The sequence below is a fragment of the Ambystoma mexicanum genome, chromosome 1p (assembly GCF_040938575.1).
Source record: "Ambystoma mexicanum isolate Mex_15411 chromosome 1p, UKY_AmexF1_1, whole genome shotgun sequence".
In the NCBI taxonomy this organism is placed as follows: Eukaryota; Metazoa; Chordata; class Amphibia; order Caudata; family Ambystomatidae; genus Ambystoma; species Ambystoma mexicanum.
Window position 1 is genome coordinate 1,079,576,125 of NC_090921.1, and position 72,089 is coordinate 1,079,648,213.

Below are 72,089 nucleotides of genomic sequence, written 5' to 3' on the forward strand. Positions count from 1 at the left end.
GTTGTACAATCTCGGTTTCCGATATAATCGAAGTATCCTAAGGCTGGCAGAAGTCTTACACATTCTGAATACAAGCACTGCTCCAATTTGACATGACTGATAACAAGAGCCTTGGGCCTTGATGGGCTAGGTGGATGCGTGACATTGAAGTACATGGTGATGCCATTGGATGTTAAGATGATCAACGTGTAAGTGGTCGCCTTCCCTTTATGGCAAGCCCAGAAGTGGGTGATATTATACACAAAAGGCCAGAAAATTAGATAACTACATACCAAGTTTTATAACATTTCTTAAATTAACACTTTGCGATCCACAAAAACGTGCACTACGAATGACATGTATTCCATAACACCACTCGGCTACAAGGTGAAGCAATGGATAGCTATGTGACATGATTACGGACATGATTGCGTACACGTGTCAAACATTATGACTTCCATTTATACTCCAATGAAGAAACCATCAAGTCGCAACTTATATCGTGAAGTTAGTTGCTCGCTTTAAAAAAAAAAACAAAACTACTGCAGAAGCCTCACACTCTACGCTAAATCCTCACAATGGCCCGGACCACTATGGCCATTGATATGCAAGTCACAATGATGGAGAAACTTAAGATGCCGCCAAATCCAATTGCTATGATACATAAAATGGTGTCACAGTAGAGACCTGACAAATGTACAAAATGACTCTGCTATAGATGTGGTGATGATTTCCCACTTGAAGGGCTCTACCACGCATTAGGACAGGGGTGCTCTGCATGTGAAGGAGAGAATAATTTCCGGTCAGTATGTTGCATGCTGAGAATGAATAGCGCCTGCCCCAGAGACAATACACCGTTCAGTAATAACTTGCCTGTACACAAACCACAAGAAGACAACAAAAGAACTCCAGACAGTGATGGTTCCATATGTACAGACAAAAGTGCATGATACAGGCGGTCATAGTCCCCTGAAAGACGCCATAAACCAAGAAGATTACATAACTTGTGAACGACAACTCTATCTACAAGTGAATCTGACTCAGCATCAGGCCATCGGAGAAGAACAGAGTATGTATATGCCATTGGCAATCCTACAGCCGTAGGTCATAGTCCTATCCTATCTCTAAAAATAAATGGACAGACATACCAATTCCTTATTGACTCTGGGGCAACAGTGAATGTCTTGCCAGAAGAAGAGTATAACAAACAGCGACAGGAACCAAAGCTGAGGAGAGCACACATGGACATTTACGCATATGGCTACACGCAACCTTTACAGTGGAAAAGTGCATTCACTGCCAAGTGTACATACAAAGATCAATACGACTATGTGCTGATATATGTCATAAAATCTGACATAAACTACGGTTGCATTGTGAGCTTCAAATCAGCAATCGAGATGGGCCTTTTCCATATCAGCTGATGGCGAAACAGTACATAACCACATCTTCCCAAATGGAAGCCACTTTCAATTTTCAAAGGTATTGGAAATCTGGAAGGATGCCAAGTCAAGTTCCATATTGAGCCAACAGTAAAACCAGTGGTGCAACAGTACGGGGGCATCCCTTTTAATATCCATTGATAGGTTGTTATACCAGATAAGCAACCCTATAGTCGATTGATATGTATAATATGTTGGCCAGAAGCCAATCGCATCATGTGACAAACATCGCAATCCTAGAATTGTCAATGTATCCAAAGGGCGTCCATTTTGTGAAATGTCGGTCATTTGCTTTTTTCTTTTCTGTCAAAACGCTTTGCAAAATGTATTCTATGTTTTAGACTCGCACACCGTGCGAGGCCACGGCTTGAATGCTGAAATACTAACACAGACAGGAATGTCAAACTGTACAGAAATACATTGTTTTTCTCTCTCACTAAGTCCTTGAAGTCGAGCAGAAGCCGCATCTAATCAGTAGTCCAGGTGTCGGTTTGACTTGCAAGCGCTGTTGTAAAAGGCAGTTAAACATGAATTATATTCTCCTAACGGTGCTCCTTCGCGGAGAGTGGTATTTTCTGCTTCAGAACTATCTGACCCTTAGTTCATGAGCTGAAACACACAGATAACGTAGTAAGGAATGTCTCCCTGCTAAGAACACGATATCCTTGCCGAGCCCGAGCTCCATGTTCCTCATAACAGAATGTTGTCTCTGCTGCCTTCGCCAAAATAACTATGTTTAGGCTGAATGAAGACTTGTCATAACGTGTCACAATTGTCATAATTGTCAATCACTGAACCCTAGCCTGTATGAGATGTATGAGGGCGGGTTGAATCCTTTAGCAAAGGATTTGTCTGATGTATATATATTGCTGCTTGAGCGCTGTTCTCTCTCTCTCACATCTCACAGGGTTTGGGAACACACGTCGTGAGGCGTTGAGACCCAGTTGACCGACTGAGAATACTTTGAAATAAACCAGACTTGTTTGGAAAACAAACCTCGCGTCTAATGTGTCATTTTAGTATATGGTTTTTGTGCCTTAGTTTTCATATGCGGTCTTTATGGCCTAGCAAATATGGTGCCCGAACAGGGACCCTCCCACTAATGCTCCATCATATACGTTGAAGTTAAAGGAAGGTAAAAACGAGTTGAGGACGAAGCCGGCGAACCGGGATCGGAAGGTGTTCGGGGCACCCCTGTAGAAGTGATGAGCGACTTCTCCGAAGATCTGTACACAGCCTGATCTGATCTGCGAGCAGCGCCCAGAGAGCATCAAGGTGAGTGTCTTGATATTGGGCAAATCTTCCTCGGGACCAGCCCTTGGGAGCAAAAATTACCCAATTCAGCCCAAAATACAGGTTCTATTGTGCCGAGCAGTGAACTCATGCTAGTGACAAATGACACCTTCAATAAGTTTTAGTATTTATTCTAAACAGTGAATTTCAGCAACATCTTGGGATTCAAGTTAGAGAAGATTACAAAGCACAAAACTTAGAGAAATGCAAAATATAGAGAAACATAGAACCTAGGGAAACATAGAGAAACACAGTCTTACGCCCCTTCAATCAGCACTGGGAGTCCCTGGCCCTCATAAGCTAGCTGTAACAAGCCCCGCTCAGAGGACAGCGCTGCAGGGTGCTGACAGAGCCATAAATTCCGGACACTTGATCTTGCTCGAACCAAGTCCACAGATCGATCTCCCACCTGAGTCATGTGGGCATGCATTTTTATAATCTCGTGCTGTCAGTACATGAGGCACAGTTCCAGAACTTTCCCTGTGCAAAATATAGGCTTGCTCATGGAAAAACCCAACTCTGTGAATTTCCACTGTGCTCCTTTTCTGTGCCCCTTCCTGCTTGGAGCCCATCTGCGCGAAAGCTCAGGAATGTCTTATCAGTGCCTTCTCAGAGAAAGAGGATTTGTTTACGAAGCCATGCAGGGCCACCGTTAGAAAGGCAGAATATTCTAAGAGAAGCCGAGATGAATTAACCCCATGTGAGCAAGCTCTAAAAGGCATGCACTCATAGCTTAGTGTTCATAGCGCTTAAGACTGGCTATCTAAGCGCTATATAGGTGCCATAATGTTCCAAACACTCCAATAATGTCTATTAGCTACAGAGCTGGGGCCTTCGCCCTGCCTGTTTATTTACAATGCATAATGTGACCTACCACCCCTACTAGGCCTGCATATTCCTTGTAGCTCATTACTGCATAATGGAAGTGCTACAACAGACTACTGTCAGCATTTTTGGCACACACTTTGAATAAACTATTGGCTTTCAGCGGCTAATGCTGTCATCTAAAGCCCTGATTGGCAAATTTGCAATTTTGTGTATCACTACACTCCACCCCTATTCAAAGTGTGTGCGACAATGCTGACTAATACCCATCAACATAGTATGTAGTGCAGTGATAAAGACCTTGGGGCTTTGCAAGAGGTTTAAGCAAACTATCTTCTAGCGGTATTCAGCGTGGCATGCAAGGTTAGTAAAAACACTACCTAAACAAAAATCTACACAAAGTGAACAGTGACATTTACTCTAGCCAAAACCTGGCCTACACAAAAATACCTAAATAATTATTGTATAACTGATTGTCAGTTAAAAAGCAGCATGCAGTTAGAATGTCAAGGCAATCCGGTGTAGTCGAATCTACAATGCACTATTGCATTTATGTATGGTTACCAATTCTAAAACCTGGCAGCCTTTCACTCTAAGGGCCTACCCTCCCCCTGATCCCAGGGCATTCAAACGTGACTATGGGCTGTGTGATTAGACACTTCCCCCATGTATGTGGAACCCAACCAAAAACTAATTTCATGAGCAAGGTGAACCCATGGGCACCAGGTTATCTAAATGAAAACAATTCTACTAATTTACATTAAAGCATGGCATGTGTTATTCATGCAATCAAAAGCAAGGGATTTGATCCATATGTTTGCTGGTAACTGTAGCTCTGTGTGCCAGTGTGTTGAGGATGGTCGCCCCCACTCAGTGAAAAGCCAACACCTGCTGATTTAACAATGTTTGCCATAAAATGCATCGTGTTTATTTAGCAGTCTTGTTGACCTGCCCTATGGCAGAAAAAATGTCTTCATACCTAAAATTCTGCCATCTGAGGTGGTGGGCAATACTTGCAGCAGAGTTGGGCATATCAATGGGCCCCACTAGGTCAGAAGTTTTGTAGCAGAGCTGGCATCAGAACCCATAGTGGCTAGCTTATTGTGCACAGTTTCTATGTCAAAATCGTTTAAAGCTCCTGTTACCCCCGCTGCTCCCGCAATTAATGAATCAAGCTCCCTAGCTACGTGCACTCTGGTGATGGGCCATAGAAATGGACTCCATTTGTAGCAGCTTGGTAGTACTAAGGAAACATTGCCTCATGATAAATCTATGTCTAAGTGTATCACTGTAATAATAGAGGTGTGCATTACCAGCCTACAATTTAAATGTTGCCTTACTACTGGAAAATCTAACATGTTCACAGTTTCTACCTTGTGTGACTTGGAGAATACCCTTCTCCAAGTAGGATGCCTACCATATACAATATTAGTTTTAGCTACAAACACCATACTACCATCCGGCAGTGGCTGTTTCATCACACCATTGTGTGAAATGCATTTAGTCAAGTTATAGTCCATAAAATCTTGGCGAGAACACTCGCTGCAGTTCTTGGTCAGAAAAAACATCACATTAAACAAATTAAACAAATCGTTGGATCCATTCACTGAAACATTTGGGCCTAGGATTTCATAGACACCAGTCATATGAGTCAGTGACAAAAGATGCCCGACAATGTGCCAGGCCAGTACGCTAGCAATTCCATGTGGATACTCATTTGTAGCGCTTTTCCAAGGAATTATACTAAATGTCTACAATCAAAAGGTGACTCTTTGCATTAGTGTGCTGGAGACAGCTGTCCCCACAAAAACATGAAACTGGTTGGTTTAACAAAAACCGTGTCACACACTGTGTCATAAAATCAAACATCAAGTCAGTCATGGTTTCATTTACCCGCCTTAAGGCTGGCTGTAAAAGTATCCAGTGTTTCAAAGGTTACAGTCTCAAATTAGAGCTCACACACTTGGCAGCATTACTACAAATTAAGAACCTTAACCAACGTACAGCTGACTTTGATGTGCGCACTCATTTTATCTCAAAATAAATTACGCTCCTGCTTGCATAATCCTGCTGCCCACACAATTCATAAATCATTTTCCTGCCTACGTGCAACGTAGTAGTTTTAGAAAAGGCAAAATATCTCTGGTTAAAGCAATTCAGTTGGAAGAGCAAAACATTTCGTTTTTTCAGATTCATCTCAAAAAGTGCATTTAAAAACCGTTTTTCAATGTGTTAGCATTCAAGTGCTGTGTCACACAGCTGTTTGTGGTGCATGATGTCACAGTCCACAACCCATTGTCCACAGTCCTTTAAACAAGAAAGGCAAAACATATCAACCAGGTTATTTCCAGCAACTGAATCATTTGAATGTGCAGCATCAAATGTTTGATAACTAGCCAAGTCTGCACCGTGCCAGTTCAGCAAAAGTTATTACTCTGTTGGACACCTCTCGCAGGTTGCAGAACAAATGTCCTCATACGTCATGCATGTTAGCAGCATTGAGTGCGGTGCAGGACAGGTTCAAAGTTCAGATATCATCACGCAGTGACTCGCTTTCTCTGAGAATGCGTCTGCTTGACTGATCAGTGTCACCCGCAAATTGCACACATCTACCCCAATCATGGCACGCAACTGTCTTGGTTTTTTGCCTAGGCAAAATACAAACAGAAATGTTAGGATTTCATCAAAAGTACAATGTCATTATTCTTCATGTTAGGATGTCATCAAAACTTCAATATCAGCGTTATCCACCCCTTCCCTTAACACCACCCCCACCTTCAGAAGTCTCATCAGGTAACTACACACTTTATCATTGCTACCACAATTATTTGTCACCCTTCTGCATGTTACTGGGGGCTTATTTGCACTCAACCATACGGGGTGTAACTGCCTAATCATAAACTCATTTGTGCAATGCGATCATAGTTGGTCAATGGTACTGAAGACTGATCTGTGATTTTACAAAAGCCATATAATAAGTACCCAGGTCGCACTTCTCAATGGATCAATGCTTTTCTTTGTCACCAGAGCGATCACGAATGCCAGGCGCCAACTTGCTTCCAGTGTCTCATGATCTTGGTTTAGGTTGCCCTGCTGGCATCACTCCATATTTCAAAGGTAAAGTCCTTCAGTCCCATACCGCCTGCAGTTAGTTGCACAAGCAGCTTTGTTTATTTTTTCTCCATACAGCTAGTGTCTTTCAAGCCTCTGGTTTTCCACTTGTCATTTTCCCAAAGGGTGTCTGCTGATTTCTTGGGCCACCCCTTTGAGCGCGATAGTCTAAGTCAGTTCCTTTTGTTGCTTCAACAAATCATTCATTCTTGCACTAAGCCGTGAGGCTTCTGGATCATGGCTAATGTGCAGTGTTCATGTTATACTCAGTTCTGCATGTTGTCTCTTGCAAAACGGATACCTTTGTCAGTTTTGCTTCCATCTGGAACACCATAATGTCTTTGTCAGTTACTCCAGCCCTGGCAATGTAGCTTGCATTTTTGCCAGCTGTGTATTTTCACTTCTCAAAGCGCCTAGAGGTTTCTTCTCCAGTGCACAGCGCTTTACTTTACTTCACATCACATGGCGCATGGGGATGCAGCTTGTACGGCAATGTCTCTTGAAATGGGCAGCTGTCTTTTCTTAGCCCATTCACAGATGCACAAGTTCCCCAAATGTTCAGATGCGATGTGCCCGTCTGCCATCCTGCATGCAGCGTTTGTTTTCCTTCCAGTGTTGATACTGGGCTAATTCTTTACTTCTGATCAGCTCTGTTATTGCATGCCGGTGTTAGAAAGCATACGTACATCAGCATGCAAGGTAGATTGCACTCTTTTTCAATTTTCTCACTCACAGCAATTATTGCCTTCAGTTCTGTTTCAGCATTCTGTCTGTGCACCCCCTCCTCAGTTTTTGCTCACACTGACGGTGTCTCTCACAGGGGATGGAATGCAGGAATGTCATTGTTTATCTTTCATGTGCACATGGCAGCGCCATGAGCACGCAGCAAACTTATCTCTTTGCCTATAACTCTTAAACTGTGGCGGCTTCAATGGAAGGCACTCGGTTCAGACAGTTCATCCAGATTAACTATTTCCTGCACTGCTTCAGCAACTCAGAAAAGCTCCCATATCTGCCAGCTTCTGTAAACACCATTTCACTGAACAGGAGCGCAGTATTCTGCTTTTCTGCCTTCCTCCAACAGTTTTTTTTTTCTTCGCGCCCCTTGCCCAAGACAGTGCAAGTTATCTTCAAGGCACAAGCTCTGCACACACAGCAAGACTCTTATTTTCAAAAGAGGCACTTTCTTGTCATCAGATTCTACTCCATGTAATTTTGCCAAAATGTCAAAGCGTCTTTTAGCCTGTTTTGAACTGATCAATGTTCCATTTAAAGGCATATATTTTTTTTTCTTTTTCCTCGTAACCTTGTAGTTTGGCTTCACAAACTCACTCCGATGCAATGTGCGATCTTTAAAAAGAACCCGCAACCCACTAAATCTTTGTGCTGTCGTATCACACACAGATTTTCCATTCTGTTGTACCATTGCCAGAATATAACCACTTATTTCAGTGCATTTAAAACATGCCATGTGTAGTGCAGCTTCCTGCACGTTTTTCTTCCTGCAAGAGCAACCCACACTCTATATTGCTTGTGGGCTGTTAATGTGTCAACAACATTTTTTACCATGTATCTCAGTCAACAGGTCACTATTTCCAAAACATACATCACTTATAACGCAACAGTACAAATCCATGGCATAGCGTGGGAACTGTCAAAAATACTCCAGGGGCAATTTAGGGGCAATTTAGAAAAATATAAATTGTCTTTTCCCCCCAACCATTGCAAACTGATTCTGCAATTCAAAATCAATACACAAAAATCGAAAATCCAAATGCCATTCACTCACTTCCTTTTTTAAGTGAGTCTCTCACCCATTGTAAGCATGGCACAGCTAAAATGCAATGTAGCCATTTTAGTGTGTTTCCTTAAAACAGAATGCACCACCAGCACATGGAATTTACAGTTGCCAAAAGAAAAACAAACCCTTTAGGCTCTCAACACAGATGTTACTCTTTCTCCTAAACACGGCTCATTCCCACGTTATCTTCAGGAATGTCAACACTTCAAAAGCATACATTTAAAAAAAAGCGAACCTTTGCCTCCTTACATTACAGCCCCCCACTCGCTAGCACACTGGGGCTGAATCAATGGTTGAATTACTATTCACAATTTGCATGTCAAATCCTCGCAACTATTTTCCTGCCCTCATGACAGAATAGAGTTGAGAACTCCGTCTCACTTTGCATTTCAAATTACAACTTTAAACTTGGGGAAACCGCATGATAAAATTCTTTCCTAATTGAACATAAATCTTTCTTGACCATTCATCGGAGCGCTTTAAACAAAGCCATTTCCCGCTTGTTTATCGCCATGTGCTCCCTGGCTCCATTCCCAAGCAATAAGTCAGTCACGACTGATTTACTGAAGGGAGTCTTAACCACACAAGCTATCGGCCACGGCAAGCCGACACAACGTTGCTGTCTTTTGTGTCTCAGAGCTGCAGTGAGACCACCAAGGAAATGTGACAGCCTGCTCATCACTCTGCACTGTGTTCTCTCACACAATTTGTCACTTCACAGCAAGGCACTGCTCTGCACAAATCCCCAAGCTGCCACCAAATGTCTTGATATTGGGCAATTCTTCCTCGGGACCAGCCCTTGGGAGCAAAAATTACCCAATTCAGCCCAAAATACAGGTTCTATTGTGCCGAGCAGTGAACTCATGCTAGTGACAAATGACACCTTCAATAAGTTTTAGTATTTATTCTAAACAGTGAATTTCAGCAACATCTTGGGATTCAAGTTAGAGAAGATTACAAAGCACAAAACTTAGAGAAATGCAAAATATAGAGAAACATAGAACTTAGAGAAACGTAGAGAAACACAGTCTTACGCCCCTTCAATCAGCACTGGGAGACCCTGGCCCTCATAAGCTAGCTGTAACAAGCCCCGCTCAGAGGACAGCGCTGCAGGGTGCCGACAGTGCCATAAATTCCGGACACTTGATCTTGCTCGAACCAAGTCCACAGATCGATCTCCCACCTGAGTCATGTGGGCATGCATTTTTATAATCTCGTGCTGTCAGTCCATGACGCACAGTTCCAGAACTTTCCCTGTGCAAAATATAGGCTTGCTCATGGCAAAACCCAACTCTGTGAATTTCCACTGTGCTCCTTTTCTGTGCCCCTCCCTGCTTGGAGCCCATCTGCGCGAAAGCTCAGGAATGTCTTATCAGTGCCTTCTCTGAGAAAGAGGATTTGTTTACGAAGCCATGAAGGGCTACCGTTAGAAAGGCAGAATATTCTAAGAGAAGCCGAGATGAATTAACCCCAAGTGAACAAGCTCTAAAAGGCATGCACTCATAGCTTAGTGTTCATAGCGCTTAAGACTGGCTATCTAAGCGCTATATAGGTGCCATAATGTTCCAAACACTCCAATAATGTCTATTAGCTACAGAGCTGGGGCCTTCGCCCTGCCTGTTTATTTACAATGCATAATGTGACCTACCACCCCTACTAGGCCTGCATATTCCTTGTAGCTCACTACTGCATAATGGAAGTGCTACAAAAGACTACTGTCAGCATTTTTGGCACATACTTTGAATAAACTATTGGCTTTCAGCGGCTAATGCTGTCATCTAAAGCCCTGATTGGCAAATTTGCAATTTTGTGTATCACTACAGCGAGGGTCCTGGAACGAGGCAGATTGAGCCAGACGCGCAGTCACGACGATTCTTGGTTGCATCTGTATATGGGCGAATTACGTCCTGACTGACGAATTGGTTGATCAGGTGAGTCGTGCCCCAATTCTTAAACGTCCTGATATTGGCAGAGAGTTGCACTTGCAAGTTCAAACGCCCAGGGTAAGAAAAGGGTAAGAATTAATCATGCCTGGGAAATTGTCTTCCTATTTAGTGAGTTTTTTCACTGCAGTAGACAATCTTTGGAAACTGGCCAGATCGCGCCACCCGAAGGGTCGCCGGTACATGAAATGTATATCAAGTATGGTATAGGGGCAATAGTGTTTAATGCGATTTGGCATAGGCAGACCAGACGTGTATCAGACCCAGTGGCCTAATAATGGGAGCTTTGAATAAGCACGTATAGAACACCTAGAATCCGTATTGCTACGCAAAAAGGCCCGACATGCAGCATTCGATGTTGTAAGAGACTGGAGGAAGGAAGCTAATCTCTGTTTGAGAAGTAGGGAGAAACATGCGCGCAGACATAAAACGAATGTAGAGAAAGCACTAGAGCATGATCAGCATCAGCAGACAGAAGCCATTAGAAACATGGACAGGGCTTTCCAATTAGATGTACAGAAAATATATCCCCAGCAAGATTTGCATACATCAGATGAACTAATAAACAAAATATTAAATGAGCGAAGAAATGGACATCAAAATACTGACCCAGTTGCACCTCCTCCTTCTGTACCTCCCATTCCCATTATTCCATCTGCACCTGTAGTAAGCAGTTCCTCTCCCCCTGTGCATGTGACATAATTTCCACCACTGCCTCCAGAGCATGAGTTAGCTGCTTTAGCAGGCAGTTCTACAGAGATGGGGTCTGCGCAAGAAATCATTATACAGACTTGTAGCATGATTAGCAAAAGAAGGAAAGAAGAACTGAAAGAATGGGCCGAAACGAATATTGATGATGACAATGAAGTGGCTCAGCAAAGTTCCATATCTGATCATAGAGGCCTTGGTGAACAGCAGGTATTGTTAGAATGCATGGGGAATTATCTTGTGAAAATACGGAGTGATTTGACCGATACAGTGGTACCGCAAGAGTTGCGTGATTTGGTTGTCCTTTCGAATCGGCGAGATAATGCGACGAAAGTACGAGAACACGTAGGCCGAATATTTGTGTTTAGGCGAGAACTTGATCGATTGCATAACGAATTATTGAAAAAGATAAACCGCATATGTCATATGTCCAGCAACGGTTTTTACCACCGTGGAAACCTGTTAGTAAAGAGGTGCGAATTTGTACGCGAGATGCACTTAGGTGGATTACGGATGCCGCCATGTCCCCAATTGAAGTGCATGATACGTTTAGTCAGTATACACCAGAAATGCAGAGAAAAGTATTACAAGCTATGGTAGAGTACCCACAGGATGAATGTATGAAGAATAAGATATGTTGTCCCGCTGATCTAATGACAATTTATAAAAGAGCATTTTCGCCTGAAACTGGAACGACTGCTTTTTCTCTTGATTTAGCTTTGTTGCTTAATAGACGAACGAATGTAGAATCGCCTAGTTTGCAATTACCCATGAGGGAGGTGCCTCCCAAATTTGTCCCGAAAGTAGAGATTGCTGCCGCTGGAGGAGCTCCAGCGTGAACAATATAAGCTCATTATATTGCACAGTTTGTACATGTTCCTTTTTCTAGGCAAGAGGTAAATACTATAAAGCAGACGATCCCTGATATTATGAAAAATCCGGCAGGATTCTATAAGGAAATTGAATCTGTTTTGAATTCATCTGTTTTTAAATTGAGTGACATTGATTTACTGTTTCCCGTGATTCTTCCTGTAGACATATGGAAACAGGTTAGAAATATAAGTGACGCGCCGATGTTAGACGAAACATGGGAGGATTTGATTAAAATTGATAGTGAGAGAAAGGCTGGAGAAAAGCCACTGCAAGTAATGTTGGCCTTGCCATCGCGAATAATAGAGAAATTGAAAACTTCAGTGCCCGAAAAGAGAATAGTTTGGGATAAATTAACTGCTTGTTTACAAGGCAAAGAGGAAGGAGCGACAGATTATTTTAATCTATTTGAAGAAGTATTTGCAGATTTTAGTGGTCAAGATCTAAGTACTGAACCCAGGAAGAGATTGTTTGTTGATAAGTTTGTGCGAGGGTTGTTACCGAAAATCCAAAGTTTAATAATGACATCTGAAAGTGCATGGCAAGCAAAAGCACAAAGTGAAGTATTACACATGGCCCAATATTATGAGAACAGAGTAAATTCAGAAAAGGATAAGGAACTAAGGGACAAAGGGAATTTGAAAACAAGAGTATTGTTACAGCAAGCAGCTAACAATAATAGTGGTGGTGGGAACGCACCGTCCAGAGTCCAATTTGCATTAACGTCAAATATGCAAGGAGGTCCAATAGGGATTTATCAATGTGCCTATTTTAGACAAGAAGGCCATTGCCGAGCACAGTGCCCGCATATACAGAATAGAAATGGGACTTTTCCGAGAAGACAGAATAGAGATCGTCTGGGAATACAAGGACAGAATAGAAACCAAAAGGTGTCACAATTTCAGGAAAATCAGGGTAATCAGAATCATCAACGAAACAATATAAATGGTGGGAATGTTTTTGATAATCAGTCCAATGCATATTACTCTGGCGACTTTACATCTGACGATGTACTGTTCTACTAGGACAGCCCGAGACAGAGGTTGGAACCAGTATCTATTCCCGTTGACCAGAAAGGGCCCTACGTGGAAATGAAGGCTGGAAATAGGGAGCACATTTTTTTAGTGGACATGGGTGCACAAAAATGTTCAATTGACCATCAGCGGGTTCCAGAAATACCACTGACAGGGCATGCAAATGTCTCAGTAGGGTTCTCAGGTACACCAGTAATTAGTCCAGTGTCACAACCAGTACCTATAACACTAGGTCCTTTCACATAACACTAGGTCCATTCACAGAGTCTTGCCCATTTCTTTTGATGAAAGATTGCGTCGAAAATTTGTTGGGATTAAATTTGTTGAAGAAATTGAATGCAGTCATCAATTGTTCTCCTGATGGAGTGTATTTGACAATTTCGCCACAAAAGACTCCTGTATCACAATTTGTATCTATGCCACTACCGACTGAATTGAGTAAAGTAGCGGCTTGTATATGGGCAGTGAACGACAATGATGTTGGTTGTTTGTAAGTAGAGTCAGTGAAAATTGTTCTGAAAGAAGGAATTACATTGCTGCGTATTCCGCAATATAATATTTCGACTGAGGGAGAAAAAGCATTGAAATGCATTGTATCAGATTTAATTAAAAGAAACGTAATTGAAGAAACTTCTGGTAGTATTTGCAATAGTCCGATTCTTCCGGTTTACAAGAAAGGAGGTAATGATATACCTTACCGTTTTATAATTGATTTACACGGACTGAATAAAGTGGTTGATCCACAATTTCCATTAGTCCCGGATGTAGCTACAATTTTGACTATGATTTCAGCCTCTGCATCATATTTTAGTGTAATTGACTTGAAACATTCATTTTTTAGTATCCCAGTGTATCCAGATAGTAGATATTTGTTTGCTTTTACACTAGGAGGACGTTCATTTACATTCATACGAATTATACAGGGCTACTCTGAGAGTCCAAGTATTTACAGTAGAGCATTGAAGGAACAACTAGATATGTTGGAGCTACCAACAGGTTGCATATTACCACAATACATAGATGATTTGTTAATAGCTGCAGACACAGAATTCTTTTTTAAAGAAAGTACAATTGCATTATTGACACATTTAGCAGCGCATGGACATAAAGCATTGCTAAAAAGATTCCAGTATTGTCGAAGTGAAGTGGCCTACTTGGGCTACCTCCTTTCGAAGGAGGGAAGAAGATTGACATCAGAAAGAATAGAAAGCATCTCTGATATGCCTATTCCAAATACGCAGAAAGAAGTCAGGGCTTTAATTGGCATGGCTTCATATTGTAGGCAGTGGATCCCTAACTTTTCATTGATCGTGAAACCGATATTGGCATTGACAAGGAAGGATGTTACCTTACCTTTGCCATGGAACATGGAATGTCAAGAAGCATTTGACCTGCTCAAAGCTGCATTATGTTCAGCTCCAGTTTTGGGCACGCCAAAACACAACAAGAGTTTTAAGTTATTTGTGGATGAAAACAATGGATGTGCTTTGGCTGTTTTGACTCAGGAACACGGGGGGAGAAATAGACCATGCGGCTACTTCTCTTCCATGTTGAATCCTGTTGCATGTGCTTTGCTGCGCTGTTTGCGAGCGGTTGCTGCAGCTGCTGCGTCAGTAAAACAAACTGAGGGAATGGTTTTGTCATGATGCCTACCTCCAAGGAGCCAGGCCGGGCCCAGCAACCCCAGAGGCAGACATCATTTTCCCCAGGGAAGTCTCAGCGGGCCCAAGTGGGGGTCCTTTGGACTCAGTCCTGGCGCCTTAGGTGCCAGGCTCATAGCGGACCCCAGTCCTGGCGCCTTAGGCGCCAGGCTCATAGAAGAGGATATGTGTTTAAGTGCTTGGGTGCACACTTACCTGATGCAGACCTTGCTGCTTCATCCAGGCCCTCTTGAGGCCTGAATGGGACTAATTTACCTGTAGGACTACTTCACCACCCGGGTGTGGTCGGGGAAGGATACATACCAGGAACTTCTTCCAAGGCTATTTAAACCCCACCCGAACAGCCACACATGCTTCGCGTTGTTCTGCACCTAGCAGCTGGACGCTCACCGTGTCAGCTCCTGCATCCTGACTTCAGCCATGCCTGCCAGCACCCTGGAACACCTGCAAGGGGAGAAAGGAAGAGAATAGGAGAAGAAAAGCCCTTACCTGCTAAATCTGCATCCCGGAGTCATTTCTCCAACGGCCCTGAAAAGGAAGACATCATTTTAAAGGCATTTTGTTTCGATCGCTGCAGCGCTGCATTTTACTCACCTTTGCAAGGCGCTTCCATCTTCAGCAGCGATCTTCCGGATTCAGCTACGCCCCGGCGCCTAGAGGAAAAAAGACAAGAACAAAGGTGAGAGGGAGAAAAGGAATAAGGAAAGCTCAGTTTCCTTTTAAGTCCTACCTGTTGGATTATTCCCACTGCATTTCGGGTCCTGCCGCTTCCTGGCATCTCCGGACCCCGGCCCCTATGGGGAAAAAAGACAAAGACATTGAATGAGTGAATGCAAAGACATTACCTGAGCGCTCATCCAGAACTGTTTCACTTCGGGTCGGCGCCATATCTCCGGCACTCCGAACCCCGGCCCCTAAGGGGAAAAAGACATAAGCATTAGCGCTTGCTGCAATTAGACAACGAACATTATTATTAAGCTTGAACTTTTGAACAGAACTTTTTACAGCGCCTTACCTGAACAGTCAAGCTTACCTGAACTCCCATCAATCCTCAATCCAGTGAAGTAACTGGGTTTCAACGCGCCCCTGCATCAGAAGCAGGATGGAGAGCTCATCCTTCCAAACCCTAAGGTGAGGCTTCACAGGGAATCGTGGAGGAGGTATCGTGGAGGGTTGGAAGGGAGTCGGAGGCTTGAGCATTGTTCCACAGTTGGTAATACTCCCTTTTCACGCACAGGAGGGTATCCAACGAGCCAGGGAAGCCAGAATAGAGGGGCCCTTCCTGTCCATCTTCAGAGTTCTGCGCCTTCGACGCCGCGCCTCTGTGGGAACCAGGTGAGCGTTACAGGTTTTAGGTCACGCTTTAACCGTAATGGTACCTCATTCAGTGGACGTTCTTTAAAATAGAACGCAGACGCAACATCTGACATCAGCCAGATTAACAAGGTATGAAATTGTTCTATTCGCACTGCATATCCAAATTAAGAGATGTTGCGCTTTAAATCTGGCCGAGTTAATGCCTCCTCCAAATGAGAAAGGGGGTGGAAAACAATTCCCCCATGATTGCTTAATGGTTACTGAGAAAGAGACAAAAGGAAGAATTGACCTAACTGACACCCCACAGAAAGAGCCAGATGGAGAACTGTTTTGTGACGGTTCCTGTTTTAAATTACCAGATGGCACATCAACTGCTGCTTATGCCATCACTACACTGAAAAATATTATAGAAAGCAAACAAATCCCATATAACTCAGCACAAGCTGCAGAATTAATAGCGTTAACAAGAACATGTGAAATTTCTGAAAACCTCAATGTAAACATATATACTGACAGTCAGTATGCCTTTGGGGTGGTACACAATTTTGGCCTATTATGGGCTGAAAGGGGTTTCCTGACATCACATGGAACCAAAATCCAACATGGCACTTTGATAGTGAAACTGTTGTCAGCACTTGCACATCCCAAGCGATTAGCGATAATGAAATGTGAAGCACATAAAAAGTAACATGTAATGTTGGAAAGGGAAACGCATTTGCAGACAAAATTGCGAAACGAACTGCCACTGATTTACAAACAAAAATGTATGTTGAAAGAATAGAAGAAGTACCCTGCATGATAGAAAATGGAATTGCAACAGTTAAGGAGATCCAAGCAGAAGCTACTGTAGATGAAATAAAAAACTGGTCTGAGGGTCCAGCAGAATTAGATTCTGAGGGTTGTTGGGTGGACAAGCAAAATAACAGATGGATGTTGCCAAATGCCTATGTGATGGCCATGGTCACTATGGCCCACAGTCCGCCACACATATGTGCTAGAAAAATGATTCAACACCTGGAATCTGTATGGCAAAATCCACACATTAGAAAAACTGCTGAAAGATTGGTTCAGAATTGCATGACTTGTTTGCAACATAACATTGGAAAGGGAACAGTGAGTTTTGGCTCACCGAATATGCTATTTGAAGTCATCCATTTTGATTTCATAGAAATGGAGCGGTGCCAAAACTATAAGTATGTCCTCCTGGAGGTCTGCACATTCAGCAAATGGATAGAGGCCTATCCCCTGAAAGATTGTACAGCTGTGTCCACAGCTAAAGCCATGCTAAAAGAATATTTTCCCCGATTTGGGCTACCCCGTGTCATATGGTCAGACAATGGGCCGCACTTTATTGCGGCCGTGATATTGCAAATTTGCGCAGGTCTCCAAATTGATAAACGATTCCATTCGGCCAGACACCCGATGAGTGCCGGTTTGGTAGAACGCCAAAACGGTATCTTGAAAAACAAACTGAGTAAAATCTGCACAGGCAGCAATTTGAAATGGCCCGATGCACTACCCCTAGCTTTACTTTGCATGCGAACAGCTGTACAGACGAGGACAGGTCTCTCCCCTTACGAGATCGTGATGGGGAGACCAGCGAATGTCTGGAACGCGCCTCGACCAAAATGGTTGAGGGATATTGAATACCCATTATTTATTTATTACTGCCAACAGTTGACTCAAAACTTGCGTTTGATTCATCAGCAGGTGCAGGAGGCTCTTCCTGTCAGATATACCGGCCCAGGACATTGTCTGCAGCCTGGAGACTGGACTTTGGTGAACATTTTTGAAAGAAAATCTTTGCTTGCACCACGCTGGACGGGACCCTTCCAGGTGCTAGTGGCCACACAGACTGCAGTCCGAGTGAATGGCCGCAAGCACTGGATCCACGCAACACACACAAAAAGAGTTCTGTTTTCTTTGCCACATGAGAAAGAGATTGATGATCCTGACGTCGAAAGAAAGACAGCTGTACTTGATCACAAAGATATCATCGCCAGTTCTGTGTCAGAAGTACTTCCTAAGCCCGAGAAAGGGCCTGGGGAGATTGCAACGAAGATCGAAAGGCCAAAGTTGCCTCAACTTTGTCTGACTGCTGCCTCATCATCATCACACAGTGCATCACAAGTTGGCACTGATCCTGCATCTGGAAATGAGAGTGCATTGTTCATCGATCAGACTGTACCTGGAGCTGTAAGGTACAATATACGTTCACAAAATCAGAAGTGATCAGCTTTTGTTTCGCCTTTGTTCCTAGCTCACGGATGAAGTTGGGAACGGAGGCCTAGGGAAAAGGAGCGTATGAGCTGTATCAAGTTGAAAGCTCTGACACGCGGTTTCTCGGTGCTACCATTGAAAGTGAAGGACCGTTGCAACCTAGCACGGACAAGCGGGGCCAATGGTCCCGACACTATAAAATTGATACTTGCTCCTGCCTTTTTGGAACTCTGTGTAAATTAACATCAGCTTGCTATCATCTATAACCATCTATAAGACAAATTTCCCCGACGGACACTGAAAACTTTTCCTGAGATAAGCATAACAGACAATGCCTATATTCGCTCCTGCTCCCTCCTGCACCAATGCTGTTGATGATATATAGATAGAGAATAAGCCTACTCCAAGAAAGACTTGGTTCCGAAAGAATAATATGCTAATGATTATGATACAGCTTTGGATTTTGATTACACTGATCCCAATGTTTTGGTATTTAGAAACTGTGCATCCCTTAAACTCTCTCTTGACTGCTTAAAATGCTCCTACTATGAGCAGCCCAGTACATGGTCTCTCTTATACTCTCCCTTCACAAGAAGTGAAACATAGAAAAGGATATGATAATAATACATTGCTATTGATTATGAATATGACCCATGCTATCTTGAATAGGTCCAATTGTTGGGTTTGTTCCCATTTACCCCAGCACTGGGAAAGAGAAATGGGATGGTATGTACATCATTTGCCACTTAATACCGCCTGTTATGCATCATTAAGAGCGTTATTTTTTGGAAAATCAAATGGTAGTATCACTGGTCAGTTTGATGGAACAAACATAAATTAATTTGAAAGATTGGTATTGGAACCGTTGGGTTGTTCCGTATTTAAAAGCAGAAGCAAAATAAAACCGGTACAAGTCCAGTAGATAGGCTCTCTAGGCCTTACCCGTCCCTAATCACCTTTAAAAAGGCTCCGGTAGGAAATAACGATGCTGTGCTTCCCTTCTATACTATTAATCATAGTCCACGTTCTGTCCCATTTTGCTTGCAGAAAAAAGGTTCCTACCCAGTGGGAACATTCACTAGATGCATGAATATTGCCGTACTTGAACAAGAAAAACCATTATATATAGGAGATTCTGTCTATTTTATATGTGGAGATCAGGCCTATCCATGGTTACCTAGAAATTGGGAAGGGACCTGTTATTTAGGTATACTTTCACCTGGTGTATTTCTTTCCAAATTAACAAGGGGGGTCCTGGGAGTCCCTCTGCCAGACATCAAGTAACTTTGGGTCTCACCCTAAGTTACTAGGGGAATCCAGACGTGGACGGACCCCTTGCTCACTATTCTTAGAGAGGCACACCTCCTCCCTACTGATGAGGTCCAACGAGACTGAAACACGTGTCTGGGGATGCTGTTGGTACTCTTGTTCAGAGGAGAATTGCCTAGCATTTCGGTGCTGGACTGCCCCAGGGCAGGACAAAGACTGATATGTTTGGGATATTTCTTCTCTGTGAAAGATAGTGAGCTAAAGACTCTGAGCAAGTCTCTCGTAACCAGGACTAATGTCTGGCAGAGGGACTCCCAGGACCCCCCTTGTTAATTTGCATATTTAAGTAACTTTGGGTCTCACCCTAAATTACTAGGGGAATCCAGGCGTGGACCCCTTGCTCACTTTTCTTCGAGAGGCACACCTCCTCCCTACTGATGAGGTCCAACCAGACTGAAACACGTGTCTGGGGATGCTGTTGGTACTCTTGTTCAGAGGAGAATTGCCTAGCATTTCGGTGCTGGACTGCCCCAGGGCAGGACAAAGACTGATATGTTTGGGATATTTCTTCTCTGTGAAAGATAGTGAGCTAAAGACTCTGAGCAAGTCTCTCGTAACCAGGACTAATGTCTGGCAGAGGGACTCCCAGGACCCCCCTTGTTAATTTGCATATTTAGGTTACTTTGGGTCTCACCCTAAGTTACTAGGGGAATCCAGACGTGGACCCCTTGCTCACTATTCTTAGAGAGGCACAGCTCCTCCCTACTGATGAGGTTCAACTAGACCGAAACACGTGTCTGGGGATGCTGTTGGTACTCTTGTTCAGAGGAGAATTGCCTAGCATTTCAGTGCTGGACTGCCCCAGGGCAGGACAAAGACTGATATGTTTGGGATATTTCTTCTCTGTGAAAGATAGTGAGCTAAAGACTCTGAGAAAGTCTCTCGTAACCAGGACTAATGTCTGGCAGAGGGACTCCCAGGACCCCCCTTGTTAATTTGCATATTTAAGTAACTTTGGGTCTCACCCTAAGTTGCTAGGTGAATCCAGTCGTGGACCCCTTGCTCACTATTCTTAGAGAGGCACAGCTCCTCCCTACTGATGAGGTCCAACCAGACCGAAACACGTGTCTGGGGATGCTGTTGGTACTCTTGTTCAGAGGAGAATTGCCTGGCATTTCGGTGCTGGACTGCCCCAGGGCAGGGCAAAGACTGATATGTTTGGGATATTTCTTCTCTGTGAAAGATAGTGAGCTAAAGACTCTGAGCAAGTCTCTCATAACCAGGACTAATGTCTGACAGAGGGACTCCCAGGACCCCCCTTGTTAATTTGCATATTTAAGTAACTTTGGGTCTCACCCTAAGTTACTAGGAGAATCCAGACGTGGACCCCTTGCTCACTATTCTTAGAGAGGCACAGCTCCTCCTTACTGATTAGGTCCAACCAGACCGAAACACATGTCTGGGGATGCTGTTGGTATTCTTGTTCAGAGGAGAATTGCCTAGCATTTCGGTGCTGGACTGCCCCAGGGCAGGACAAAGACTGATATGTTTGGGATATTTCTTCTCTGTGAAAGATAGTGAGCTAAAGACTCTGAGCAAGTCTCTCGTAACCAGGACCAATGTCTGGCAGAGGGACTCCCAGGACACCCCTTGTTAATTTGCATATTTAAGTAACTTTGGGTCTCACCCTAAGTTACTAGGAGAATCCAGACGTGGACCCCTTGCTCACTATTCTTAGAGAGGCACAGCTCCTCCTTACTGATTAGGTCCAACCAGACCAAAACACGTGTCTGGGGATGCTGTTGGTATTCTTGTTCAGAGGAGAATTGCCTAGCATTTCGGTGCTGGACTGCCCCAGGGCAGGACAAAGACTGATATGTTTGGGATATTTCTTCTCTGTGAAAGATAGTGAGCTAAAGACTCTGAGCAAGTCTCTCGTAACCAGGACCAATGTCTGGCAGAGGGACTCCCAGGACACCCCTTGTTAATTTGCATATTTAAGTAACCTTGGGTCTCACCCTAAGTTACTAGGGGAATCCAGACGTGGACGGACCCCTTGCTCACTATTCTTAAAGAGGCACACCTCCTCCCTACTGATGAGGTCCAACCAGACTGAAACACGTGTCTGGGGATGCTGTTGGTACTCTTGTTCAGAGGAGAATTGCCTAGCATTTCGGTGCTGGACTGCCCCAGGGCAGGACAAAGACTGATATGTTTGGGATATTTCTTCTCTGTGAAAGATAGTGAGCTAAAGACTCTGAGCAAGTCGCTCGTAACCAGGACTAATGTCTGGAAAAGGGACTCCCAGGACCCCCGTTGTTAATTTGCATATTTAAGTAACTTTGGGTCTCACCCTAAGTTACTAGGGGAATCCAGACGTGGACCCCTTGCTCACTATTCTTAGAGAGGCACAGCTCCTCCCTACTGATGAGGTCCAACCAGACCGAAACACGTGTCTGGGGATGCTGTTGGTACTCTTGTTCAGAGGAGAATTGCCTAGCATTTCGGTGCTGGACTGCCCCGGGGCAGGACAAAGACTGATATGTTTGGGATATTTCTTCTCTGTGAAGGATAGTGAGCTAAAGACTCTGGGTAAGTCTCTCATAACCAGGACTAATGTCTGGCAGAGGGACTCCCAGGACCCCCCTTGTTAATTTGCATATTTAAGTAACTTTGGGTCTCACCCTAAGTTACTAGGGGAATCCAGACGTGGACCCCTTGCTCACTATTCTTAGAGAGGCACAGCTCCTCCCTACTGATGAGGTCCAACCAGACCGAAACACGTGTCTGGGGATGCTGTTGGTACTCTTGTTCAGAGGAGAATTGCCTAGCATTTCGGTGCTGGACTACCCCAGGGCAGGTCAAAGACTGATATGTTTGGGATATTTCTTCTCTGTGAAAGATAGTGAGCTAAAGACTCTGAGCAAGTCTCTCGTAACCAGGACTAATGTCTGGCAGAGGGACTCCTAGGACCCCCTTTGTTAATTTGCTTATTTCTTTCCAAAACTTCTGAAATAGCAAAATTATCTACATCTCGGCCACAACGAGATGATATGGCAGGACAGATCATTGGGGATATAGTGAAATCATTTATACCATTTTAAGGACAAGCAATAAACTCATGCAATATAAGAAAACTGTCCAGGGTGTTAGAGAAAACGATAAATGGAACAACAGATATACTCTATAATATGACATTGGAACAAAAAGCAATCAGATTAATTGCACTTCAAAATAGAATGGTGCTTGATATAATTTTGGCTGATTGTGGAGGAGTATGCAAATTGGTGGGGTCAGCGTGCTGTGTATTTGTGAGTGACTCCTCCCCCACAATATTTGAAGCAATTAAGACATTTCATGTCCTAAATTCTGAAATTCATATTCCTATAGGTGGTTGAATCTGAATATAAGTTCATGGTTTTGGTTATGATATTTGGAATCCTCATATTCTGCTGTTGTTGCATACAATGCCTGCCAGTCCTCTGCTCCCAAATTACAAATGAGTGTGTTCATGCAATTACAAAAAAAACTCCTTGCATGTTAAGTGAAGGTGCACAACACGAAAATGAAATAATTATAGAATTTATGGCAATTAATATTTCTGATGACGATTATAGCGACATGGGTAGTTCGGAATTGGACACGTGGTCCGATGAAAATGCAATGTATGGATGATGCTATTGGCTTAAGGCCAAAAGGAGGGTTTGTTGGACCAGAAAAGCAACCCTATAATCGAATGATATGTGTAATATGTTGGCCAGAAGCCAATTGCATCATGTGACAAACATCGCAATCCTAGAATCGTCAATGTAACCAAAGGGCGTCCATTTTGTGAAATGTCGGCCATTTGCTTTTTTCTTTTCTCTCACAATGCATTGCAAAATGTATTCTATGTTTTAGACTCGCACATCGTGCAAGGCCACAGCTTGAACGCTGAAATACTAACACAGACAGGAATGTCAAACTGTGCAGAAATACTTTGTTTTTCTCTCTCACTAAGTCCTTGAAGTCGAGCAGAAGCCGCATCTAATCAGTAGTCCAGGTGCCGGTTTGTCTTGCAAGCGCTGTTGTAAAAGGCAGTTAAACATGAATTATATTCTCCTAACGGTGCTCCTTCGCGGAGAGTGGTATTTTCTGCTTCAGAACTATCTGACGCTTAGCTCATGACCCGAAACACACAGATAACGTAGTAAGGAATGTCTCCCTGGTAAGAACATGCTCCATGTTCCTCATGACAGAAAGTTGTCTCTGCTGCCTTTGCTAAAACAACTATGTTTAGGCTGAATAAAGACTTGTCATAACGTGTCATAATTGTCATAATTGTCAATCACTGAACCCTTGCCTGTATGACATGTATGAGGGCCGGTTGAATTGCTGTAGCAAATGATATGTCTAATGTATATATACATTGCTGCTTGAGCGCTGTTCTCTCTCTATCGCATCTCACAGTGTTTGGGAACACACGTCGTGAGGCGTTGAGACTAGGGGTGTACCGAATAGTGAATTTACTATTCGGCCGGATACCGAATAGTGGAAATAAATATTCGGCCGGAACCGAATAGTTACCGAATAGTAGCTTACTACTGGAAATGTGTCAAGATATGCATAACAAGCCAAAACTGTTGGCTTTGCCAATGCTTGTTTTAACAGGACGTCAGTGAAGGACATGCTTATAAATAGATCATGGCATAGCATAGATTACAAATGCACAATAAATAAACAAAATAAAGATTCCTTAGTTACTTATGGCACATCACTAAATTCTTAGGACCCAATAAATATATTTTCCTTTGTTACTCATTAGAGGCCCCTTTAATTTCCAATATCACTTAAAGCACTGGAGAGTAAGGTATATTTGAAAGGTAGGAAGATACTGTTTTTTCCACTAAATGTGGGCTGTCCACCTATATATTTCGCGAACATAAGTGTACCAGCAGGCAACAAATCTATGACAATAGCCAACATCCGCCAAATTGCACAAAGTTTGCACTGGTGCAAGTGTCATTTTGTACAATACTAGCACAAGGCAATACATTGTCGTAGTGCAAATAACATTATTTGTAGGCGTTTTTGCACCAGGGCTCCTAAAGGAAGGTATATCTTACAGTATCTCCCCCACAACAGCAGGGAACACATGGCTCCTGACACCTTCCTAAGTGCTGACAGAGGCCTGTGGGTTTGTCTGCAGGCATCTTTTTAGAGTCACCTGGCAGCAATTAGCAGCCAGTCCCCTTGGACTGTAACAAAGGAGGTTGCCGCCCCACTCTTATTCAGATGGACTGATCTCCATTAGGAACTTTTTGTCCAGATGCACATTTAAGCGGTAGCTCACCAGGCCCCAGGCTGTTTCCAGTAAGCAGACTATTCCTCCCTAAGAGGACATGTCACGGCTTCCCAAACGAAAACCGGACCATCTTACTGAAGGTGAAACTTTTAAATAGACACTTTCACATTTCCCCAAACATATTCTTGGCCGGGCAAACCTCGATTTACATTAACCTGAAGCTGCTTGATTATTTTCTTTCCACGGTGCACTCCCACCAGAGTCAAGAAGATAACATGTGCTTTCTTAATGCTTAGGCGGGCCGTGCTAATGGCCTCTCTGATTCCTTTTGGCAGCCACTGCTGGGAAGCTCGGGTGTGGCTTAACAGGGGAAGCGGCCTCATTAGCAGAAAACAGCATCTGCCATCTGTGACCTTTCAATAGGGCTCAAGTGCCAAGCAGCTACTCTGGCGCTGCTTTCATCACCCATGGATGCGCCCAGTAGCCTCTCTCCTCCTGTTCACAAACAAGCCCCCTGACCCTTGATTCGAGTCAGATGTAAATGCAGGGGCTATAAACACTCACGATTTATGTGTTTATGCACCTCTCCAGCCTCCCTGGGGCTTCCTGCATCACCCGCCCTACACTCTCAGCCCTCTGCGCTCTCAGCCCTCTGTGGCTAAAAGTAAATTAGTGGCTGCACGCACAAACCCCCCCCCTCTGTTTGGCCCTCCCCCCCCTTCTCACATTCCAGTGAAGTGCCCTTGACGGTTTCACTGATCCCATTATACGGCCACCACCTCCGCTGACCACAGCAAAGGCTGACAAGATAAAGGCTTTGATCAATGTTACGTGTGATCCCAGCCTTACAGGCGCTCTGCTTTAGTTACGTTCAGCTTCGGCTTCGAGTAATAATTAATTAATTGTTCGGCCGAATGCCGAATAGCTAATTTCGGCCGGAATTCGGCCGAACAATTACTCGAAGCCGAAGTTCGGTACACCCCTAGTTGAGACCCAGTCGGGCGACTGAGAATACTTTGGAATAAACCAGACTTGTTTGGAAAACTAACCTCATGTCTGACGTGTCATTTTAGTATATGGTTATTGTGCCTTAGTTTCCATATGCGGTCTTTATGGCCTAGCAAGGTGGAAAACGAACACCACTCCCTGACTTAAGGGGATATCATCGAACTGGCAAAAAGGCCAACTGCATGGGTGCCGTCCATTATTCCAGTGCCAAAAAAAGGGCGTGAAAAATCACATTAGTCTTTTCATTGATATAAGAATGCCGAATCAAGCGATCTTGAGGGAAAGACACCAGGCAACTCGAATAACAGGCATGGTACTTGTCCTAAACGAAGCCACAGTATTTTCGAGACTTGACTTAAATAAAGGCTATCATCAACTAGATATCATTCAAGACTCTCGGCACATCACAACATTCAGAACATATTGACGACTCTTCCAGTACAAGCGGTTGAACTTTGGGATATTGTCGACTGCTGAGAATTTCCAGGAGGAAATATGCAAAGTTATCTGCCATGTGCCTAACTATTTCAATTACAGCAATGATATTTTGGATTTTGGCAAGTCACAAGACAAGCATGATGCTACACTACTCCAAGTGTGTAATGGTCTTGAGAACGCCAATTTGACACTCAAAAACGACACATGTGCATTCAACAAATCTACCCTAACATTTTTTGGCCATGCTTTCATCAAGAGACGTTGAACCTGACCCTGAAAAAGCAAAAGCATTGACAGACATGCCCTAATCACTAAATGTGGCTCAGGTGCTGTCATTTCTCTGCCTTGCGAGCTACAGCATGCGTTATTGCCCTGATTTTGCACCTGTCAGCACATCTCTAAGCATGCTCACAAAAAAAAGTCTTCGTCTGGTTCCCAGACTGCCAGGAGGAGTTCGACAAAATCAGACAGAGCATGGCTTCCGCTGCTTGTGTCTCATAGTTCAATTCTAACCTGCAAACGGTGGTCACTGTCCTTGCCCAATGCACAGCAAATTCATCGTTACCACAGAGGATTGTCTCATATGCTAGCAGCAGTCTTATGGAGACAGAGCAGGCATACTCACAGGCAGAAAAGTAGAGCTTGGCTGTAGTGTGAGCTTGAGAGCATTTTTATTTTTTCATGTTTGGGAAGCCGTTCACTATTATCACAGATCACCAAGCTCTTATGACCATCTATGGGAAACCATCGACCATCCCGCATGCCATAATGGTGTTTGAGTCTACAAGACTACAAGTTTATATCATCCATAAGGCAAGGAAGGATGCAAACCCAGTAGACTTTCTATTGCACCACCCACTGCTCTCATAAGCATCAACAGTGGCAGTAGGTGACCAGAACATGAACTATATTGTGCATCATGCATGCCCCACCAGACTATCATTAGAAGAACTCCACGGCAGAAGGCCCGACAATTAACATAGTAATCGTTTGTCTCAAGTAGTGGACACATTCTCAACGGCTTTCCAAGGCGAATGCGTCCTTGGATTTCCACACCATACAGATACTTGCGCTTGTACAGGATGAGCTGTCCATCTCGAATTCCCAACTATTGCTCAAAGGAAATTAAATTTCAATCCCTTCCACTTTACACACACAAGTAAATCTACCCCACGAGGGACATAGAGGCATAGTGTCAACGAGACACCTATCACGACACAAGGTATGGCTCCCCAGAATGGACCACTTGCTAAGGTCAACCCTGCAATATATGCTAAATCCTACAACCACAGTGATTTTCCATAAGCGCTACACATGATACCATTGCCCAAGAATGTCTAGCAGGAAATAGCAATAGATTTGATTGACCACTGCAGTCAGGAGAGTATATAATGGTGGTCCTCAATTAACATTCACCCTATCCCGTAAATCAGATACTACAGTCCATATCTGCATTTGCTGTCATAACAGCACTAGAGAGAATGTTTTCAATTTACGGGGTACCATAAATTGACAATGCAGACAGTGGACCTCCTGTCACCAGTAGTGAGTTCAAAGCGTTTTGCCAAATGCATGGGTTTCCACCACAGCAGGATAACCCCATTATGGCCTCAAGCCAAAGGGGCCTGTGAAGGTTTTATGTCCAACCTCAAGAGAGCGGTACAAATATCCAATATTGCAAGGAAACCTTTAGAGCAGGCTATATACCAGGAAATATACTGCAAGATTACAGGAATACGCTCCACAGCTCCATGGACAAATGCCCAGCAGAACTGATTTTTGGCAGCCAGGTACGCACGAGACTCCTACAAGGCATTCGACATAAAGAAACAACACATGGAGAAAGAAACATAAGGAATCAAAAGAAAGGATGAAAACCTATGCGGACAGAAGGCAGAAAGCTTGGACATCACATATTCAAACAGGAGATGGTGTGCTAGTATGCCAATCAATGCGACATAAAGGAACTCCGCCTTTCGTCCTAAAGCCAGTAACAGACAGAAAGGGTCCAATGACCACTGTGGAACGATGTGGCAGACAGATCACATGCAATATTTCTTTATTCAAAAGGTTGGCAGTGCTTGGCACATTCTTCCGGACACGATTAAGAAGATGGAGAAACACTACACACCAACACACATGAGGAATCAGGTTTTGCACCCAGTCCTCATTTTATTTTTCCATCATGGTACTTGTTAGCAGCCTCTGTGGGCAGACTGTAAGGGAAAAGCAGAGCACATGCGTCAGCTAGTCTTAGAGCTTCTGGTTTGATCAGCTCTTATGCAGGCTGAACAAGGAGCTCTTCCTGAAGCAAAGCGCATGCACATGTATTCACGCGTGTGGCCGAGGTTACCCAGCCGCATACGCGAGCCTGTAGGGCCTCTAACCCTGCAGCCATAAAGTGGCATGGCGAGCATGGTCTAGTGAAGGATTGGCGAGGTGCCCATGACATTCAGCTCCGGCACACCCAGAAAAGCTCAGGCCTGACGCAGAGGTCTGTTAAGGGTCACATTGACGGTAGGACACCTCTTTCCTTGCTTCCTGTTTCCGCAGGCATGAGAAGACAGGACCTGTGGGAAAGTAGAGGGATTAGGCTGCCTTCTACGAAAGTACTGTTAAAAATACGCATGTGTGCGTGTGTGTGTGAATGCATGGGGGTCATCGCTGTAGGAGGTGGGGCTGCACTTGGCTTTGGGCAGTCCAAAGGCCATAGAAGTGACCTGTGGAAAAACTGAAGGCAACGGGTGCAGTATGGGGTGGGGTGTCAATGGGCAATAGGGCAGTTCTTGGGGCATTGTAGGATATATGTGAACAAGGCACTTCTGGGAGAAATAAGGATGGCATGGGGTAAAACTGGACATGTTTGGAGCAATTAGTGCAATATGGGACAATTTAGCAGTCCTGGGAACAGTGAGGTTGACCTTGGACAAAACTAGGGGAATGTGAGTGGCATAAGGGCAATTCAGAGTGAAATGGGGCAGTTCTGGGAGAAATGAGAGCGGCAAGGGGCAAAACTGGGGGCAATGGGCCAATTTCAGGGAGAAGTTAGAGGGACATGGGGCAAATCTAGAGCACTGTACGTAACATGTGGGCCAATCTGTGAGCAATGGGATGTCCTGGAAACAGTTAGACAGGCATGTCAGAAATGGGGGCATAAGAATGATATAGAGCAAGTCAGTGGGCAACAGGGCATTTCTGAAGCACTGGGAGTGGCATGGGGAAAGAGACTGCTCTGAAGGATATGGGAGACATGGGGCAACACCGAGTGACATGGGTTAACTTTGGGTGAGAAGGGGACATTCTTAGGGCAATAAAAGTGTAACGGTGACACTGGGAAACACTGGGGGATATGAGGGTGACAAGAGGCAGGTAAGGAGTAAATGGGGGAAGCATTGGGAGCCAGGGGAGTGACATTGAGAAACATGGCGGCAGTGAGGCAGTTCTAGGGGCAATCAGAAAGACATAGGGCAACACTGGGGGCACTCTGAGTGACATGGTGTCGGGGCAGCGACAATGAGGCAGCAATGAGTATTATAGGGGGCAACAATGGAACAATTACAGTGACTTTGGCCAAAACTGGGAGCATACGGCAAGGCAGTCCAGGAAGCAATTAGATGGACATGGAGCAGAATATGGGACACTGGGGCAGTTCTGGAACAGTGGGAATGACATGGGACTGGCATAATAATGTGTCCAAGTGTGTCAATAATTGCATGGCTTTGTTAAGACTGACATCACAATTTGCTTGTGGTAGTACAGATGTGAGCCTGATAAATTTGCTGTGTTGTGGCAACACTAGCATGGCGTTGTTGAAAATGACATTATCATTTTCTGGGTGCGATGTAGACACTGGCATAGGAATATTTTAACAGGGACTGCTCTGCCCTAATCCTTTGAAACTGGAAACATTATCTCTGGGCAATAGAAATGTTTCTCTGTTGCTCCCAAACATTCCTATGACTAAAAGCCATACCGGTTACATGATAATGTGCATTACTGGGGGAAACACTTGCTTTATTTAGACAGACATCACCATCTTCATGGGGAATGTAGATGCTGGCATGGTAAGGCGTTTTACTGTAGCAACACTGCCATAAATGATGCTGTTCAGACAGCCATGACAGTGACAAAATGTGCCTCATTCCAAGTGTGGCGGTCCAGAAACAAGGGTGCCGGTATGCTTACCAGCACCCTTGTTTCCGGACCGCCACACTACGAGTCTGCCTGAGGGGCTGTTGTGCCCGGCAGGGTCAGACCTGCCCGGCGCAATGACCCCTGTAGGCAGACTTTTCACCGTTAGTAACAGTGCCGGTGCTTCCGACCCGCCCACCCCCATGGAGTCCTATGGGACTCCACGAGAATGGGGAGTTACCGAATCTGCCTCCTGACTTCCCGCGCTACCAGGACTTGTGATGTCCCAGTGGCACCGGGAAGTCAGGCAGCGGAATTGGTGTTTCTCAGTCGTCAGCAACCCGCTGGTGTCACCGGCGGGTTACACCGACCTCGGAATGAGGCCCTATGAAATATTTGTCTACTGAGCATTCAGTAGTTCCCTCGGGCATGCAGAAATAGCAAAGAAAGTATACGACATACTGTTCATGACTTGGCATCTGAATTATTGGAATGTTTCATATGTTCCCATGAGAAATGTCTGTAAATCATATTCTAATTTCACCCCAAAGTCCTGCGAGTGTGGTTGGACTCACCCGCTAAGCTTGCTTGTACCAATTCTGGGAAAATATGTATTCCCCACAAGTTAAAACTTTTGCAAGCCGCCACTACTTTGTAGGCTTGATATTCACGTTATGAATATCTGTCTACTTACAAAGAAATAATACCCAGTGAGCTATAACAACCAACAAGAGTCTTGAGAGGTCGACTACACCCAATTAATTTTACCCCCACAAAGAATCAATACATTATTCCCCTTTCTTGGTGTAGAGGGGAAGAAGCCAGCCTTTGTATCTGCTGTGACTATGGTATTATGCAGTATTTATGCATGGGTTTGTTTTCACACAATTGTTTGCAACTTTAATGTTCCCCTTTTTAGGAAAGTTGAATCTGGGTGTTCTACATTGCTGCAGTGTTTAAAAACAAGACCTTTTTTCCCCTTTTCAGGAAAGTTGAAGCTGGGCGTTTTACATTGCAGGAACTGTGGTACTATTAACTATATCCCATTAGGCTCTCTCCCACGCTCTAGGTCCCACATGCTGCAAGGGATGCCGTTGTACTGTTGTGAGTCACTTGTTTTCTCTGACTGTGTGTTCCCCTCTTGGATGTGACCCCGGCAGCACCCCCGTATCCATTCTGCGCATCCTGTGTTGTGTTACGCTGGGCTGCGCGTCTCTCTCTTATCTCACACTCTTCTCCAACCTTTCTCCTTCGCACCCTCTATGGTGTTTCCCCATCTTTTCTAACTGCTATTCTATCCCCTATCCTATCCTTTTCACTAAGACTAGAAGGAAGGAGTTCAAGAGGGACATCCTGGTTGCCAACCCTGGCCTCCCTACCGCTGATACCTACATCAGTGCCTCCTCCAGACAGACTCTCATCGACATCCTCTTTGTCGTTCCCTAATCTGGACCTATGTACCCCTCATATGGTCTCGGCTCCCTCTCCTATCTCCTCCTCTCCCATTAATGGTGGCACTCAGAGGGAGGTCCTCTTATCCTTCTTCCATCCCTCCAAAACCATCATTAATGTCTACTTGAATGGCACCATCTTGGTTCGGGGCCCTCAGCCCAATCGCCTCCTTTTTGATAGGCATCTCTCACGTCTAATCAACTTCCTTCCTTCTCCCCCTACTCCTACTAGCACCTCTGCATTCCTACGCAGGCCTACTCTTCCTTTTATTACCTGGTCTGTAGGCTCTTTATCTCTCGTGGCCTCTCTCTGACTATGGCCACCATCTATAGGCCACCTGGCCAGGCTACCCTCTTCCTCTCAGAGTGGGTTGACATCTCCAAACTCTCCTTGCCTCTACCTCTCAACTTCTCCTCGGAGACCTCAAGATCTACCTGGATGCTTCTGATCCCTCCACGGGACTCTTCTGCAACCTCTGCGACTCTCTCTCTCCTTTCTAACCTCTGGTCCGACACACACTACGAGACACACCTTGGATAGTCTCATCTCCTCAGACATCCCTCTCTCTAACCCTTTCACTACTCTCTCTTGGACTGACCACTTTCTTCTTTCCTCTCACCTGACACTCTTTATCTCCCAGGCTAAGCCCACCCCAGCACTGCCACCTACCTTTTTGATCATTTGGCCCATGAAGCGTGTGTCAGTGGATGCCTTTGCTTCCACCTTCTCTGCTCCTACTACAATCTTGCCATTTCCAACACTCTGGACATCCTTGCCCCTGCCATGAGAATTTGTCTGAAGCCTACCTCCAAGTGCATGTCTTGGTATTACTCAAACCTTGCTGCCCTGAAAAAAGCAAGTGCAGAGTGGCTGAGAGGAAGTGGATTGCTTCAGGTGCATCCTCTGACAAACTGGCCTGCCGCCTGCTCCAAAGGCAATATAGACTCTCTGTCCTGACCAAGAAGAGAGTCCACATCCAAGCCTGCATCTCTATGACCTCTAACAACACGGTCACACTCATTAAAATCTGCAAGGAGCTGGCAAATACTTCTGCAGCCTTCACCTCTCCTATTCCCTCCCAAGCCCTCTGAATGCCCCTGTGTACAGGCACGTCATAAATTACTTATATCATATCATAACTCTCCCATTCCACTTAGTCCAGCCTTGCTCTGCCTGTGAAATGCTCTTTCCCCCCATATAGTGCCCTGGTCTGTGGCCTCCCCATCTCCCCTGGGTCCCCTCTCTTTTCTCCATGCTTCTTGAACTGGCCTTTCTTCCCCGGCACTGTCACCAACTTCCTAATCTAGGCAGATATCCCGCTAGTAAACCCAAGAACCCCAGCCTTCCTGCCAGTCCCCTCTCTCCCGCTTATCACACTGCAACCATTCACACTTCTGCTTCTGCACAATGCTGGAACCTGCGACATCGGGCACCCTCCCCTTTTCCCACTCGCTGCCCTTTCAGGGGGATTTTTCCACAAAGGGTACTGGAGGACATGGCTACAGATTAAACAATCTTCTAGCACTATCAAACTCATGTACGGATTTCTGTGTTTCTGGGGGATCTCAATCAAGGACATGGTGGCGTCTGATCTCATAAGTGGCCTTGTTAACTTGTGAGCGATGACATCTCCAAACATGTGTGTGTTTATTGTGTTTGTTGGTATTCAACTTTTCTACCTAAGGGGGAGCCACCCACATTGACACGTGGGAGCAGAGCCCGCTACGCAAAACCCTTCCTAGGGATTTGGGCAAGCAGGACCTCACTGGGAGTGAATTCTCCTTAGGGGACAAGGACTCCCAATCTCATAAGACAATGAGATCTCCCTTAAATCAAAATATTTTCAGCTATATGGGAAGAAATGACAGTGTCGAAATAATGGGACCTGAACCTATGTTTAGTTATGCTGTTGAACTGTATCTCTCGATGCAGGGAATAGCCCATAAGGGAGAACATCCTTACCTGGAGGAAGGAGAGACCATCTGACATAGAGTCAATTAGCTGGGGTGGACACGTTCAGAGCGGATGTCACTGTTACTGCGAGGAACCAGCCCTACCTGGAGGCAGGACCACAGAGTGCACGTGGTGGGCGAGCAGCCTGCAGAATTTTGCTGAACCTAGGAGTGCTGACCAAAAAAGGTTCTCTGTTCACGTCTTGAGAGATGCCGACAGAGGAAGAAGAAACACTGGCGAGGCTGCAGGAAGGTTGCTGCTAGAGGAAGTAAGAGTAAGAGATACCGGAAAGCCCACAAGGAGGCGGCCACCAGAGAAATCCTTAAAGAGAGACACCGGAAAGCCCACGAGAAGGCTACTGCTAGAGAAAGCGAGGAAAAGAGAGACCGACGGGTCCTCAAGAATGCTGTCGTCAGAGGTGGCCAGAGAGAGAGAGAGCCCAGCGAGCCCACGTGAAGGTTGTCGCCGGAGAAAATCAGAGAAAGAGATACCGGCGAGCCACCGAGAAGGCCACTGTTGGAGAAAACCAGAGAAAGAGATAACAGTGGACCAACCAGAAGGTTACCGCTGGAGAAAGCCAGTGACAGAGATATTGGCAAGCCAGCTAGAAGGCTGCCGCCGGACAGTGACAGGAAGTGGTCTGGCCTGAGGGAGTCTGCCACCACCAGAGCTACCAACTCTCCCAACTCTCCCTGGAGAGAGCACTGCAGAGTTACAGAAAAACGGTTTAGTATGAGAAAGGGAGGTGGGTGGTCAATCTCTGCAACGAACCAGGGGAAGCAGAATGCCCCATGATATCCAAGGGAGGTGAAGTCTATGAATGTGCTAGTCGCAGAACCCCTGAAGAGATTCATAGAAACCCCAAGAGAACAGAAAAGCAAGTCCAATCTGAGAGAGGGAAAACATCCGAGCAGGGTGTGAAACAAGGATCTACAGGACCCAGTGAAGGTCTAAAGTGGCCAAGTCAACATTCGAATAGGGAGGTGGACCAGGAGCTTAACCATAGCACAAACACGGACTACAACCCCGAGAAGAGGAGTAGTGGTCCTGAAAGGGTGGCAATCAAGTTATATCCCGAACATTTGGAAGAGGGTGAAAAAAGTAACCTTTTTTTGTGCTTCGGATTAACTTCCAAGTTTGTGGAGGACTGAAAGGGAAACGAGTTAATTTTAAAAGGCTTGAGAAGCGATTCGTGATTTCAAGAACTGCAGCAAACCAGAGTAACTTCTGTGCAAGAGACTGTTGGGAAAGGCCAAATACAGAGAACTATGGTAAACATTTATTTTCAAGAACTGTTAACTAAGGCGCGGGTCAGCTACAAGAAAATAAGGCTGGCAGGCATTTACTTCAGTTCTTATAATTTGTATTAGTTAGTTAGATTAGGTTTTGGACGGAGGACAGACCTTTTGTGTTGTTGACTAGAGGTGCTGACAAGCACGCTGCATTTAAGTTCAAAGATTGGGAATCGCATTGTAGCAATAGGGCAAGGTGAGGGACTTTCTTCTAGGTTAATAAAAGCCTTACTTTCTAACCATGTCCGGTTGTCTGACTCCCATTTCTGGCACATCACAACGCCCAAACCTTAGCCACAATCAATAGGGTTAGAAGTCAACTTTCAAGCATTAGAGGCCTGTCCATAGGGAACCGTACACATCTACCAAACCCGAGGGAAAAGGGGCCAACCTTAGCATCAGATCACAAGGGTCAGATTTGGACATTTTGCATGTGGCAACAGTGACCATTTAGCCAGCAATCCATGTTGTCCAGCTGAAGGAGTCATATGTAACAAATGCAATAAGAGCGTGAACATGGCCACGGTTTGCAGAACAAACACAGGATGTATTAGATAATTGGATGAGGATATGTACCTGGTGCATAAAGAGATGAGTGACCTACTTATAGAGACAGTTGATGAAGATGACATGGAGCCTCCTTGGTATAAAGTGAAGAAAGATGGCCGTGATTTGAGAAGGATAGCTGAATCATGCCTTCAGTGGTAACTTGAAGAGTTGGTAAGTCTTGATATTAACCCCAAGGCATACGGAGGGGTGGTTACTGACATAATCGGATCAAATATGGTGGATGTACAATTTAAGGGGCGGAAGTAACATGGTAAGTTGTATGTGGCAAAAAAGGGGCACCTCTTCTAAGCTGGAGGCACCAGCATGATCTAAACATTTGCCTAGATACCAATGCATTAAACCAGGTTATGGTTAGATAGTGACATCTGTAGCAAATTTCCTGAAATGTTTAAACCGGGTTGCAGGCATCTAAAAGGGTTTACCCGCAAGATTATTCGAAAGAGGGGCATGGTACCTATTGCACCCAAAGTAAGACCAGTTCCACTTATGTTGGGAGGGCAACTCAAGGAAGAGTTAAACAGATTATGTGCCAATTGAGTCATAGAGGAGACAGAGGCAACAGAGTGGCTCTCCCCAGTGGTGATTTAAAAAAAAGAAGCAAGATGGGGCCAGAAGAATGTTTGTAGGCCTCATGTTTCTTAATGAACATATATGGGTGGACTGTTACCCTCTCCCCAGGGTACAGGAAATGACATCTCTCCTAGAAGGCGCAGGGTATTTCACCATGCTGGACCTCTCCAGTGCCTACCATCATATAGGTCTACATCACGACTACAGGTCCCTAACATCATTTTTTACTCCAATTGGAACATACAGGTTCAGGAGAATGCTGTTCGGCTGCAGCGGTATTCCAGAGGCTTATGGAAAATTGTTCCATGACGTATCCAGTGTCAAATGTTTTCAAGATGACAACTTGATATTTGCAAACATGTAATTCAGCACGATGCATGTCTTGAACAGGTATTGACGATCCTCAGGGAAGCTGGGTTCACTATAAAAAAGATGAGTGTCAGTTTAGAGTAAGGGAAGTGACATTTTTGGGGCATATAATCAATGATCAGGGCATCCAACCACAACCTAGCCTGCTTGACAAAGTCAGGCGGGTACCTGCCCCATGGAACAAGGATGCATTATGTGCATTCTTGGCACTTGCTGAGTACCAATCAAAATGTGTAGAGGATTGTGCAACACACTGCGCCCGGTTATGAGAACATAACCATATATTCAGACAAGTGAAGGTAGTCATTGCTATAGCACCCACCGCAGGCATGTTTAGTCCACTTGGCCATACCATCTTGATCACAGAAGCAAGCAATGTGGGGTTGTGAGCTTTGCTTATCCAGATAAGACATGGTCAAGAAGTCGTAATCGTGTTCTTCCAGGAGCAGAGAAAAATAACTCCACCATAGAAAGAGAAGCTCTAGTGTGCTGCTGGGCCACAGAACACTTCACGTTTTTCCATTGGGGCACCCCTTTTGTTGTAAGGGCTGATCACAATCAATGTACTAACCGGGGAAAACACGTGCACATCACCCAGAATATACCGTTGGGCGGTGGCTCCTCAAGAATTCTTCTTCTCTGTGACGTACACCCACAGGCTACAGTATGTTGTAGGAGACTGCCTATCGCATCATTGGAGATGGAATGGACTTTAGTCAAGGAGGACCCTTGGGCCATTTTGGCTTAAGTGACTTTAGAGGAGACAATGGATCTGCACATATGGCTGCATATAAAGACAGGTGAGAACGAGCTGGCAGAGGTGTGTTACTTGATAATTGAAGGATGGCCTAGACATACTGTGGGGATAAACCCTCAGTTCCACCTGGTTGCAATGAATTGTGGGCAGCGAGAGATATCTTGTTCAGGGGAGAAAAGATTGTTCCTCCTAAAGGAAGAAGACCATTAATATTTACATTAGCACACAAAGGCCATTTCAGTGATACAATTTCTTGACAAAACCTTTGGGGATGAGGGGTTTCCTTCAATCCTCTTGGTTCAATTCCAAACTGGTGACTACGTTTTTGAGAGGGGTGGGTGTGCGAAATGAAACAACACTATATTGCCCAAAACAAAATGCTCCAACGTGCTTATATATCAAATTTGGACGTACAAGTATTACTCATGGATAAGGTACAGGCATAGGGGCAGAGCGATAGAAGCCGTTCCTGGCCACCTGTGTGCAGGCTTTTAAGCAGAACGACTGTGATCTTCCTTATTTCAAATAAAGTACTCACCACTATCACACCTGCTTCAGTCCAGTTCATAACAACACCCAGCCCCTCTCAGTCGCCAGGAACAGCCTCAGTGATATACTAGTGGCAGGATCATCAGGTATGTCTTGCCTATTTTGCAGGGCAAGTGGAAAGGAAAGAGTCCACAGGCATGACAATGCTCCCACAGGCAAGGGGATTCACCATCGACAGTTCACAAATGCCCTTTCTTCCCATACACGGAATGTCCTTCGAGGACAGTCCGCATAAATACCTGGGGAAAACTATTGCATAGAATAACCATATTTATAAGTATATACACTGAGTTAAACATGTGCCTGAGTAAATGACATCTAGTTTAACTACAGATACACATTTCATCTCAATAACCTGTTAATATGTACAATGTCCATGTGTACATTTTACCATTGTATGACAAGGACGGGCATTCACTATACTCTTCTATGCTACGTGTTACTCTACCATATCCACTGAGCGGTGTGTATCAACTTAGCTTCACAAAGGCCTTTGGCAACTTTAGAAATGTTCTCTTCAGGTTCCCTTTGCAGGGTGTTGCCAGTTCCTCTGTGCAGAGTATATCAAATCCTCCAGCACCCAGTGTTCACTGTACGAGTTCCACGGTTGCACTGGTGATCCCAGGACCACCATGTTTATTACGCACACGCAGCAGAGTTATGTCACTCTGTCGCGTGTGTGCCCTTAAAGATACAGGCACCACACAGTTAGGGACTTTCTTGTCCAGCGCCACTGTGTAGCGTATATAAACTGGGCATTATAGGTGCTTTTGCATCAGGTTTACACTGAACAGCGCATATCAACTTGCCTTTAGAGGTACTTTTGTATGCCTTAAAACAAATATCCTGTTTCCAATATGCAGTTTACTGCAACTTGGATTTGTATATTGTTTTGATCCAGGTCCCTGTGCAGCATGTAACAACTTGGCGTTACAAGTGTTTTTGCTCAGGTTTCCATTGTGTAGCATAGTAGCATAGACAACTTGGTTATACACACACTTTTGTATGTGGGTTTCACTGTGCAATTTGTTTTATCTGTTTTCTTTCAACAAATACTGGGTGTGCCAGGAATCAACAGTCTAGTTCACCGCCCATTCCTAAGGCAAGATTATCAATCTCTCTCTCTCTCTCTCTCTCTCTCTCTCTCTCTCTCTTTCTCTCTCTCTCTCTCTTTTCATTGGCTGCTGTGTGGTGTGTCAGCACTTATACTACAACCACGGTTTTGCTACCGCTTCCAGTTTTACATGGTCCTCTGTTGCAGACATCTTTCCACTAGTTCATACTAACTCTGGTGTTTGTACTGGCTGCTTCTTGCCGCCTCTGCAACTTTCGCATCTCTCTTAAATGTTGTCTCCATTGCTCTTCCTAGGTTTCCCCCAATTAATATCTCTTATCAGGAGAATTGCACCATGTTTGCCCTCATCTGTAATGTGTTTTGGGGTACGGCAATGCTGGTTCCAGTTTTCCCCTAACTGATATCTCTTATCAGGAGAATTGTACCATGTTTTCCCCCTTGATTTCTTTGTAAAGTCTGTTGGTCGGTATTCAAAACATTCACTTAATTGTCCACGTGTCTGTCAGAACGTCCCGGGGTCACCACTATCAAAAAGGGCCAACTCACTAGTTTCTCTTGTCGTGTCCGACTCGTGAGTGGCAGAGTTTTACTTCGGTTCTGATGTCCATAGCTTGTCAGACTCCCTGTCAGGTCCTCTGCCATCTTCGTGGGCCCTCGCCGATATGGTTGCGGCTTTCTGACTTGACAGCATCACGGACAACCTGTCTGTGGTTGCAGAAACCTTTGCTGCCTTTTCCCTGCCACCCGTCAACCTCTGTTGAGCCTCCAGCCACTCTGGTACGTCTGGTGACAAATGGCAGTCTGGCAGCCCCTCGCTCCTTCAGCTTGGTGCACTTCTACACATCTGCCTCTCTCCGCGGCACCGCCTCCTGCTCAGCGTACTCTGCAGCCTGATTTGGCTTCACCTTCACTTTCTCCTTCTCCCGTCTGCTGGTGCTTCGCTGATTTAAATGTCCCGCAAAGTTGATTGTCTGGCCAACAACTAGACAGCGCGTTGCTTATTGGTATTACTGTTGATCCTCATTGACTCTTTACTCTTCTTCCTCATCCCAGTAACTAAGGCTTTCTGGGAATTGAAGTCCAAAAGATAACCATAATGTTTTAAGTTATGTGGTTGCACACTTTTATCTACAAAACAATCATCACCAATATCAGAGGTCCAAGGAGTTTTAGAGGTGTCATGTTCATGTATAGGAAGAATAAAGTTCTGCTTGACTGTTTAACTGAAGTAGGTTTTAAGAACTCACAATTAAGGGTTTCTGAATAATGGCAGGCCATTAGGAATTCTAGGATTCGGGTTTTTATCTTCACAGTAAAGGGAAGAGTACTGCATATCCCCTGTCGGAGCCATCACTTCCCCCTGACAGCCATCTCCTCTCATGTGATCCAGCCTCAGAATACCACCCCCAGGGTCAGGATCAGGTAGCAGCTGCCTTCCCCTGGCCACTTGGGAGGAGATCTTACGCAGAGGATCAGTGGTGAATCTGCAGGAATCATCACCATGCTTCAAGCTGCAATCTCAGAATTTGTTCTATTTCACAATCGATTCTTTACATCCTGCTTACTTCTTGGTGAGAACAAAGCTCTCTGCTGTGTCAGAGGAATGGCTGCATGCCCCTTTGGAACCGTGTGGGAACTGGGAAGTGTTGTTGAAGGAAGACAAAGGTCATGATATTGGCTAGGATATCATTTAATACTGGCAACTGTCACAGATGGCCTCAAGAACACACCAACTTGCAGAGACAGTAGAAGGGTTTTTAGTAAATATTTTGAAACAGGGCTCACTAAGGGCCTTCCCTCTCTCACTCATCTCCCATGGGCTGTTCCCTCACTAGCCCAGGCATTCCTATAACTCAAGATTGGCGCTACAGATTGGTAACCCCTACTTTCTAGTAGTTGACTGGCTGATCATGATGGCCTAAATGCAAACACCTTACCGATCTGACTTTCTCTGGAATCAATCTATGTGGATACTATCCTGGGTCGCACAATAAGAACGTTATCAATTAAGGGTACCACCTGACTAATAAGTTGCTCTGAATGGTGGGGAGTAGGTCCATGACTTTGTTCCCTGGTCTGTCAACTCTGAGGCCCTTCCACTCTTCTCTCATAATATCAAACTCGTCTCTTGAGTTCCAGCCATACACCAGCTCAAAAGGAGATAAACCCGTGAATGAGTGGGGCAACTTTCTCACATTAAAAAGGGCCCTTGGAATTGAATCGCCCTAGTTCGTTCAATCCTTATTAATCAACCATATCAGGATGTGCGTCTGAGTCTGCTTAGATCCCCCTCCAGAAGCCTATCAGTTAGAGGCCGAAAAACCGAAGTTCCAAGGTTCTTAATCTTCATTAAGGTCTTTCATTTCACCTATCAGCTTAGACATGAAACTGATGCCTTGGTCATTGAGTATTTCTGTCGGGAAGTAGACTCGGGTGAAAAATGGTATGAATACCTCGAGATTAGTCTTGGTGTTGTTGCTCCACAAATAAAAGCTCTGGATACCTGGTATCATAATCCAGTATCAAAAGAATGCATTTGCTGCTGTGGAGCATTCTAGTGGAACACCAATATCCATGCTTATTCTGTAGAAGGAGATTTCAATGCAAAACGGTTTGAACTGAGCATGCACACTGGGTTAGTTGAATCTGCTGAGTATTGCTCTCTGAGTATTCTCTAGACCAGGTGCCTGGCAGTCGGTTTGGGGTGGGCTAACTCCATCACTGCTTTCTGGAATTTCATATGGACCAGGGGCTGGTAATGGTTGATACTGTATTCCCTTTCAGTGCAGGAGCCTCTTCCTGTTGATGAAATGGGGAGACTTCAGAGTACAACTCTCAGCTTTGGACACTAAATTCTTGAAAGCTTGTTCCAGAGGAGGATCCATTCTCTAAGCTTCAGCAAACTCTAGTGATGTGGTGCCTGGTCCCCCTAGGGAACAACAGTCTTCTCTCTCTGCCTCAGTAATTTCCCAAACCCAGCTTCTGCTCACTCTGTGTTGTCAAGATCTTCCATTTCTTTTCTTGCAGCAAGATCTTCTCGAACACCAATTGGGTTATACACTGGTTGTGTTCTATGATATAGGTGATATCCCCCAGGTTAAAGAGGACTACTTTCGCCTCTCCTCGATGGCCCTGATTGATGATTCCAGCTCCCATATCTAGGCAATGTTTATGGGCCAATCCTGATTTGGGTGCAATCCTCTGATAAATCCCTTTCGGGCACACCCACCTTCAGACCAGCCTTGACTAGAGCCTTGTCCCGGGGTGAAACTATCTCATCCTCATCTCCATACAGTTCACATTCTGTGGCCCTGGCTGTTGCTCTGGTGGGGATTCAGGAAGCCTTAGTAAGTCACACTATCGTCAACATTGTTTTCTTTCTGCTACCAATTTCATCTCTCCACTCTACTGCTCTCACTACTCCACTGTCAATACACTACACCCTTCCTTCTTCCACAGACACCTCCTTCTCCTCGCTTATCCACCCTTCTTTCACTCAACCTTACTTCTTCCCCTTTCCCCCCTCAATCTCACTCACTACTTCGACCACTCTGCCATGCATGCACTCTCACACACGAGTGCCACTTTCTCTCATCAACCAATGCACCACATTTACAATCTTCCTCCTCACTCTGCTGCACCATCATTCCTCCTCTTGGTCTCTCGGCCTGCCTGCTCCTCCTTTGACCTGAACCGAATAACCCACATTGACCTGACTCTTCTGTCCACCTCTGCCAACAAAGTTCATTCTAGAATTTGTGTTTGTCCCACATGCAGCGTCTGAATTTCCAGTCTGGCTTGGTCTGTGTTCTTCGGCTTTCCCGCTCACTGCCACTACTCTTCTTGGTGAGTTCTGAAGTATTTTCTCTGCCACATGGACCTCTGACATCCGTAGTCCTACAGGAGAAAGAGAAAACACAATAGCCAGCATTGTGCAAAACAGGTGTGGAGCAAGAAGAAGCAGCGCTTCCCTGACCTAGCCAGGCACAGGTGGAAGGGACAGAGACAGGAAAGTTCCCAACTTACACCCCGTCTTTGGGGCAGGACTGCCTCTGGAAAACTCCATGCTTGGCCACCTGCACAAGGCAGGCTAAGAGGGGTCCTTCATCCCTGGCAAATCAAATGGACGATATCAGAGATAAAGGTAAACTGGCCCTCTTGCTGCTATTAGACCTTTCAGCAGCATCTGATTTAGTTGACCATAGTATACTCTGCCGTCACCTCACCCAAGCAGCCTCCTACTCACCAGAAGCAACAGCGTGGATAGTCTCCCTCTTAGAAGGTAGGAGAATGAAAGTCTTCTCTGGGAGTGCCAGTGCAACAACCTCACCAATCAATTGTGGGGTCCTCCAAGACTCTTGTTTTTCCCCCACACTCTACAATATATTCACACTACCCCTCTTCAATCTCCTTGACTTCCTTGACATTGCATATGCAAATTACGCAGATGATACCCAAATTCTCCTGCCCCTCTCCCGCACCTACTCAGAAGATGCTGCTACACTCAATTCAACCTTCACTATCGTTCAAGCATGGATGGCCTCCCACAGCCTCTACAACAAAGAAGACAAAATGGAACTTCTCATCATAGGACACCCAACGGTTCCGAACAAACTGAACCCTGAATACTCGACATTCATTATCGATGGCATCCCTATCCCAGTCTCGCCCTCAGTAAAAACCCTGGGAGTCTACCTAGATGCATCACTCATACTCACCAGACAAGTCAACGTTATCGCCTCCTAAGCTGCATACACCACAGAACTCCTTAACGCTGCAAAACCCTTCCTTTCGCAACATAGCTGCCTGACAATAGCTTGTGTCATGGTGGGTGCTAGACTAGACTATTGCAATGCTTTATTCATTCGCTGGTACCTTTACCCACAACCTAGAAAAACTGCAAGTCATTCAAAATAATATCTTAAGAGCTGCCCTCAACCTCCCCAAAATGAAACACATGTCAGCTACCCACAGAAAGGTACACTGGCTCCCCATCCGGGAAAGAATTCTCTTCAAGACCCTAACCATTACACATAGATGCATTTCCAAATCAGCTCCACCATACCTCTCCCAAAGATTCTCCAAACCACTATCAACCAGGCCGGTTGGAACCCTCTATGCACATAGGCCAGTGCAATCCTCCTCACCCTCAATCAGGTGGCTCTAGCTTCCCTGTCATTGCAGCCAAGCAATGGAACACACTCCCACACAACCTCAAGTTAGAAGACTCTTACTGGGCTTTCCGCAAAGGCCTCAAAACCTGGCTATTCAATTCAATTTGTATGTCCCTACCTGCCCTCCACTTATGGACCCTCCTAGCATTATCTATGCAGTGTTTTTACCTTTTCTCAATTATATACAACAATGGAATCATTGCATCTATGCAACCTGCAACCTGTAACAACTGCAATATGTATGAACTGTCTATACTACGTGTCTATATGCAACTATGTATTTCAAGGCATCGCTGTAACTTGTAACCGCTTTCTGGCCCAAGTGGCCTCTGTGTAACCTATTCTCCACAGAACCCTGATGCCTGCGGGCTTGCACGCGCTATACAAATGCAAAAATAAATTAATTTTAAAAAAGTCACCTCTTGACAGGGTCAGGTGCCTGACTCTGTCACACAACCTGTGTCCTGACATATGTAACCTTACTGTTTTTTTCTTATGATATCATTTGGTTTACTATAGTGGTACCGTGGTGAAATGTGGTTGCATTCATAACATACAAGATAGAGTATTGAAGTACTGAACAAGCTACATAGCCTATATTGAATATCAGAATTGTGATCAAACAATGTCTGTCAGAGCATACCCTTATGGTGATGGTTTACTTTTTAAATGACAAATGTTTGACTAGAAAACAGCAGGGACCTCGCTCATCATCAATATCAGGTCACATAACTCCGGAGCATCCACCATGTGCATTGCTTCATGGATGTGAACCCTAGGGCATGCATCCTGAACATGGACAACATTTGCTGTAATTTCTGAAACTTTTAAATGTATTTTGATCAAATCGCTCATAGTATCTTCCATGCTCTGAAAAATTCAAAGTATAGCCTTCATAATGTCATCTTATTTGGCTTGATTCATTTGGGTAGTGGGATTGGAAAACTGTGGTGCTAACCTGTGGGGGCAGTTATGGATTCATAGTGCTGGCAGTGAGTGATTTCTGATAATCTTCAACCGATATCCAATTTGGGAGGGCCACACATGAGGAACAAACTGTTCTACTGTACAATCAGTGGCAGGCAGAATAAAACCTGATATGGGAATCACTCCACAATTCCAAGCCTGAAGAAACACACAGTTCCCTGCCATGCCATTATGTTAAATGTTAAAGGTATTTGTACCGCGCACCGTCACCAACGGAGTTGGTCCCCAGGCACTCTGGGGGATCTGTAAATGAGAAGGTGGGATGGATTAGTAGGTGAAGCGGGAGTAGGATAGTGAGAGGAGTGGTGTTCTGTTGGCAGCGTCAACTCAGTATACACCGGGTGCTGAGCTTTGGTGCGAGTATTGGGTTGATGCCAGTCCTCGTGTGCTGTTGGTGTTGCTTATGTGTTGTTTGTATGACTTTTTCCACCACAGCCAACTCCTCACTTCGGTCCAGTTGATGGCATTGTAAGCCTTTGTGCCAGGGTCTCATTTCATTGCATGTTATTCGAAACAATAAAACACTAGCTGACACAAGCCAGCATCTCATCCATTGGAGTTCCACCCTTTATACAGTGTGTTGCGTGGACACAAGCTGGTAGCTCCTTTACCTTAACTACAATATATGTGCTTTGCAATACCTGATATGGCCCATTCCAGCAGGGGACAATGATGTTTTTTTTGCTGGTACCCATTTCCATAAACAATGTCACCTGGCTCTAGTGAATTGCACTCCTCCTCAGGCTCCTTTATTAAAGCGTATTATAACTGTGTGTGGAGAGACTTAATGCAGCTTACTAGTCTCTTACTGTATTCAATATCACATAATCAGTTGGAAGGGAGCTCATCTGAAAGGTGTTTAGTGTTGGTGATGAGGGAAGACACATGGGGCGACCCATCAGGATCTCATGATGACTTAAACCAGCATTTCCATGTATTGTACTACAAATGCCAAGTATTACCACTAGACAAGCATTTGGCAACAGAAGGCCCGTTTCAGCACCCAAACTGGTTCGATGTCATTTTCGCGATTTTTGCCTTTTTTAGCTGATGTTAGGTGGCCTACAAAAAGCGAAAAATTGATATTGCTTGGCTCCCCCACCCTCTCTTGTGGGTTATGATTGAAATCCGGGTGGGTGGTGAGGGGGTTTTGCCCTCCGCTCCCTCCTCCCTCAGTCCCTGCAGCCTCCCTCCCCACCCAAGACTCCCCCATAAATCTAAATGCACACAAACACGAGCATGCAACACACAAACACGTACCCGTTCTCTCCCGATGGCGCTTCCAGGTCCTGGCGTGCCCGTCAGCCCCTGCGTGCACTCATGTGCGGCAGGGGCATCACAGTCTGATTTAGTTAGACTGCTTTGTGCAGTCACAGAGCAGTCCTTCTAAATCACTCTTTTTTTATCTTTTTTTAATAAAAATGTTTTAACTAAAGGCCCACAAACTAGCTCGTTTATGTTTCATGGTTAGTTTAATGGTGTCTTTTACTACTTAACTATACCAGATGATTGAGGATGGTGGGGGCAATGCAATGCAATTTCACCTGTGTCTGGAGTGTTGTGCAGAGCTCTTTCCCAATTAGTCCAGAGAAGTGGTTTAGTCTGTCACTATTTATGATCCTAGGGACTTCAAACTGGGACACAAAGACGTTGACAAATAGATTATCTACTGTTGTAGTGTCTCAACACCACCTGAAAAGCTGTCTACAAAGGCCAACATATACTGGCAGCCACAACATCTGTGCAATTAGATGAAATCAACTTGGAAATTGAAGAATTGTCCCTAAAAGTGAGGGTGCACTCCTGCGGTTGCTTTCACCTTTTCCCTTTATTATGCTGCTAACAAATAACACATTGTTTGAAGTACCTCTGGGCTATTGAGGAAATGTCTGGTGTATACCAGTCATGGCAGTGGGAAGCAATCCTACTGCTCTTTCCTACATGGGTTAGTCACTGATAAATGTGCACAACAGAATTGTTGGTGTAACTAGACAACCATGTTCATCTTGGCAAAGGTTATCAGGGTGTGGGCCACATCCCCTCTTCCACCAAAATCTTTTCTCTGATTCTGCATTCTGTATAATAGGTAACTCTTGCAGGAAGAGACAATGGTGGGGCTTGTGCTTGACTTGTTAGTTTTATTACAAATAAATTCAGCCTGAGAGCCAGAAACAGATGCCTTTTTAGCAATAGTGTCTGCTAAAGCATTTACTTTTGAGACTTCCATCGCAAAGGGTTTGATGTGCGGCACATTTGACTTTGGCAATTTGCTTTGGTGACATGATGGTATCTAATAGGGTTGAGATGTATGCATGGTTATTGATTGGTGAGCCTTCTGATTTGAGGAAACCACTTTAGTTCTGTAACTGGGCAAAATCTCGTGCAACACCAAATGCATAGCGCAAACCCGTGTACATAGTAAAACTGTGCTGGTACGCTCAAAAGGAGACACAGAATACATTTGATAGTTGGGCACTTTGTATCATGGTTTGGAGAGAACATACTGCATATCCTAAACTAGCTCTCCTTTGTCATCATGAAAACATGACCCATCAACAAAATAAAATGAGTCAGGATTGTGTAAGGAGGTCCTTTCTCTGTTCCACAAGTTCATTAGAAATGGCTACACAGTTACAGGGCTTGCCGTCAATTTGACTAGGGAAGAGAGATGCAGGATTTAAAACGGGGCAATTTGTCAGTGTAATGTGAGATGGGTACAGTAATCATATTTCATATTTTGTTAAGTCAGAAAGTGAAAGGTGTGGTGTTTTCAATGGTAGTGCAGTTAAGGCTTGTGTACTGCATCCTCAAGTGGGGAACCAACATTAATACATTGTGGTACTGCAAGTGCGGCTGCAGTAATTTATCTAAAAGAAGAGAGGAAATCTGCAGCCATTGGGCCAACACTGTAGTGTAGTAAGCAATTTAACAATGCTTTACACTCGGTTTTTTTCAGCATGACCTTCCACTGAAAACCCATTCCTCTCATGTCAATACAACATTGTTGTATCTTATCAATTGGAAACTCTAGGGCAGGAGAATTAACAAGCATGTTTTACTTCGGTGAAAGACTGTTTAGCCTCTACCGACCATGTTAATGGCGCCGGTGCATTTCATTTCCTTAATCCCAGTGCTTTGTAACCTAGTATCCACTAGCAACAGTATCCTGTTATCTTTAGAATCATGCACATCTGCGTTATTGCTGCAGATTAGGTTACCTTTAATATGGCCTTGGTGCAAGTGTTTGTTCACAGTCAGTGTCTTGCAATTAAGTCATGCGTTAGATAATATAGCCTTACTTGGCAAACCTGCAATTTCTATTTGGAAGCTTTGTGACCCTTGTGAGCTAATGCAGTAACAACAGGGAATCATGTTTGCAAGAATCATAAAATGGCGAGACTGAAACAAAATGTCTACTTACTTAACCATCAATTCCCTCGAAATATGTATCATCTTAATCCTTCTTTAAGAGCTGAGAAAACATGGTGGAGAATTCTAAGTACCCCTGTGAGGGCCTCCTTCATGTGCATTTCAAACCAGTGCACGAAAAAGCAAAAACAATGGTTGTATGGGTGCACAAAGGATGGTAAGTAAAGTACAACAAATATCTACAGCCATAAAGCAGGTAGTTGAAGGTTAAATACGGGGCAACATTGTTACTGGATTTGGGATCACTGGGGAGGGTGGCATCACTAGAAGGTTGACTGCACAGAGGTCCTGCAGAAAAGGAGAAGTGTTCTGCCTGGGCTCCTTCACAAGGTGTGTATATGGATTACTTGTTGGGATTATTTTAGCAATGACTTAGCAGTGACTGTATCACAGGGGCAATCCCTTGCCCTGCCTCTGGGTGTAACTGAATAGTGGGGAATGCTAGGGGTTTTCTTGGAGGTGTCCTCTTGTATTGAAACAGGCTCTGCATTGTGAATGTACCCTACCTCTTTGTTGTCCGAGTTCCATAAACAAAAAAGAATATGGGATAATAATTCATTGGTTTTTATGGTAAGTGGACATCTTTTGGGTCTGAGGTGTGGCAAGAATCTCTTGCAGAGTTGCTAATAAGACTTTGATATTGTTATCGGGGGGGGGGGGGGGGGGGGGATTTCAAAAATCCCCACATGAGGTGTACATACGGTACGATTCAGTTTACATAATAGATACCTTCCTAATAAACTAACTAGGGCAGTAGTGCTCAATAAGGATGTGCGATTATCTGTGATTAGACCAAATGAAACAGATGCAGATTTGGCAGGTGGATCCAGTAGAGGTGTACTGGAACTACCAACAGCAGTATTAGTGGTGGAATAAAAAGAGGGATATTAGGAAAGCTTTAGATCATTTAGCTGATTTACTAGCTCCCATTTCTACTACATAAGAAACAGACTGCCCTTCTGCAGTACATTGCACATGTGGACCATCTTGGCCAATGGGTATCGTGGGACCATGATACCTATGATGAAGTTATCTCTCAGGATGCCCCAAAACAGATCTTCATTTGGGACACTAGGCATTGTGGTATTTGGCATGAAAGTTAGCTCACATGAATTGTGGAACAGGGTTTGATCTGCGAGTGTCAGCTGAAAATTCATTTTCCCAGTGACCCTCCTGTTTGCAATAAATATAGGCTTTGGCGCTTTCCGAATCATGCTCCACGGACATTCTTGACTGATGCCCGACCCGTCAATCTGCCATGCCCCTGAGATATTCACCTTTGGAGGTTCTGCAGCTGCTCGGTCATCAGTTTGTTCTTGCTTTTGCTACTGACATACCAGACAATGATTACCTACCATAACCATTCCGATACATGCTTTGTTTGCCATTTAACACATGATTTGCAGTTTCTCCTGCAGTTTGGGCAATAGTTCCTCAACAAAAGCATTTGCCGCAGCTTATTTTGCAGAGCCTGTTGGTTTCATTCTGCCACAAAGTGGGGTAAAAACCACCTTATGTTGATCCAGGTATTCCATTGGGGAATTCCCTTTTGCTTTGGTCAGTGGCATGAACAGGAGTAAAGGAATCTGGAAGAGAATTTATGGAAATAAGTTCTGTAGAATCTATGACAGATTGAAAAAGGGAAGGAAGTATAGGGAATAAAAAGTAGACTGGGTCAGTCAGCAACTCCAAGATGACGGCTGCCTTCGCAAGAAACAGAAGCACCTCAGGATTGAGCAGCCATGATAAATATTTAAGAGCATTTGCCATGTGAAACATTGCTTGACAGCATCACACAAACTCTGTATCATGCTTGGAATCCTGTCTGAGCTTTGATGCGACTTCCTTGCTCCTGGGCTTTCTTCATGCTGCTGACCCTCTGTGGTAACCTCTGTCCTCCTCTCCTGTCCAGTCCCCTGCTCCTTTCTTCATCATTGCCAGGGTTGACTCGGACTATGCAGCATGCACATGCTGGGTGTTACGTTTGCCTCCCACAGCAAAGGAGACTCCCTCAGCCTTGCACATCCCTCTCTCTTGTGTCCCTATGCCTGCACCCTAAAACCCCTTTGTCCCTTCTCAAGCAGGAAAGTAGTGGGCCTTTGCCAGGCTTCTGGGTGAGGGTCCTTCTGCTCTCTGTTTAGCCTGTAACTGATGCTGTGTCTGAAGTGTTAACATGATGAGTGCAGTGATGCTAGTGGAAATGTTTACTACTATTGCTAATAAGTCTTTAATCCCCATCCTAAGGCCTTCATAAATATCTGCTGCAGCTGAGTTGTCAGTCCACTGTGCTCCTGAAAACAACCATTGACATTTGGACACATAAGAAATGAGTTCTCCTGTGCTGCGTTTTAAACTTTGAAGTTGTATGTGTGCTGTCTGCTCTAGCAGTTTTTGTTCAAACATGGCTGTAAATTTGGAAAGGAAATTATCATAATCTTTTCAGTACGAGTCTTCAGTTAAGATTACATTGATCTCTCAGAGTAATGCATCCTTTGTAAAATAAGATAGAATACCTGAGACCTTGGCTTCCTCTGTCTGATACGGCTGGAGTTTGACCATTAAATGAAGTGTTCACAGTGTTAGAAAGCTTGAATTCATCCTGAGGTCTTCTGTGTATTTTTGTAGCATGACTAGGGCTATAGTCTGGGAATACATGCCGACCAGCAGGAGCACCCATCGGTTTTGTGCACAAAGCGGGCAGAAACTTGATGCCATGTGTAGATGCCCAAGAAATGAACACTAATACCAAATGGACAAAGTACCCATTACCATTAATATCAGTTTTTATGGATTGAGTAAGAACAGCTATGATACTTGTGGAGTTGGATTTGATATGTGCCTATAATTTGGATTAGAGTGGAAGACGACTTTCAGCACCAGGTACAGACACTTTGAATATTTTGCAATGCTGTTTCCCCTGTGTAACATCTCATCAACCTTGCAGTACCCGATACATAATAGTTGTTGGGTTTTACTGGGCACCTTCATCCTTATATGACATCCTGATATTTTACAAATCTTTTGAAATCTTTTGTATTTGTATTTTATTGAATTTATATAGTGCCCTTTGCCAAAAGTGTTGAGTACAAATAAAACAAACAATGGTACCATAAAATTAACAATGCAGACCAATTGAAAACAGAAGAGGGGGAGAACAGGGTTCAATTAATGGAGAGATAAGAGATTAGACTGAAAAATACGAAGAGAAGGAGAAGAACGGACATAGAAAGGAATGGAGTTCCAGTGTTTAGGGGCAAGAAGGGAAAAAGACCAGAAACGCGAAGATGCACATGGAGGCTTAGAAACAGTAAGAAGAAATTGATTCTAAGAGCGAAGAGAACGAGTAGGTAATTACAGTGAGACCAATGAAGAAAGAAAAAAGGAGGACCAAGACCATGGATACATTTAAAACAATCAGTAGAAAGTGATAGAGAAGATGAGACTCAAAGGAGAGAAATGATGTAGAAAATAAGGCAAGTGTAATAGAGGAGTGAGGAGAAGAGACAAGGAAAAAAAGAAGACGAACTGAAGAATTATATATAGAATGAAGGGGGAGATGGTGCGAGGAAGGATAACCTAGAACAAGAGAAGAACAATACTCAATGTGAGAGAAGGCAAAACAGAAGAGAAGAAGCTTGGTGGAATGAAAAGAGAGACCGTTAGAAACAGTAGAGTTTAAAGTGACATCAAAAGGGGGAAAAAAGCTGCTGGCCGCCAGGGGGCGCACGGGTGATGTCGTGCCCCGTCTGAGCTCGCTCATTAGAGGTCCTGCGAGAGGTCTGAGTCCCCACTTCTAGGACCCCCCCACAGCTGAGACTCGAGACGAGGCTTTGGGAAGGTGCCCCCCGCCAGTGGCAAAAAATCCGGAGCGAATCGGTGGAGTTTTCGCCTTAAACCGACAGACTGAAGTTCTCCCCCATCTCCACATTGAAACAACACGAACGCGCGGAGCCCAGCGCAGGCCCCGCCTAGCAGGAGCCCAGCAGAGGCCTTGCTCCCAAATACAGACAACTTCGAGTGACTGGAAGCGGCAACGACACAGCGCACATACCGCGCCCTCCCCCACCGTACAGTTTCGAGCGGCAGATCGGCAGAGAAAGCCGCAGACAGCGGAGCACCGACGGTGCGCGGAGGTGCGCTCCCGGTTTGCGAGGGGGCCCTGTCTGCGTGCGGCCCGTGCGCTGTAGCGGTAAGGGGACCCACAAAATTGCAGCGGAATGGCTCGTGCCCCCGGCGGACGACCCACGGATAGTTCCTCGGATCTGGGAGCCCGAAAGACCGCACTGCACCACCCCGCGCCCTCTTAGCAGTGCGGACGGCCGCGGATGGCGCTGGGTGGCACCGCAGAGCCGCGGACCCCCATGAGATCCGAGTCGAAGAAGGACGATCACCACTGACTGCAGTAACGGGTCACTACGGTGAGTCCACAGCTCGACAACTTGCGTCGCAGACTGCAGGCCCATGGACAAGGCCTCTAGGAGACATCCACGGGGGAAAATTGGAAAGATAACCCAGACCCACGGGTTACTGTGACAATTGGCAAGCTGAGGGTTGGGCCCCCAAACCTTGGGGCGTGTGCCCTCCTCGAGTACACTAGACATTTTGCTTCAGCCGCCCACGTCGGTAGGAAGACCTCTCACACGCTTGGGGTAGACCTCACAGCGACGAGTCTTTCCTACTCCTGATAACCAGGCAACCCACTCATTACACACAAAGTAACCGAGGTAAAGAGCTACTAACCGTGCGCCCAGAAAACCACACTGCGACATAGAGTTCCCTCCCCTGCCCCTCTGTCGCACTACAGACTCGCTCCAGCAATATTGGGACCCTGCCTAATGGATCACAGGCCTACTTTAGATCTATGGACTTTACACAGAAATTGGCCAAATTTCGTTATAATCAGGTCCCTGAAGCACCGCCCCTGCGCGAACCCTCCACCTTGGCCTCCAAAAATCAAGAGGCGGCACTGACCAGGGGTGACATCGCTGACCTCCTTTCGGAAATGAAAGGGATGAGAGCAGACATAGGCAATAAGATCGACAAGATCACAAGCAGAATCAACAAGATGGAGGAAAGAATTGAGGAGGTTGAGCATAACCAGACCTCCTCAGGCATCCTTGAAATGCAGGTCGACCACCGCCTTATGGAAATTGAGGGCAGAGAGGAGGAACTCCGGCTAAAAGTCGATGATTTAGAAAATAGAGAGCGTCAGAACAACATACGTGTCTTCGGTGTTCCTGAAGTGGATGGAGAATCAGAGATACACCTCAAACAAACCCTACATGACATTCTGAAACTCCTGTTTGAAGACGATGGAATAGATGCACCCAAAATTGACAGGATCCACAGAGCTGGAGGAAAACCGGGTAGCCCGAGGTCCATCCTGGCTCGGTTCCACAATTACGCAGACAGAGCCCGGATTCTAGACAAAGCCAGGCTTGCACCGCAGATTTCCCTGGAGGGGTCACGCATCACCATTTTTCAGGACCTGTCCTCCCTTACACTAGCGCTGCGAAGGAAATGCCAACCAATTACCAAGTTTCTCAACGAGAAAGGTGCCAGATATCGGTGGGGCTACCCATTCTCACTAGCGTTGGCACCAAGATGAAACTCACATCAGAAAGAGACATTTCCAACGCCATCACTGAATTACTAGGCCCCCAGACGGATGGAACTCCCATCCCGACAAAAAAGAATCCTGAAGAAATTTGGCAAACTAAAGACCCTCAAAGACGGAGAATGCAGGGTTCCAGGAAATTTAGGAGAATGAACGCCTCATCAGACATGGAACATTGACTTCTCCACTATCTTGAACACCCACTATGAAGAGACAACTCGAACGACAGAAGCGAACTGGGTGACACCTTTACTACGCTGACTCCCAAACTGGACCCAAGTAAGAGGTCGGTGGGCGGTGTCAAGCGAACTGAGGTACAGGGTGGGATCAAAGGGGGGGAAATGATTAAGATATCGAATAGACCTGGGCGGGGAGGGCCATTTTCGAGATTCTGTTAGCCGATAATGGAGAAGGCCTCTTCCCCTCAGGCATCGAATGACTCGATAGGGGGGCTCGAAAGTTTAAGTTATGATGTGTTCTTATTGAGAACGGACTGATTGTTGTGCGGTTCACACTGGTGGTTCGATAACAGTTGGGTGATGTCAAACCACCTGCATCGGACGCCGCGGGAGGGAATGTTTAGGGTTGACCCTACAACGGGACACTTTGTTCATGGTGGGAGGGTGGGGGTTTGGGGTAGAAAAGTTGGACTTTTACAGGTTCCTTTTACAGAACGCAGGATACATTTGCAAACAGGTGTCGACCTAAGAGCACTCACTCAATGTGACAAGGAGCACATTTCGACCACATGGCTACGAGAATCCACAAACTCAACACGACAGGCACAGAGAATAGCGAAATCTTCTTCAGTAAGCCCTGATGGCAGCCACACATAACATGGATCATCCTCGCATAGGCACACTGAATGTTAAAGGCCTAAACTTCCCTACGAAGCGTTCCTTGGTTGCAAGAGAATTTAAGCGCTCCAAGATTGACATCTTATTCATCCAAGAAACACATTACATGAAAGGGCAAGAGAGGGCAATCCCAGGTAGACCTATTGGCTATACCCTATGGAGCTCCGCTATAACAAAAAAGGCAGGAGTGGGGATAGTAATTCGTAAGAACCTACGCATGTCGGTCCAAAGCTCGTGGGTGGACACAGAGGGAAGAATGGCAATCATTACAGGACTCATTCAGAACGAGTCTGTCACGCTGGCCACGGTATATGCTCCCAACCAGGGTCAAAAGAGGTTTCTCCACAAAGCAATTGAAAAAGTGTTTAATATGGCAAAGGGGCAAACGATCCTTGGAGGAGACTTCAATATGTGGATGGACCCCGCCCTAGACAGACAAAGTGAGACAAACACAGCTAAACCACCACGCCCGGCTGAGGACACTGATATGAAAGTAACGCTCTCGACATTTGGGCTAATTGACAGTTGGCGTCATCTCCACCACACAGACAGCGGCTTCACCTTCCGCTCTATTCCTCATGGAACCCTCACACGAATTGATTACGTGTTCCTGTCCGAAAACCTACTACGAGAAACCGCTGCTGCAGAAATATGTCCGATCTCGTGGTCAGATCACGATATGGTATTGACAGAGATACGATGGGCGACACACATCCCCCAGAACACAAAATGGAGGTGCAACGATTCTCTGTGGAAAGACACAGCGTTCAGAGATGAATTTGAAAACGAAATCAAACAATTCTTCGTCTCCAATGACTCTGGGGAGATTTCAAAGACTTCGGTATGGGAGGCAGCAAAAGCAACATGGAGAGGTATTCTTATTAGAGAGGGGGCCCGCAAAAAGAGAGAGCGAACCTTGATCGAAGAAAATATCAGGCAGAAATTGAGCGCAGTAGAGAAACTGGCACAATCAAACCCACAAGAAAGAGCGAAATACACCAATGAAGCCAGGGAACTCAGAGAAGAACTAAAAATATTAGAAGTCGGCAAAATCACCCAAACCCTACAGTATTTAAAGCAAACATTTTACGAAAAAGGCGACAAGGCTGATGCTCTTCTAGCAGCAAGATTACGCGCACAGAGAGCTGAGAGGTGGGTGAATGTAATAGAGAGAAGGGACGGCACACTCCTAGACACCATCGAAACCTCACCCCAAGGAATTCAGGAGGCGTTCGCCTTTTTCTACGAAGACCTATACACTTGTGACCCGCCATCCCCGTCGGGTGCCATAGAAGATTATCTCAAAGGAGTCAAACTACCATCGCTGTCACGTGCTGAATCTGAGGCGCTCGATGTCCCTGTTAGCGAAGAAGAAGTCGCCGACGCTATCAAGAGACTCAAAGCAGGGAAGTCTCCAGGAGACGATGGATTCACCCCTGGCTTCTATAAATCATTCACTGCGCACATTGTCCCCTTCTTAACAACGCTCTTTAACGAAATATTTGAAACAGGCAAAGTCCCCCCCTCCTTCGCACAAGCCCTGCTAACGGTTATTCCAAAAGAAGGCAGAGACCCGAAATGATGTGAATCATTTCGTCCCATATCGCTTTTGAATATAGACGCCAAAATATACGCAAGGGTCATAGCAGCACGGATGGAAGTCCACTTGCTGCGACTGGTGAATCCGGATCAGGTTGGCTTTGTGATCCAAAGACAAGGAGCAGACACCATGAGGAAAACACTCCACCTGATACAGGAAGCACGGCGCATGCCAGGAGATCCCACCCTCCTGTCACTGGACGCCGAGAAGGCCTTTGACAGGGTGGACTGGGACTTTCTAGAAAAGGTACTCATCGAGGTGGGACTTGGCCCGAGGCTCCGCCTTGCCATAAAAGCTTTGTATTAATCCCCGCAAACATCTGTCTCTGTCAATGGTGGCTATTCTAGATGGTTCCCCCTTAAAAGGGGAACGAGACAGGGTTGCCCATTGTCAGCCATCCTGTTTGTCCTCTCCCTCGAACCTTTGGCGCAACGGCTGAGACAAGACGCCGGGGTCCGAGGGATCAGAGTCGGGGACAAGGAATATAAGTTGGGTCTCTATGCCGACGATATATTGCTTCATCTCACCTACCCGCTCGAATCTATCCCGGCAGCTCTAAATATTATCGAAGAATATGGACAGATGGCAGGCTTGAAAATCAATACTGGGAAATCTATCCTGCTCCCGCTTGACAAGAGCAGAGACGATGAAGTGGAAAGATTCGCCCCACTAGGAATGAAAGTGAGCCTGACCACCCTACGATACTTGGGCATCAACGTCACCCGAGATCTCGATACTTTGTACCAAGCTAACTTCCCGCCCATGTCACTAACATTGCAAAACGATATGAAAAATTGGGCCAAACTCACAATCTCATGGATGGGACGCCTAAACGCCATTAAAATGGTAATTCTCCCGAAGATCCTATACCTGTTTCAGATGCTGCCTATAAAAATGCCTAAAGAATTCTTCACTGAAGTGACGAAGTCCCTGTTGGCTTTCCTTTGGCAAGGTAAAAAACCGAGAGTCCCCAAATCCCTTCTGTATCTCAAGAAAGATGATGCGGGAGTGGGCCTCCCGAACTTAGAATCATACTACAGAGCGGCTCAGCTGCGAATTTTGATCCCTCACCTGAGACAACAGACGGATTCACATTGGATAGCGTTGGACAATTTTCACCTCCGTCCGTACACTGTTGGCGAATGGATATGGGTACCTGGACCACAACTGCGAAACAGTATCAGAAATCACCCGATACTCGGACCATCTGGTCAATCCTGAAACCAAATAGGGACATGAAAGGGATTACAACCTGGCCCTCTCCCCTGGGACATCTTTGGGTCCCGGGAATATGCGATGACATATCCGAACCACTAAGCTACCAGTCTTGGTACGAATCCGGCCTAGAGCGGGCAGGCCAATTGTGGAGAAACAAGGCCTTCATAACCATACAAGAACTCGAGGAGGCGCTCAATATAGGTCCTCTATCAGTTTTCCAATACTTAAAACTAAAAGGGGTAATGTCACGAGAAAAGTGGAAAGACCAGCTGCAGAGAGACCTTACGCCCTTTGAAAAAATTCTGGACACCTGGACGGGCTCCAGAGGTTTGATAAGCGCCATGTATAACGCCCTGATAACAACCAATACAGCCCCCTCAACCAAACTTAGGATCAAGTGGGAAACTGACCTACGCAGACCCCTACACGACGAATTGTGGCTGCGCATGTGCAGGCAGACAGCTAAATCATCAATATCATGTCAATATAAACTTCATCCACTCAAACTCCTCCACAGATGGCAGTACGACCCGCTCAGACTCGCTAAAATGTATCAAGGGGTCAACCCACAATGCTGGAGGGGCTGTGGCCAAGACGCGAACTATTGGCACATGTGGTGGGGCTGTAACAAGGTGCAGGCATATTGGGATGAAGTCCTCAGTTGGATAAAAGATCTAGATGATGAGGACAGAGAAAAACATCCCATACTGGTCCTCTTTGGCTTAATTGAAGGAGATGAAATGATCCTAAAGGCACCTAAGATGATCCTGGGTTTGCTGATGGCTGCAAGAGCTTGCCTCACAATGGCATGGAAAAGACCATCCCTCCCCACTAAGACGGAATGGGTGAATGTCGCACGAAACATCTTCAGAATGGAGAGTTTGACCGCTGCTCTACACGGACATAGTACATCGGTGGAAAACGAATGGGCTGCCTTCCGTGCACAATATATTACCTGAAAATTGATGTGTGTAATGCCTTAGTATGATCTCACAGAATTATCTGGTGCCTGTATGAATAACATGTTGTTCTCATTTCCCTTGGACACTCGTGCCTACTGTTGTCATCTGAACTCTGTAAAGAACTTTAATAAGTAACAGAAGAAACGTCCCTGTTCGCATCTGGGACGCAAATGAAAGGGGGGGGGGGTGATTGATGTTTGCGAAGTTCTCCTTTTGTTGTTACCAGCATATCACATGCCACACGTTTATATGGCTTCTTTTGTATTAAGACTATATGTTCTCTTTCCGCGCACATGCTTGCATTGAAGAGATGTCACTGTCTTACCTGTAAAAACCAATAAAACTGAAATTTCAAAAAAAAAAGGGGGAAAAAGAAAAGATGTGTTTTACGCATAAAGATGAAAACAAAGATTTAAAGAAGAAATAAGGGCAGAGAGCGGGGCAGTGTAGAGCGAAAAGGGAGAGGATCAATAACAGACGCTTGAGGAACACCATAGAGGAGTCAGAGCAGAGAAGAAGTGTGTCCAGCCCACGTTACGAATAACACCATTGAGAGAAGTAAGAACGAACTCATTGAAGAACAGAACCAGATGAACCAAAATCAGAAAGAGAAGAAATAATAAGAGAGTGATCAACAGTATCAAATGAAGCAGAAAGGTCAAGGGGAATGAGAATAGAAGAAGATTTAGAATGACGAGCCGAAAGAAGAGCATTAGAGACATGCAAGAAAGCATTCTCTGTAGACTGGAAGGGCCAGAATCTGGACAGAAGAGGGGTTAGAAGGGAATGAAAATCAAGCATAAGCAGCGTGTTCAAGATGTTCAGATCGGAAAGGAAGAAGAGAAATTGGTAGAAAATGAGGGGGAATAGAAGGATCCAGAGGTGGCTTTTTTAAGATTGGTCAATAAGTGCATACTTAAAGAGAGAAGGAAAGCAAGAATTAGAAAAGGAAGAGATAATGAGGGAATTTAGATAAAGAAGGAGATGAGGAAATATTTGCCAAATGAGAGTAGAAAGAAGAGAATCCAAAGGAGAAGCTATGGGAATGGCACGAGCAAGAAGAAGTTTCCAATTCAGAAAGAAGAGAGAAGAAAGTTAAAGAGTAAGAGCAAGACATTGCAGGAAAGGGAGAAGGTGGGCTAACGAGAGTGGTAAAAGAAGAGTGTAGAGTAGCTTCTTTAGATGTAATGTAGTTAGGAAAGTCGGAGGATGAGAGAGATGAGAGAAGAGATGGATCAGGAGGTTTAGGAGACAGAATTATGTGAAGAAGCTGAAAAAGATGACGAGGATAATGAGAAATAGAAATAGTGAGCTCTGAAAAGTACAATTTGTTTGTGGGAAGTAGAGCAAGATCATATAAGGAGTGTAAAGAGGAAAGTGTGGAGAGATCAGAGGAAGAGTGAGACCTTTTCCATCGCTGTTCAGCTTTCCATAGACGGCAACGGAGCAAGACAAAATCAGAAGTAAGCCAGGTTTGGGGAGGCTTACAAGTAGGTGAAAAAGGGTGAGTAGGATGGACAGAATTAAGTGTATACAATAATGTAGAATGAAGGGCACTTGTAGCATCATCAGGAGAGAGAGAAGAAAAAGTAGAAATAGATGGGAGAGAAGAATTTAGTAAAGGAAGAAAAGAGACCAAGTTAAAGGGACAGAGATTGCGGTGAGTGAAGCTAGATGTAGAAGGAGGAGGTGGTGATGGAGTAGGATGAGAAAGCAAGAAGGAAAGTAAAGAATGGTCCGAAGAATAAAAAGGATGAGCAAACACAGGGTGCAATGAAGGAAGTGAAGAAAACATTAGATTAAGACAAGAGCCAGAGAGGTGAAAGAAGAAGATGTAAGTGATATGAATCAGTAAAAAGATATCATTGAAGAATAGACCATGGTAGTAGAAAGAGGGAGATTAACTTAAATGTCAGGCTGGTGTAAGGCCTAACCTGCCCTATGCTAAGGTGGGATTTCCCTACCTAACAACACTAAGGATAGCCTGTGTCAGTAAGTTCAACGTAAAAGTGTGTCTGTGTCCAAAACCTATGCTTGCTCTCACAACTAACATCAAAACAATGTGTAGGGATGTCAACCATACATTAAACAGTGTTCCAAAAGTAACGTTCCGAGCTATTTCCATCTCAAGCTTAGTCTTCAGCTTCTTCTCCTTAAATATCAAAATGTTCAGCACAATGTTCAAGTCACCCTCTCTTGGATTTAAGGTTATACAGTTCCACACCTTTTCAAATTTGAGGCTACCCTTCCCCATGTTTAATACAGTTTCTTGGCAGAACGTCTCAGGGTTTCCTTCTCCAAGTTCAATGTCAAAAGATGTCAACAAAAGAGGTATTTTTAAGCTTTGTCTTTGAGCCCAGTTCCACCAATTCTTCACAGCTCAGAGCTCCCTTCCCCAAGCCTTATATGCATCAATAGTAGTCACGCAACAAAGAGCTTGGGTTCTCTATGTCGCAGATAAATGAGGGGTTCTCTGGTCTTGGCGCAGTTGTTGGACCACACAATCCACCCATTACAGTCACGCAACCAGGAATTTTGAGTCCCCTCTGAGCAGTTCAAATATTCAATAAACAAGTGGTTTCTCAAAGGCAGCTTCCAAGCCAAACAGTTTCTGAGACTTGATTTCAACTCTGCAGTTAGAGTTATTTATTCACTTTTAGTTTCCTATTTCCTTTCAGTACACGATTAAACATCATCTCAACATTAGCAGGTTTGCTTTTTCTTTCAGTTCGTTATACAAGATTAGCAGATTTGCTAGTTTCATACAATTCACTATTCAATATTAGCAGTTTTGCTGTTTCCATTCCATTCAGTATTCAATATTAGCAGTTTTGCTATTTTCATTCAATTCAGTATTCAATATTAGCAGCTGTGTTCGTTTCGTGCAATTCGGTATTCAATATAAGCATTTTATGGTTTTTCATTCAATGTGGTGTTCAATATTAGCAATGTTTGCTTTTTCATTCAATTCGTTATTCAATATTAGCAGTTTATGCTTTTTCACGCCATTTGCCTTTCCCTTCTTCATTTAACTTCACTGTTCCACTTGTAATGCAAGTATTTATTCCTGCAGCGCTGTTTGCAACCTGTGTAGCCCACCCGGAGCGCCCCGGTCTCGGAGTAGGTTTTCCAGCACTCACCAGTTGTAGGCACCTTCCTCCGGCGGTGCTCTCTTGCCACTGCTTCAGCTTCTGCGATCCCCGCTCACGTAGGGACAGGAGTTTGGTCGGCATCAGCGAGCTCAGTGCCTCTGAGAGGCCGGGTGCAGCATTCTTGGCGTTTGTGCCTCGCCGCAGCTCCTTTTGCTCCTGCTTCGTATGGGAGGGTTCTTTCTTCAGAAGGCAAGTTTCCCTTGGTTTGGGGATGCCGGCCGGCGTCTCGGGTTGCATCATGGCTGCCTCCAGATTTCCTGGGTTTCACAACTATTTCCATCCAAGTTTCCCAAGTCTCTCTCTCTTACTCCAGCATGACCTGGCCTTTTATACACCTGTGGTATTTCAATGGGCTGCAGGTGTATTCCATCAGTCAATTTTGCCTGACTCAGATTAAGAGGCCATGCCAGACCTTCATACATTTCATGCATCTTCTTTGTCCCAGTATCTAAGTGGTGAAAATGAATTGTGTTTATTACTCTTAGTTACTTCTTCCTTGTCTCAGTACCAGAGTGGGGAAGAGTGTGTGGTGTTCATTACTCTTAGCTGTTTCTTCCTCATCTCAGTACATGAGTGGGGGAGTATGTCCCAAGAAAGAAAAGAAGGGGAGTTGACCTACAATAATCCATAAGGGCGTAGGAGTTCGCATCCGCAGGGAGGACCCTGCTCCATTATGTTGCCGTACACCGGACCTGCATTGAGGCCCTGCCCACCAGCATCCATGCATAACTCTTGTGCTCCTTGCGAAGGTGAAGCCTGCGGGGGAAGGGCGCAGGAGTTTGCATCCGCAGGGAATTCGCATCTGCAGCTAAATGCAACGTGACCCCGGAAGCTTTCTCCAACTGCCAGGAAAGAGCTGCCTGTTTGCAAAAAATAGTTTGCCAAACAAAAGTCAACCACCGGCTCCTGGCCCTACAGGGGTGTCCTGGAGTGTATTGCGAGGGCTTGGAGACAAGGGCCAATCCGGATTGAGGGACTAGGGCTCTTCTCGGCTGTGTTGCCTAAAGTCAAGCAAGATCCTAAAAGATCAGGTGAGAGCCAACTTGCATACCAATCAAACCAAGTTGTGACTTTTGACAGAGCGGGTCCCATTGAGTTAAGTGGGGTCGGACTGGTGTAGCAAGCTAACAACATGTTTGGCACAAGGAAGTGGTGTATTTAAGGTCCTCATTGACTATGTCGAACCCCGATATCCATGTTACCCTCGTCGCCCACGATCTATCTGTCATGCCAGTGCCTTTCACATCTGCCCCCGCTCTTTTGGCGCAACGGAAAATGCTACTAGTAAAAATGAAATTACCGGCTGCAAATAAATTGCCCACAGCATGTACATCTATGTCCATCCCAGTGAATCTTGCAAAGCCTCCGGGAGAATTGGTGAAATAAACAATTTTCTGGGTTCATTTGGTGCCCCAGTTAGTATGGATCCCTGAGAGGGGGGTGTCTGCTGCGCAAAATACTGTCACCCTCACTAAGTCTGGAGAACTGATAGGTTTGTGCTTGTTCATCCAAACCATGGAATATGTGCTGCAACTAACTTTGAAGCCCGTCCTGGGATGATTGCAGGCGATGGCACTGGTCCTGAACTCGGGTCATACATCCCCATTCCCTGCTTTTCCCCCAGATCACCATCAATTGGAGCTCACCTGCAATGTGTACCCCTCCAACCCTCCTGATAGTGGGGGAAATGCAGTACAACCTGTGAAGTCTGCCCTTGACAAGCTTTCAAGATCCCTCAAGCTCGCTATCTTAACTTCTTGCTTGCATGGACTCCCTGACGACCCATTGCACCTTGAAGAAATCCCAGAGACTGTAAACAGGTGATAGGCAGAAAAGGCGACGCAGGTCCCATTATTGGGGGCAGCCACTGCCTCTCTGCCAGATAATGGCCCATGCGGTTCTCTGCCTATCCGTGGGTAAACGGGAAATTCTACTCTGACTCAGCTTGCCGGAGGGGGAGGGGGCCAAGTGTCTAATGTCTGTCAATGTAGTACCTTGCTAGCCGAAATTCTGTTACTCAAAAAATGTGTTCTATCCTTGATTGAAGTGATCGGCAGTGGCGTGTCTAAGGAGGAGCTGTTGAATGGCAAATTGGATGAAAGGAGGTCCCTAAGGAAAATTCTGCTAGTGGCTGACTCTCTACCTATGCTTCGAGAAAGTGCCAGAGACCTTATTAAGGAGACCGTAGTGGGCTTCCATCATGCAACTGTACAAGTGACTGATGAGGCTTTGTCTAAACAGACTTAAACTATGGTCTCAATGGAAGAAATATTCAGTGCCCTCCTGACCGCTCTTGTCCCAGTCCAGTGGTTCCAGGACAGCTACAGAACCCAGGGTGAACAAAGCCTCAACTAATGCTAAAAGCAGGTCGGGCTGCCCCCCTATTATTTCTGCTACTAAGGCACGCAGAGGCAGATTTCCCAGGACAAGGAAGTCATTATATTTTGATAAGGTTCCCAAATTGGCCCTAAACTATTACGAGCCTGGTGAGGCACTCTTAAACAAGTGCACTCACTGGATCAAGGCAGTAAGGGGTTGCTTTTTCATAGCCCGAGAGCACATTTCCCACTGCACCGGGATTCATAGCCTGGGTGGTAACGCATTTCACTCCGTTAGAATAGATTTCAGAGATCCTGGCGTAGTCAAGAGTCTATTAAGTTTCAACGGAGATGCCAGGCCCCAGAAAATAGCTCAATAGAGCTAATCCCTTCGCCCTGTGTTAACACGCCACAGGGAATCGTGCCATCAGGAGCACGTGCAGTCGGCCTGCAGGTAATGCATTTTGGCACAGAACTCTAGGGCACATGGTCTCTAACGAGCATTAGGTCATCATGGTGTCTCATCCTATGCTGCGGTTGCGATGAACTGATCCACTTGCGTGATAGACAAACGTGATGTAGATTATCTTTAATTTAATGCCGTTTATTAACTGATTGAATACATTTTTCTTTTTCTTCGTTTTTCCTCTGCATTGCACTTGTGCTGTTTAATTTGTATCATAATTGGTGTTTTATATTGTTGTTTAAACTTTGATGGCTTAGCGCCGAATAAGGTTATGTTGATGAGGATGAATAACCCGAAAAGGTCAGAAGAAGGCTAGATTGGTTGACATTAGGATAAGGGGGATACCATGTCTCGCCTGAAGGCATCCCACTCTCAATCGTCAAGGACCCTCGACCCTGGTGATCTTCCCTTACTTGTCCGCCCCCAGGGTCAGGATCCAAAAGTGATGGCCTTTCACTGGCCACCTGCATAGAAGATCCTAGGGGAGTGGGAGTGAGAATACTCTCAGGTTTAAGCTCGCTATCTTAACTTCTTGCTTGCATGGACTCCCTGACGACCCATTGCACCTTGAAGAAATCCCAGAGACTGTAAACAGGTGATAGGCAGAAAAGGCGACGCAGGTCCCATTATTGGGGGCAGCCACTGCCTCTCTGCCAGATAATGGCCCATGCGGTTCTCTGCCTATCCGTGGGTAAACGGGAAATTCTACTCTGACTCAGCTTGCCGGAGGGGGAGGGGGCCAAGTGTCTAATGTCTGTCAATGTAGTACCTTGCTAGCCGAAATTCTGTTACTCAAAAAATGTGTTCTATCCTTGATTGAAGTGATCGGCAGTGGCGTGTCTAAGGAGGAGCTGTTGAATGGCAAATTGGATGAAAGGAGGTCCCTAAGGAAAATTCTGCTAGTGGCTGACTCTCTACCTATGCTTCGAGAAAGTGCCAGAGACCTTATTAAGGAGACCGTAGTGGGCTTCCATCATGCAACTGTACAAGTGACTGATGAGGCTTTGTCTAAACAGACTTAAACTATGGTCTCAATGGAAGAAATATTCAGTGCCCTCCTGACCGCTCTTGTCCCAGTCCAGTGGTTCCAGGACAGCTACAGAACCCAGGGTGAAACCTTCACCAGACCTGAGTTCGCCAATGGATCCAGCAAAGACTACTGCATATTCTAAAAATATATTTAAAGTGTCTTGATCATGAACACCAATGATGATACCATGTGTGTATAAGATAAACAAAGTCTCTTGTTTTATTCTTATTCGTTTTCCATGTTAGTTGTGCAGAGGCCTTAGCCACCGATGTATTTCGGATCTTGGTCCTTCTTCAGGGCGGGCTCTACAAATACAATACTGTACAGGAATGTTTAGCTAGCTTGCTTCTAAGTCAGACAGGAATTGCACATATCAACTTCAATATGTTGCCATGTGGCATCACGCACAAAATAACGTTATTGTACCCGAGGTTTTGGAAAATCAAATAAACGTGTGTGTTCTAGAGGTCATGTCTCTCATCCTTCCTGCAATGTAAATGTGTAAATTTGAGACTACTTAAGCACTAAAACAAAAAAAATCGATATTTACTTAGTTCTCAAAGAAAGAGTAATGTATGCATAGAGTTACTGTTACCCCACCATGTAGATGTGCAGTGAAGGGGATTGTAGTCTGGTGTAGATTTGAAATGCTAATTGCGAAAAGCACTTCAGAGATTCGTCACCCATCAATGTTAATGGTGCCGTGATCTAGCTTAAACAAGTGCACATGTAAGCGTTCCTGTTGCAATACGAGTCTTTGATGTACAAAAGGCTATAACTCAGTGGTTAATAACTTAATGATAATCCCTGCTCACCTCTATGTGAAGCTCTGATTCCGAAAGGAACGTTGACACCAGCGGAGACTCTTGCGTCCTCATTGAGTCCTCTCAATTGTAACTCTGTTGTCAGTATGGTAGTCAGTCACTATGGGCAACCACGCTGAGCAGTGCAATGAAGTGTCGAGACTAGTGTTTACTGGCATGTCCTGGTTTCTCATAGTACATAGAGAACCACATCACAAGACCGTGGTGGAGGGTATTTGTATGAAGCACCCCATCTAAAGTGTTGGCTCTACTATATTGTTGTGAAAACCCCTTATAGGGACACAGGCTTTAGAAGAACAATAGAATGGTTATCATGCACATTCTGGTGGACTTCAATGCAAAAACAAATATTGAATTATGTGAAATCATGTAGGGTATGTGCCAGAGCTAGGAACAGTAGAAACAGTACAATGAAACCAGCCAGCAAATGTTTTCATTTACCCACTCCTCCTACCCCTTGGAAAAGGATATTGATGGATTATGTGGCTGAACAGCCAGAATCTGAGGGATTTACACTTATACTGATGGTAGTAGATTGCCCAATCAAGATGGAATTTAAGGCCTAAGAAATTGCCTTTGGCAGTTGGGCTGACTATGGTATTTGTGCAGGGGATAATCAGGTAACACAGTTTAACAGATTCCATTGTCACTGATAGATGACACAATTCTTATCCAAATTCCAGCTATGGATATTTCTCGTGACAGCTCTACCAGTTATCACCTACAGTCAGATGGACAAACGGAGAGAGTGAATCAACCCTTGGAGCAATTCTTATGATATCATGTCGCCCAGTTTCAAGATAACCGTGCAGAATGGGCACCATTAAAATAATTTGTATATAATAATTTAATGAACAGTTCTATTAAGTTCTCACTGTGCTTCGACACGTAAGGGATTCACCCAAGGTTATTCCCCAAGACCTTTAAGGTTGCTGCAGTACCAACAGTCAAAACACACTTACAAACACTATGGGCCTCATTACGACCTAGGCGCTAATGGGTTAACGGCGCCGTAAAAGGCTGCGGCGCCGTTAACCTATTAGCGCATAATTACGAGGTCCCTTTGCGGGACCCGACCTTAACGGCTGGTGTAGACCAGCCATTAAAGTAGGGACCCGCAAAGGGACCTTGGTGCTAATTACGGTGCCGCAATTTGCGGCACCGTACTTAGCGCCTTCCCCATTCCCATTGAGCCCTATGGGGCAAAAATGGGAATGGGGAAGGACCATGGAGGAAGGGGGAATTACCGCCCCGCCAACCTTGTAATGGGGTGGTAATTGCCCCTTTCTCCATGGCGGAGTCGGTAACTTACCGCCATGGACCATGGTGCTAACAGCACCATGGTCTTCCGCCAGGGTCGTAATGAGGCCCTATGCCTATAAAAAGCAATAATACATTTGAGACAGGCAAATCTGAGTTGTAAACATTTTGTGGCTGGGAACAGGTCAGCAAACACCAAGGTATACACTGTAGCATAGAGTTTGGTTGTCCACAGGGTACCTATGTAATCCAGAGTAATATGAGACATTCACACCCCCTTTTGTAGGGCCATTTGCAATTCTGAAAAATTGTAAACATGGTGGCCATGACATTGTAGTTGCCTAAGAATTGGCATGCTCACTCAGTAATCCATGTTTCTTTACTAAAAACCAGCAAGCCTGCTGCTCAAATTTCCAGAATTACCTCCACCCATAATAGTTGCAGTTAATTCCTAGTTGTAGGTACAGCATATTTTTCTTGCCAGAGTCAGAAGAGGTTAGTTACAATATCTCATTGAATGGAAGGGGCATGGACCAGAGGAGTGCTTGTGGGAGCCAGCAACGTTTGTTCACGCACCTATGTTATTTAGTAAATTTCCCAAAACACTTACAGAGAAGCCAAGGGAGGTGACATTCTCTGAGGAGGGGGATCTATCAGGGTCATGAACTAGAGATAGTGAATCTGGAGGGTTAGATATGGAAAGAAGGGTGTAGGGATGTTATTATTGTTGGAACGTTGAATGAATCCCGGCCTGACTCTCTGCCTGTTGTGACTTGATTGTGCGGCGGTCGTGAGGCAGAGAGCCGGCAGTTGATGAAGAGAGGTTGTCCAGCCCTCCGACCGGGCCTGTTTATAATAAATCTTACACTTACCCCTTTGCCTCTTTTGCTGTTTTTCACAGTGGCGACGAGGATGGGATTTAAGAAAATTAAAGAGGCTATAATGAGTGCACCCTCAATTGGGAAGTTCATAGCGAGTGACAAATGTGTTTTGGTGGTTGATGCCAGTATTGTCGGGCTGGGGGCAACTTTAGTACAGTACGACAAGAATAACATGAAAAGAGTAATAGCTTTTGCTTTGCGTCCATTGGTGGGTGCAGATGGTAATTACTCAGTCATTGAGAGAGAAACCCTGGCAATCTTTTGGGCGATTCATCACTTTAGTACTTTTTGTGGGGGAGGAAATTTGTGGTAAGATCTGACCATAAGCCTATGGTACAACTGTTTGAGAGTACATTGGGATCCCCGATGATCTGCAGGTGGGGTTTAGGATTACAGATGTACAATTTTGAAGTGAGTTACCTACCTGGTAAAAAGAATGTGGTGGCAGACTGCCTTTCCAGATTGCCTGTAGGAAGAGAGGAAAAGTTGGAAACAGAGAATTTGGAGGAAGGTGTGGTGGTGGAAGTGGAAAGTGCAGTGGGGTGTGAAGTGTGGCTGCAAGAAGAACAGAAAGATGAAGATTTGAAGTTGATAAAGCAGTGGACAGTGGAAGGGTGGCCAGAGAAGAAAAAGTTAGACAAAAGATTCCAAGTGTGGTGGGAGGTCAAGGAGAAGTTGTGTCTGGTAAATGGAAGGTTGAGCAGGGGACAATTTTGTGTGCCGCCAGAGGGTACCAGGGCTGTGTTAGTGGAGTTGGCGCACCAAGGTCATCTCTGTGAAGGGGCTATGAAAAGGAAGTTGAGACAAACCTATTGGTGGCCAGGAATAGATAAAATGGCTGAGATGAAGGTAAAGAATTGTATGTCGTGTCAGTCCAGCGACAAGTGTAGGGTGGGGCGTGAAACACCAATGACTCCCAACACTATTCCAGACCAACCATGGGTAAAGTTGGCAGTAGATATTATGGGCCCCATCACAGGTTTAACGAAGGTTTTAAATATCTATTGGTATTGGGGGATTTCCATTCCAAGTGGGTGGAATGGGAAGCAGTTAGAGAAGTGACTGCAAATGTGATTCAATTTTTGGAGAGAGTTTTTCTGCAGGAGGGTGTCCCTTCTGAATTGGTATCTGACAATGGGGCACAGTTCTTGTCAGAAAGGATGAGGAGATTTTTGGCAAATTATGGTATTGTGCACACGAGGATGGCATTATATCATCCCAGAGCAAATGGTTTACTGGAGAGAGTGAATAGGTACTTGAAGGGAGGAATCCAAATGGCATTATGCATGGGGCAACCATGGAGAGAAGTCTTAAAGCATGTAACTTGGAGCTATGTGACGACTCTACACTCAATTACAGGTGTTGCTCCATTTGTGTTTCTTAAAGGTAGGGAACCTAGCACTAAACTCTGCCCAGGATGGCTCGGAATGGAAAAAGCTGTTGTGGATAGAAATTGAATAATGCGGTTAATCAGAGAGGGACAAGAAAAGAACAATGAACAGTTTGATAAGAGGGAGAATGTGAAAGTGAGAAAGTGGAGTGTAGGGGAACAAGTATTTATTAAGAATCCCAGGATCATGGAGACGTGTATTGAAAGTAGATTTCTTGGACCTCAGAAAATTTCTGCTGTTAGGAACGGTGTTGTTGTCCTTGAGGGAGGTGAGGTATGGTCCAAGGGTAGGTTGGCTAAGGCCACTGAGGTACAAGGAGTAGGTACGGAGGACCAAAATGTGGGTGGTCGGGTGGCCAATCAGAATGTTGGTAGGGATGAGGAGGCTGGTATGAGAAATGTGAGTGTTACTAAAAGTGGGAGAGTTACTAAAGAACCAGCATGGTTGGGAGATTATGAACGTTCGATATATGTTTTACCATGCATCTGTGTGTTGAAATTATTTTTAAGTGGTTTTATTAAACATTGTTTTTGTTGCCTTTTGGGGGGGGGAGATATGTAGGGATGTTATTATTGTTGGAACGTTGAATGCCGGCTTTACTCTCTGCCTCGCAACGCTGTTGTGACTTGATTGTGTGGCGGTCGAAGGGCAGAGAGCCGGCGGTTGATGAAGAGAGGTTGTCCAGCCCTCCGAGCGGGCCTGTTTCTAATAAATGGTACACTTACCCCATTGCCTCTTGTGCCGTTTTTTACAAAGGGCTAGGGCATCTGTGCAAGATAGAGAAAGGGAAGGAAACATGGGAAAAACAGTCAGTAGACTCGCTACTTCAGCATGCCAAGATGGCAGTTTATTTACCAGGAAAATGTTTATAGCAGTTCTGGGTTAAGTGGCCATGTTGGATATTAAAGGGCAGTTAACACATAAAGCATATGTCACGACCCTCGCCCAAAACCTCCTCTGGCAAACCCATTGGCCAGGTGGAGTCAGGACACGGGCCTCTAGAGCCTGGCATCCTCTTCAAAAGCCCTCATGGGGCCAGTGCTGGCGCCTATGGCTCATACACCATGAAAAAACAATGTGCTTGGGAACTACTTTATTGTATTGTTATCAGGAACTGTGGACGGTCCTATAGGAATGGCCACTGGGTCAGCAATATCCTCCTCGCCACTTGACAAACAGAGCTCCCCCAAAGTACCTTCCTCCTCCTCACCTGAAGAAGATGAATAGTTGAGCTTCTTCCGTCTGGGGTGTCGGACTTGAGCCTTCTTTTTGGAGAGCAGATACAGACTGCCGCGAAAGGAAGCCACCGTGATCCTTTACAGGGAAAATCACGGTGGCCCCTCTCCGCGACAGCCAATAGTATGAGGGGAAAAAGCCACCAGGCACAAAAACCCTCGATGTCAATGAACTGGACAGTGGAAGATGGTCCGATAGTGAAGTTCAAGTCGGGAGTATTGCAGAATTCCGGAGGAGAATACAATGGAAGTGAAGGTGAACAGCACCGGAACCGATGCGGAAGGAGCGAAAAAACACAGGGAGTACCAAGGAGGAAACCAGCCAAAGGAAGGCAGGTAAGACGGGAAACAAGGGAGGAAAAAGGGGGACTAAGAGGAAACAGAGAAGGGCGAACAGGTCGCAAGGAAGTAGAACTTAGAGCGCTATAGCAACACGGGAAAGCACAGTTGCAACGCGCTGAGCTGGCGAGAAGTGAATAGTGATATACTAAGGTGGCGGCCATGATGGAAAAGACTAGACCGCAGATCTCGTTTCCGAGAAAACGTGGCGGAACAGTCTAATGGCGTCGGAGTCTCCATCGGTGCCAAACTCGCCAGGCGCCTGTGGTCGTGACAGTATGCCACCCTCGAAGACCCCTTCCTCCCGGTTTGTCCGGGTGAAGACTGTGATATCGGGATAGCAAACGTGTATTTGTGTAACCGGTTCCCAAGTATCCTCGGAAGAGGGGTAACCCTTCCAGTGTACAAGATACTCAAGGCACTCTCGA